Source organism: Ornithodoros turicata, chromosome 1 (assembly GCF_037126465.1).
Source record: "Ornithodoros turicata isolate Travis chromosome 1, ASM3712646v1, whole genome shotgun sequence".
Taxonomy (NCBI): Eukaryota; Metazoa; Arthropoda; class Arachnida; order Ixodida; family Argasidae; genus Ornithodoros; species Ornithodoros turicata.
In genome coordinates this window covers 71430172-71502260 of record NC_088201.1, presented here as the reverse complement: position 1 = coordinate 71502260, position 72089 = coordinate 71430172, and the positions used below count along the sequence as shown (strand labels likewise).

General features: G+C 46.6%; 2 protein-coding genes and 1 long non-coding RNA gene across 3 annotated transcripts; 2 read left to right on the top strand and 1 right to left on the bottom strand.

Annotated features, from left to right (window-relative positions):
- The first annotated feature begins 43959 nt into the window (after positions 1-43959).
- LOC135369296 (uncharacterized) lies at positions 43960-46105 on the top strand. The gene is made up of 8 exons (XM_064602926.1): positions 43960-44139; positions 44190-44246; positions 44316-44483; positions 44655-44774; positions 44903-44956; positions 45038-45093; positions 45186-45829; positions 45885-46105. Exons 1-8 carry the CDS (start codon positions 43960-43962, stop codon positions 46103-46105), a joined length of 1500 nt encoding a protein of 499 aa, XP_064458996.1.
- A 108-nt stretch (positions 46106-46213) lies between these two features.
- LOC135400586 (uncharacterized) lies at positions 46214-48020 on the bottom strand. The gene is made up of 2 exons (XM_064632422.1): positions 47313-48020; positions 46214-47125 (listed from the first exon to the last, which is right to left on the bottom strand). Exons 1-2 carry the CDS (start codon positions 47896-47898, stop codon positions 46242-46244), a joined length of 1470 nt encoding a protein of 489 aa, XP_064488492.1. The 5' UTR covers positions 47899-48020; the 3' UTR covers positions 46214-46241.
- A 12295-nt stretch (positions 48021-60315) lies between these two features.
- LOC135400580 (uncharacterized) lies at positions 60316-61555 on the top strand. The gene is made up of 3 exons (XR_010424623.1): positions 60316-60479; positions 60745-60821; positions 61047-61555. It is a non-coding gene; the product is annotated as an uncharacterized LOC135400580 (long non-coding RNA).
- Positions 61556-72089: the final 10534 nt, after the last annotated feature.

Here is a 72089-nt window from a genome sequence, read left to right as displayed (position 1 = left end):
ATTGGCGACTTGGCCATTTCGAGTGCCGCTTTGGAAGCGATTTTGTCAAACGCGACCTCTCATGGTGCAACAGGGGAACAAGGTACGGGGATCAAACCCCGTGATCTTACTTTCACATATACATACTACAAAATCAGCTTAGGACATCTTTAGTATTATCTCTATATCAAATGATATTAAGCCCCGAAGTTGACGAAATTGGCGACTTGGCCATTTCGAGTGCCGCTTTGGAAGCGATTTTGTCAAACGCGACCTCTCATGGTGCAACAGGGGAACAAGGTACGGGGATCAAACCCCGTGATCTTACTTTCACATATACATACTACAAAATCAGCTTAGGACATCTTTAGTATTATCTCTATATCAAATGATATTAAGCCCCGAAGTTGACGAAATTGGCGACTTGGCCATTTCGAGTGCCGCTTTGGAAGCGATTTTGTCAAACGCGACCTCTCATGGTGCAACAGGGGAACAAGGTACGGGGATCAAACCCCGTGATCTTACTTTCACATATACATACTACAAAATCAGCTTAGGACATCTTTAGTATTATCTCTATATCAAATGATATTAAGCCCCGAAGTTGACGAAATTGGCGACTTGGCCATTTCGAGTGCCGCTTTGGAAACGATTTTGTCAGACGCGACCTCTCAGGGTGCAACAGGGGAACAACGTACAGGGTTTAAACACCGTGATCTTACTTTCATATATACATATTACAAAATTAACGTAGGACATCTCCCCGAAGGGGGCACCGGCTTCGGCTGGTGTTTGGTGAGTGGCGCCACCACGGACCCCAGCCCCCAGTCCCAAGGTGTTATCCGTACCGTGCCGAGGGGATGTAAGGCGAAGGGTAGAAGCCTTGAACGGTGGCGGTCAGGGTCTCGGTCAGGCTCTGGCCGATGGGTTTTTGTGAAAACTCCGGGATCTTCCCACATGTATGGGCATGAAGTGTGGGTGACCTTGAGGATTTCCTAGTTATCAAACCCGTATGGTTAAATATTTCTCTTCTACGATCGGGGGCGGCAAACGTCCCCGGACCGAAGTTTCCAAACCAAATGAACAATTTTTCATGTTCAAATACATCGTGTTATCTTCCACTTCCTCGGAAGAAGAAAAACGTGTACCACTTGGCAAAATGTCACCCTTCTTTATTGAGAAGGCGGTGTCTTCCCTATCGAAAAACATCACCGAAATAAAAAAAACTACGATGTGGTGATCTTCTTATCAAGTGTACGTCAGAGGCTGATTGCAAAAAGATCCTGAACACAAGAGAAATGCTTGATGTCCCGATATCTGCTTCCCTGTATAAGACCCTCAATACGTGTCGTGGTGTGGTAGCTATCGCAGAGTTGATCAACGTCCCAGTAGAGGAGATCCTTATGAACCTAAAGGAACAGGCTGTAATTGATGTTCGAAAGCTCAAGATTCGGAAAAATAATGAATATATCACCACCAGAAACGTAGTCCTTACCTTCGACCGACCCTCACTGCCTGATAAATTGAAAGTTGGGTATTTGTCTGCAGACGTCCGTCCATATATCCCGAACCCTCTTCGTTGCTTTAACTGCAACCGCTTTGGGCACGCTGCTGATGCCTTCCGTGGGTCACCATGCTGTGCTCGTTGTGGCCAGCAGGGCCATGATACTAAAGAGTGTAGAGGGCATGATTGTTGTGTGAACTGCACTAGTGATCATCCCTCTTACTCGAGATCCTACCCTAAGTGGAAATTAGAGAAAGATATTCTACGCATCAAGGTTACTGAAAACATCAGCTACCCCGAAGCAAGGAAGAGAGTATCCCCTTTCATTACACAGAAATCTTTCTCAGCAGTGCTTCAACAGAAACCAAAGATGGTAACTGTACACACGCAAACAGACACTCCACCTAGAACTCAACTATCAAGTGAAGACGGGGTGAAAACCAAGCTCCATGATGAAAATACGGTAGTGACAGCGAAAGCAGTCCTACCCTTGTCATCACCCTCCATGGAGGCGGGCTCTCATGGAGTGTGATGATGATTTGAGCTCGGAGCTCTCCTTGGGGAGCACGAGCTCACCATTTCTGACGCCCGCAAGAGGAAACCTCTCGAGGAGTGGTTCTCTCCCCGAGATATCGGAGAAGGATTTGGCGGAGGCCAAAAGAAAACCCAGGGAGCCAAGGATTACTCCTCCCCAGAACAGTAAGACCCATAGGTGATCGAAATCCTTCTTTCTGGTCGACATAACAAATTGTTGTATGCACTTTTTCTCAGTTCTGTACTTCTGATGGGCCACACAATCCTCCAATGGAATTGTCGTGGGTTGCTTTCCAACTTGGACGATATTCATGATCTTTTTGAAAAGTACAATGCAACATGCTTTTGTGTCCAAGAAACATACCTAAATGCACATACACAAAATCCATTTCGAAGGTATAACATTTTCCGGAAAGATCGAACTGACACATCTCATGCATCCGGTGGAGTAGCCATCATTACCCGTGGGGCTGTTCCAGCAAAAGAGGTCCCTTTGGTAACAGATCTGGAAGCTGTTGCAGTACAAATTTGCCTCGATAGAATTTTAACAATATTTTCGATTTATATCCCACCTGCAACAGCAATTACGCAAACACACATTGAAAACTTGTGTGGCCAGCTTCCGTCTCCTTTTATTCTTGCTGTTGATTTTAATGCTCATAACCCCCTTTGGGGTGGTGCCAGAGTTGATCCCAGAGGAAAGATGTTAGAAAGGATTCTATTCTCATCAGCGCTTTGTCTACTGAACACAGGTTTACATACCTATGCACACTCTGCAACACAATCCTTTTCCTCTCTGGATCTTAGCTTCTGCAGTCCATCCCTCCTCCAAGATCTGACATGGACTGTAGAGGATAACCCTCACGGGAGTGACCATTTCCCTGTGGTTATGAAATTTTTGCATACTGTAAATTCTTTAACCAGTCGACCTCCCAGATGGAAACTTCCACATGCTGATTGGGGAAAGTTTTCAGAAAATTGTGACCTATCCTTAATTCCTTTTGATGAGATAAGGATTGAGTAAGCCAGTAACTTAATCACGAACATCATCCAACAAGCAGCTACTCAATCTATACCACAAACTTCTTACCATCTACCACGACGACCAAAGCCAAGGTGGACGAGTGAGTGTGAGGAGACTCGAAAACTTCAAAACCGTGAATGGAATAGATTTCGGAGGTACCCCACTACCCAAAATCTTCTGCTCTTCAAAAGAGCAAGAGCAAATGCCAGATGGACAAGGAAACAAGCCAAACGGTCCTCTTGGCAAAACTTTGTATCATCTTTATCCCGCGATACCCCATCCAAGGTGGTTTGGGACAGGCTCAGAAAAATTAAAGGTGAATACGCAAATTTTTCCATTTCATTGCTGGAAATCAATGGCCGTCCATGTGAAAGCATAGAAGAACAAGCAAATGTACTTGGTCAACACTTTGAGAGCGTTTCGGGTTCTTCGCATTATAGTGCAGACTTCCTTAAACACAAAAACATTGCCGAGAAACAGAAAATTAGAATGAATGGTGGTGATGATCATTCACATAATCAGCCGTTCAGCATGGTGGAGCTTCTGCGAGCTTTATCCTCTGCAAAGGCGACTGCACCTGGCCCAGATAATGTCATGTACCCTATGCTCCACCATCTGTCGGACGAGTCAAAGGCAATTTTGTTACACTTTCTTAATCGGGTGTGGGTAGAAGGGACATTACCATCGTCTTGGAAAATCGCTACGGTTATTCCACTTCTAAAACCTGGCAAGGAACCATCTTGTCCGAGCAGTTACAGACCTATCGCTCTAACGAGCTGTATAGGCAAGACCTTTGAACGAATGGTCAATGGTCGCCTTGTCCATTTTCTCGAGGAAACCAAATGTCTGTCAACACTGCAATGTGGTTTCAGGGTGGGGCATTCCACAATGGATCATCTCATTCGTTTAGAAACGGCCATTCGTGAAGCGTTTGTTAGAAGGCAGCACTGTTTATCCGTCTTTTTTGATTTAGAAAAGGCGTATGACACTGCATGGAGGTATGGTATTCTTCAAGACATCTATTCTTTCGGCGTAAGGGGACGCCTGCTTAGATGCATTGCCGATTTTTTTCAAAACAGAAAATTCATGGTCCGGCTGGGCACTGTGTTGTCTCGCCCTTTCTGTCAGGAGAACGGAGTCCCGCAGGGATCTGTTCTCAGTGTTACTTTATTTTTAGTCAAAATGAACTCAGTGGCATACGTCATCCCACCTTCGATATCGTATTCTCTCTATGTAGATGACATACAAATATCGTGTTGTTCTGCAAACTTGACAATATGCGAAAGACAAGTGCAGCTAGCAATAAATAGGCTGAATAAGTGGTCATCTGAAAACGGGTTTAAATTCTCGGCTGAAAAAGCTGTGTCAGTCCTGTTTTCGAGGGTGAGAGGAATGTTCCCACCACCGTCTTTAAATCTGGGTGGTCGCGATATCCAGGTGAAATCCGAACACAAAATTCTTGGGGTTACCTTTGACAGTAAGCTTACCTTCCTACCACATATTGAAAATCTCAAGACCAAATGCATGAAGTCTCTGAACCTCCTAAAGATACTATCTCACAGATCCTGGGGAGCAGATCGAGACACATTACATAAGATTTATATTTCCACAGTATGCTCTAGACTGGATTACGCTTCAATTGTCTATGGATCTGCCCGCCAATCTGTACTAAAAATTCTTGATCCGTTGCGTCATCAAGCGCACGACACCAGTTGAAAGCCTTTCTGTTGAAGGGAATGAGTTGTCCTTGGAGAGACGGAGGATGTACCTTTCAATATCGTATGCACTCAGAGTAAGGGGTTACCCGAACCATCCAGCTCTGCCTTGTGTGGAGGAAACATGGTTCAAACAGCTTTTTCTTAGCAAGCCCAGTGTTGTCCCTCCTTTTAGCGTGCGTCTGTTACAGGCAGTTGAGGCTTCTGGGTTTCCTCAGTATCACACTCCAGTTCTCGAAGTGGATGAAAGAGTTCCGCCATGGCAACCACCTCCACAGTCTGACTACTCTCTGATGAAATGTAGGAAGCAGGATACTCCTCCGTGTGTTCTCCAACAGGACTTCATGTATCTTGTTGGTACTTTTGGAGAGCATATAGCTTTTTATACAGATGGCTCGAAAACAGCTACTGCTGTTTCCTGTGCAATGGTAACAGGATCTTGTACAAAATCCTGTCGATTCATGAACCTTGTGTCAATTTTTAGTGCTGAGGTCTATGCAATTATCTTGGCGGTTAACTATATTCTGGAACAGCAGATTCGGTCTTCAGTTATCTACAGTGACTCCCTCAGCTCCCTCCATGCTATCTGTAGCTTACACATACAAAAAAAAAAAGAACCACCTGGTCTTGACTGCACAATACTTAGTGAACAAAAGCATTGCGCAAAGGTCTTCGTTTGTCCTTCTGTTGGGTACCCAGCCATGTTGGGATACCCGGAAATGAACATGCAGATGCTGCTGCGACAGCCGCACTTTCCTCTTACGTTAGCTCATTTGATGTCCCTGTTCAGGACCTTCGCAGGGTCTTGAGGACGAAAATAAACAGCACATGGCAGCAACACTGGGACACCCAGCATCACAATAAGCTTAGGCTCATTAAGCAGTCAATCGGATACTCATATTGCAATGTCGAAAACCGCCTACAGGGGATCAGTTTAAGTCGTTTAAGGCTTGGTCATACACATCTGACACACGGTTTTTTGTTGCGTGGCGAAGAGCCACCAGAATGCATGCATTGTGCGGTACAGCTGACTGTGCTCCAATTACTCATTACATGCCCACTTTACGAGGTAGAGCGTCATCGTTATTTTTCTGAATTTTACCGCTTTGATTTGCCAATTCATCCCTGTCTTTTGCTGGGGGATGAACCTCGCTTACCCATCGTACGTGTTTTTAAGTTTTTAAAGGACATCGGTCCACTGCATAATCTGTAATCCATCCCATTTCTCTCACTGTGCCTTTTTGATTTCTGTCTGGTTTTAATATAATCATTATAATTTTAGTCTAAGTACATGCTCAACACCTGTCTTGGCGCATTATGGCCTAAGCTGCCCTTGCGCCATTAAACTCCGAATCATCATCATTATCACGTAGGACATCTTTAACATTATTTTTATATCAAATGATATTAAGCCCGGAAGTTGACAAAATTGGCCATTTGGCCATTTCGAGTGCCGGTTTGGAAGCGATTTTTTCAAACGCGACCTCTCAGGGTGCAAGATGGAACAAGATACGGGATTCAAACCCCGTGATCTTACTTTGACATATACATACTACAAAATCAGCTTAGGACATCTTTAACATTATTTTTATATCGAATGATATTAAGCCCCGAAGTTGACAAAATTGGCCATTTGGCCATTTCGAGTGCCGGTTTGGAAGCGATTTTTTCAAACGCGACCTCTCAGGGTGCAAGATGGAACAAGATACGGGATTCAAACCCCGTGATCTTACTTTGACATATACATACTACAAAATCAGCTTAGGACATCTTTAACATTATTTTTATATCGAATGATATTAAGCCCCGAAGTTGACGAAATTGGCAATTTGGCCATTTCGAGTGCCGGTTTGGAAGCCACTTTGTCAAACGCGCCCTCTCAGGGTGCAACAGGGGAACAAGGTACGGGGTTCAAACCCCGTGATCTTACTTTGACATATACATACTACAAAATCAGCTTAGGACATCTTTATTATTATTTTTATATCGAATGATATTAAGCCCCGAAGTTGACGAAATTGGCAATTTGGCCATTTCGAGTGCCGGTTTGGAAGCCACTTTGTCAAACGCGCCCTCTCAGGGTGCAACAGTGGAACAAGGTACGGGGTTCAAACCCCGTGATCTTACTTTCACATATACATACTACAAAATCAGCTTAGGACGCTTTTTGCTTAGCCAGTGTCGTTTTGGAAGCATTTCTTCAAACGCGACCTCTCCATGTACGCCCTGGTACCAGGATTAAGGGGGCTTCGCACGTTTTAAAGGGCTCGATCTGCTGCCGAACGATGCGGTAGCCTCTGTTACAATCCCAGTACAAGGCGTTCATAGTATCTCTTTGGCACCATGATGCATATCATTTGAGTCATTGTAAAGGGCCCTGCTGCCGCCCTTTTCCAAATTTTGCGGTGGTTTTCGATGCAAACACAGGAGAGGGGCATAACATAAGCCGTCGCGTCTTTATATGTGTGAAAAATGGCTGCCACCATGATTAAAAGGGTTTTTGTCCGTTTTAAAGGGCTCTGCTGTAGCCTTTTATGGAGTTTGCGGCCGCATCCGTTATAATTCCAGTAGTATGACAATAGCATAAGCCGTTGCGTATACTTATATGACTTTGGAACTATGATACAAGGGGTATCGCCCGTTTTAAAGGGCTCTGCTGCCGCATTTTCCGTATTTTGCGGTAGTCTCTGTTACAATTCCAGTAGAAGGGCATAGCACAAGCCATTGATGACATGTCATCGGCAGCATGATACAGGGGGTCTCGCCCGTTCTGAAGGGCTATGCTGCATCCTTTTCGGATATTTGCGGTCGCCTGCACTCTTCAATTTAAAACTCCCTTTAGGGTGTAATTCGGGTGTAATTTGGGTGTAAACTGATTTTTACTCCCAAATTACACCAGCTCGAAGAAACAGCCTCGGATTAGGGGTGTTAAATGGGTGTAATAATAACTTAACGCCTTATTTACAACATCCACTGAGCTTGGGTGTAAGATGGGTGTAGCGGACATAGAGCTTTGTACATGAACTGTATTTCTTTTGAAAGTACAATGATATGCTTCATGCTCCTTACAGATGCATACAATGGGGCACCTCGCTAGAAATTTTGAGTCTACACTCTAAATCTTGCGACGAACATGTGCCGGTTTAAAAAGTTCCCTCAGAAAGTACAGCCGGTACACAGCCGTAGCATCTGGAAACAGCCGTAAGAGTTATCAAATAGCAAGCAATCAAATCAAATAGCAATATGTGGGTCCCACTGAATAATATGTGTGCCTCCGGAGTCGTGTACGCATGTGCGTATTCAATAATGCGTGTGCGGGCCAATATGTGTGCCTTCGATGGAGCGTACTCCGTTGCTGCGCGCTCCGCCCGTGAGGAGTGACGTGGCACCTCGTATTCTTCCGCAGTGTATTCCTCGCTGCTTTCGTGTCTGTTGCGTGCTCTGCAACCTCGCGTTTGAGAAGGATGACAACCTTGCTTTTTAAGTACAGGTTTAATGTTTGCTTAAGGTAAGTCAACCTCGCTGGGATGCAACGCACGACGCCTGCGTTTTACTTGTGTTTAACCATCGCAGTACATTCTGTTGTAGACGGTGCACGCATTGCAAATGGCGGCAGGGGAGGATCAGCTACATTGGTGAAGCGACGATGTACATTACAAGCGAGGCTAATTGTATTCTTTCGTTATAGGTGCACGTGGGACTGTACCAACTCCAAGGACGTTAGTCACAAAATGCTGTACTATTCTAGCATTCACGTTTGAGCAATACCAGCATGGTATTCACTTCGGTTTCTTTACAGGTAGTTTCCTGTCTCAACGGTCATATGTACGGGTGCAAAACTGCAACTGCTTCTCACATCGAAACGTGCCACAAGCTTGGACAATTGTTCATCGGCCATTTCGTTTGAGGAACTGTCGTGTTCGTCACTAAGGATGATCTTGGTTGAGCTATGCAGTGCTATACTGTTCGAAGTTCCGAGTATTGTGTTTTCGATGTTTGGAGGACTGCCTGGTGCATCGGAGGAGTTGTCTGTCCATGCAACGTGTGCTCCATATGTGTGTGTTGGGATTAGTGAACCGTGTATGCTTTCCATTCGGCCAACGATGATGTACGGGATTCAATTTAAAGGTATGTGCACGCCAATAAAATGTGATATTTCAATTTGGATGTCCTTAGTGCATTTTCTTTTTTCTTTTTTGCGAAGCGTGGAGGTCATTTTTCTGTTAGGGAACCCGAGAGGCATAATGTATCTCGCGTATTAATGGGTACAATTATTCCTTTAATACGTAATGTACACTGTGGCTCCTGGCGTCAGCAGGGATGTCGTACCAGTTGTTTCAGGGGGCACAGAGCACCTGCAGCTTTCGCAGGCACCGCGGTCCTCTTGAAGTCATCTGGCCCATTTTTTTGAGAAGTGTGCCAGTTGATCAGGCGGCACCTATCCATCATTGGGTTTAGAGTGTACATTGTACTGCTTGCGACGTACTTGTCTGAAATTTGCAATTAAAATTGGGGAGTGCAATTCTACAACATTTCGCTCTTTGTCCTGTCACACGGATTTACAGTTTGCAGCAGCTGGCAGCTCAGAAACCTGACATTTGGTGCTGCGTACATGCGCAAACACCCTTTTTTTTGGAGGGTGTAATCCTGCGCAGGGTGTTCACGTACACCCTTAAGGGGGTGATTTGCGACACTTCTGGATTACACCCAAAAGGGTGTTTTTGGTCGAACAGAAAACACCCTTTTTCTGGAGGGTGAAACCTCTCCTAGAGGTGTTCCGATACACCCTTTAGGGGGTGAGTTATGACACCACCGGATTACACCTAAAAGGGAGTAAAAAAAATTAGAGTGCGTGTTATGATCTCGGTAGAATGACATAGTATGAGTTGTTGATAATATGTCTTTGGCAGCATGACACAAGGGGTTTTGCTCGTCTAAGAGGGCTCTGCTGCCACGTTTTCCGAATTTGGCGATCGTCTGTGTTATAACTCCAGCAGAATAGCATTGCACAAGCCACTGATAACTTTCTTTCTTTCGCTCCACGATACAGGGAGTATCGCCCGTTTTAAAAGGCCTTGCTGCCGCCGTATCCAAATTTTTCGCTCCCCTCTTGCGCAATTCCAGTAGAAAGGCATAGCATAAGCCGTCATGAATATGCCTTTGGTATCATGATACAAGGGGTTTCGTACGTTTTCAAGGACTCTGCTGCTGCCTTTCCCGAATTTTGTGGTCGCTTCTGTTGCGATCCCTGTAGAAGAGCATCATATAAGCCGTTGATAATATCTCTTTTTAATAATTGGGTGTTTACGTCGCGAGACAACTGAGATCATGAGCGACGCCACAGCGGTCGGTCTGTGGATTGCTTTTGCCCACCTGAGGGTTCTTTAACGTGCGATGAAAGCTCATCACACGGCGCCCCGTATTTAACGTCCCTCGCGGAAGACGGCGTGTCTAAGCAACTTGTACCCTGCCACCAAGTTGCTGGCGTCCTCGGCCGGGTTCGAACCCGCGATCTCGGGATCAGAAGGCGAACACGCTACCGACTGAGCCACCGAGGCCGGTGATAATATCTCTTTGGAACCATGATTAAAGAGGTTTCGCCCGTTCTAAAGGGCTCCGCTGCGGTCTTTTACGGATTTTGCGGTCGCCTCCGTTACAATCCCAGTGGGAAGGGCAATAGCATAAGCCGTCACGAATATGCCTTTGGCACCATGATACAAAGGGTTTTGCCTGTTTTAGAGGGCCCTGCTGGCGCCTTTTCCAAATTTTGCGATCACCACTGTTAAAATCCCAGTACAAGGGCCTAGCATAATTCATAAGTCGTTGATAATGGCTTCGCTATGCAGAATACACCAGTGATTCTTTGTGGTGTATTCCTTGGTTGCACCCGCCATCATCGGGGTTGCAGCAAGGTTACTTTTTACTTTTCTCAAAGAAGTTGGCAAGTGATGCAATGTTTCAGAAGGATAATGTGGGTCATTTCTTGCAGGTCGACGTGTAAGCGAATCATGGACTTCTTTATGCGTGCTGCACTTCGAGAAAAATTGGTTGATTACCATGAATAGTGAAATTCAGACGGCTTCCTAACGGATATGTATTTTCCTCAGACTTTAGCACCAGTGCTCGTTGGTGTCTGTTGCCGTGTAAATGTTCGGACTGCCGGCGATTTGCCGTGCAAGTTCACTTTTGTGCCCCGTAGCTTGGCAAGATTTTTATTTTTATTTCTTACCATATCGTCGTGGCTCTCTCATGCTGAATTCAAACGGAAGGTATCAGCTTTTAGTCCGTTGCGCAACTCGTAGCAGCAGCGAAGAGGAACGACAATTTCTTCTCTGTCATTGTTGTTGCGGCTGGCACTATCATCAATGCGCATAGAAGCCAAGATGCGGTACCCGGCATGATAAGATGTCTGCGTGATTTCGAGTGGAGCGAACCATAGGCTGGTATATCTATATGGATACATATCTATGGGTAGATGCATTGGTGGCCAAGCTCTATCGGGAAATCTCATGAATTACAGGGGAGTGGTTCAGGGGGAGTGTGCACCTCCCTGGGGCGTGGGGGTAATGACCCTGGAAAGGACCGCAATTATAACAAAGTACCTTAGCGTAAACAGCTGAGCGGTATAGTTATTAGGCATTCGCATATACATTTCGTCAATGAAAAACTTCACTTGACACACCAACAGAAGCAAATGAGCTTTTCCAAATGAGACATTGAAAATTTGAAAGGCGGGGCAAGTTCTTCATAGTTCTTCACGAACGATTATCCCGACGTTCAGGAGCACTGGAATTGTCGGTTTACACACTGTATTGTTGATTTTGCTTGCATTTTCATTGTGAAAAAGAAAAAATCAGGGAAAGAGAAATTAAAATTTTTCACACAATGACCCTCGTACATAACAACTCCATCTATTTTTTTTTTTTTTTCTCTCTGCGCCTCTTTGTGCTCCGTATATAGTTTTTTCGCGCATGATATCCGGAAAGGCTGCTGCTATGCTGTAAGCCCATAAAATTAGTGTAATAATTAAGATGATGTCATTCTGCACTTGCCTCCACTATTACTTCTCAGTTATCATATTACTTACAGTGTAGTTTATCAAAATGCACGTTCAGACCAGATCGCTATAACTACTTGGTGAGGTTCATGAGTCACAAGAACTGCTCGAATGTGAATGTACTTCCTAACGTCGACAGGAGCAGCACTACATCGAGCAAGGGTAAAAACAATGCCTGAAAACCTGGTTTCATTCCAAATTCTCCATTATTGGTGCGTGCGTGTGTGTGTGTGTAGGGGGGGGGGCAGCTTTATTCTATTTAGCGGTCAAGAGCCCTCGGGACACAGAATAGCTGACTTCAAGCCATGCACATGCGGCCCGCGTGTGTGGGAGCCCTGATTGCCCTGATTTACGCATTGCTTCATCTTAGGCGAGAAATATATACTATACTCGAGGGCGCGTAGCACTTGTTTAGCGTGATCTCCAAACCTGGTATTTAGTTCTGCTCCAAAATATTTGTTCCAAAGAAGTCGCGTTTGATCAAATCATTGCCACTCACAGACGCCACCACTCGCATCGCCACAGCACTCACAGACGCCAAATTGTCCATATCTTCCATTTCATTTAGTAATAACTCTGGATATAAACGCGATATCGAAGATGTCATCACTTAATTCAACTTAATCATCACCCCTATACTTGCGGCTCTGTTTAACAAGTCGTTAAACACATCAACTTTCCCTTCATGTTGGAAAAAAGCCATTGTTTTTCCCATCCATAAAGGTGGTGCGCTAGCTGAGGTGTGCAATTACAGGCCCATCTCCTTGTTATCTTGTTTCTCTAAGATATTTGAGAAGGTGGTGTTCCGACATCTGTCTTTTTACTTTCATTCGTTTCTGTCTGATTCACAACATGGTTTCACTACCGGCAGGTCTGTGGAAACTAATCTTGTGACATATATTAACTATCTTAGCTTGCACATTGAAAACCATAAGCAGGTTGATTCTGTGTATTTTGATCTGTCTAAGGCCTTTGACACTATTAATCATGAATTGTTGATCACAAAGTTGTCACTATATGGTATCTCACTTTCACACTGCAAACTTCCTATCTCTGCGGCCGGTACAACTTTGTTCGGTACAAAGATGCATATTCTCATCCTAACTACATGACATCTGGTGTGCCCCAGGGATCTACCCTTGGGCCATTACTGTTTAACATGTTTGTTAACGATTTGCAAACCTGTGTACATAACTGCCACGTCCTGCAATATGCTGATGACATTTTATATTTATTTATTTTTTTATAATTGGGTGTTTACGTCGCGAGACAACTGAGATCACTGATGACATTAAGTTATTTCGAGTCACTGATAAGATTCACGACTGTACCGCTCTGCAAGATGACATTTCACGGATCAATCGTTGGTGCTCAAACAATTTGCTTAACCTGAACATTTCTAAGACAGCCGTCATCTCTTTCACTCGAAAGCAGCATCCATGTCATTATACTTACTCTCTCGACTCTGTTCATATTAGACGTGAATCGTCCATTAAAGACTTGGGTCTTCATCTTGACAGCTCATGTTCAGCTCACACGCCTGTAACTCAGCTGTGCAACTCTGCGATGCGTAAACGCGGCATCATCTCGCGGATCACCAAAAACTTTCAGGATCCATCTTGTTTCCTTCGCCTATTCTTCTCCACAGTAGTCCCTCTTCTTGAATTTGCATCAGTGGCCTGGAACTGCCTCAGTATCACTCAGTCCGCTGACATAGAAAACGTTCAGCGACGCTTCATCTTTGTTTTTCATCTTCGTCATCTTGGCTGCAGCACTTACTATAACTACGATCATATACTGAACAAACTCTCCATCCCCACACTATCTCATCGCAGAACGATTCGTGACTGTCATTTCTTGTATAAGCTCATACACTCTGTCATCGCCTGCCCCGAACTACTATCGTGCATCAACTTTCGAGTGACCTCACGTTCTCTGAGGTCTCATCTTCTTTTCTATCCTCACTCTTTTGCAAAGCTTCATCCAATCAATCGTTTACAACTAATGCTTAACTCCGCCTTACAACATTTTTGCTCCTTCTCGTGATTTTCTTACTAGTATTAGTGCCATTGTTTCTATTTAACTTCGTTTGTTTCACCGTTAACCTTGTTGGCTTTTTGTATATTTTACTGTCTTTGTTCACATGTATAACCTTGTGTGGTGCACCAATTAGTAGACCCTAGTGGTTGTTTTTGGGTACCATAACAAAAATAAAGTTATTATTATTATTATTATTAATTACGTAGTCTGTATATCCATGCTTAATAGCCATGAGTCTGCGGCCTATACCTGTTTCCCTTGCTAGAGCCTGCGAAGTAGCGTTTGGTCAAATCATTCATTTTCAAGCGACCAAAGAACAAACAGAAGACAAGATCACACACAAGTCGCTCTGTTGTTTCGTGTTTGTTCTTTGGTCGCTTGTGGATTTACACCAACCAGCCCAATCTATATACTTCAGACATTTTGCCAAATCGTCGCCCAAATGGCACTCACTGGCGCCAATTTGTCAGTTTCCTCTATTTTAGCTCGTAATAACTCTTGATACCAGTTTGATACTGACGGTATCATCATAAAATTACGTAGTTTGTGTGTCGTCTGCGGACCGTAGCTGCTGTCCTAGCTGCACTCTTAGAACTCGCGTTTAGCCAATTTGTCGTCCAGAAGGCTATCACAGGCGCCAACCTGCCAATTTCATCCGGCAATCTCCCGATGTCTGGAAAGTCTCATAATCGTTCCTACAGTTATACATCACTTATTGTCCTTTATCTTACGCGAATGCTCCCGGGCGTCTTATCGGTGTTGTTATCAGGTCGGGGCGCGAAAAGGGAATTGTTCGCCTCAGGTATGTCCTCCTCTCCCTGCCCAGATCTGTTCCTCCTCACGTACATACCCACCAACCCTGTAAATTTAGCTTCCTTGCGTAGTCCTGTGCTATCAGGTCAAGCCGGGTTTCAGAGGGAGTGTCCCTGAATGCTGCTCTTGGCCCGCTATCGCCTTTGCGTACGTAAGAGATAGCGTTGGTGGTTCTGCGCACAGCGCGAAACTCTTTTTCTGTTATGGGCTTGCGCACAACCATCAACGCTATCCCTTACCTACGCAAAGGCGTGGTGGTGGTGGTGCTGGTGAAAGGGCTCGCCGTTGTCGGCCTCACAGAGGTGGGCAACGTCACGACTGACGCCCTGGGGGAATGTGCGTCCTGGGCCGACTTCTAAGGGAACTGTGCCGAGATATGTCTGAAAGCGTCTGAGGAAAACCCAAGAAAAACCCCAGACAGCACAGCCGGCACCGGGATTCGAACCCGAGTACCTCCCAGTCACGACGTGACATGGCCACCACGCTCACCACTGAGCCACGAGAGCTGGTTACGCTAAGGCGATAGCGTACGGTCTACTAAAACTCTATTAAATGTCATAGCATCTATGAGCGAAGCCACGGAGTTTTCTTGAGGATGTGTATATCGCAGCGTAAGCCCTGCACTCATTAGCTGCTGCTTAGAGATCACGTGTGTGGTGATAACGCCGAAACGTTCCCGGGCGATAACAAACGTGGAAAAGCTGCGAAGCCGAAGAGACTTCGCAACGAAATCAATTTCAAGCCTGTGGTATTCCCACAATCATTTACACGAACAGAACACACTTGTTTAATATATCCCTTGAAAACGAAGGGGGAATCATAACAACGTCTTTTGAAATTCGGAAAAGTCTGGCTTTCACCGAGCGTCAATGCAAGTACTTCTTTCTTTCTCTGGTCGGCCAACGTCACCGTGCATTAGTCATACCATTCCTGCGCTGTTTCCTGTCTCATGGAAGCCGAAGGGGGGGGACTCGAACCCACATCTTCTGGATCCAGAAGATGTGGGTTCGAGTCCTACAGCTGGCTAACCTTTTCAGTGACTTTCATCTTTCATCGTTAATTTCTTAGGTAAAATTGAGGCTTTATATGTATTTGTCCCTTCTATGTTGTTCCGGCCTCAGAACATCAGTTCTTTCATGTTCATCAGTTGCCGCCTGCGTCGATCCCGTCGTATGAATGTGTGTGTGAGTGAGCAAAAATGTAGGAGTGAAAGGAGGATGAGTGAGAGAGAGCGGCTGGTTTGTCCCTTCAGATGACGCACCCTGGAAGTCGCTGAGAAGGCGTGTTAGCTTAGCTCAATTGGTAGAGCCCCGGACCGGTAATCCAGAAGATGTGGGTTCGAGTCCTACAGCTGGCTAACCTTTTCAGTGACTTTCATCTTTCATATGTGACGTGTGCGGCTTTTCTGGGTCGGGTCTGGGATATTGCTGGTTTAATGGGTATGTCTTGTGGGTCGAGGGATGTCCAGTTATAGTCAGCTGCAACGTTGTTCCATCGATCAAATGAATTCAAAACTCAACGGTTGTAAAAGTCTTAGAATAGAATAGAAGTAGAAGGAAAAAAAAATAGAAACGTAGGTCGGCACTGGTGCGACCAGCTGTTCCAGGACGCTTGACGTGTGAAAGCCCAGTTCATGCACAGTAAAAGTACAGTGACGTATGTGAGCACTTGTGGCTCATGAACCTCAACAAGCTACATTCGCAGAAAACTGGCCTTCGCGTGCGCTTTGGTAAAGTAACGCTGTAGCTTACGTGAACGGAACCGTTATGTACAAGCGCCATTGCGTTAATTTGTTTAAATTGTTGTTACTCACATACTCTTTTATTTTATTTTCGAAGTTGAATCTAGGTGAAGGCAACAATACGGTGTGTAAATAACAGAAAATTCCAGTGCTCCTGAACGTGTCATAATCGTTCGTGAAGAACCATGTACGTATTTTTGTTGAATCGTCTTTCGTGTTTGCTGCACCTCATTTAGAAAGGCAGTTTATTTATTTCTCTTGATGTGTCAAGTGCAGCTTTCCAGTAGTGAACTGTACACACCGCCCGGCTCTGCAATAACTACACAACTCGTGTTCTTTGTGTATATTTTTAAGTAGTATGGATATGGCTAGTAGTTCAACCAACTCCTATGCCAGGCATAACAGGTGTTCATCGCGATCTAGAACACCATGTGCGACGCCCACGTGTGCTCCAACTCCGCCGTCCAGCACCTGCGCTTCCCACTCGCGCCAACATGCAATCAAGAGACAGGTGTACAATTGAAAATATTGTATTAAAGAACTACGTATTTAATCACACGCCCAGCTTCCTTCCACACAGGTGCGTCGACATCCAAAAGAAGAGACACACACAGCTTTACACTCAAAAACATTTTTATTGTCCTAATGGAATTGAATTCACATATGCAAGGTTTTCAAACAACGCAGATAGACGCAAGGAACAAGTCATGGCGAGCGATAATTACACAAGTTCGCACAAATTTTGCATTATGTTCATATTATTCTAAAACAGAATCATAGCATGCAATATCATAGCATATCACAAATGTTTCGTACACACACTAATTTTATACTGTGTTAATGTCTTAGGATCAGAATCAAAGCGTGCAATAATTACTATATCTAACATTTCTTGCACCCAGTACAAATTTTGAATCGAAATGGGGGAACAGAATCATAGTGATAGATAATTATAACACTCACCAGAAACTTTACACTACGCAATATCAAACGAAATCAGAATCAAAGCAAGCTAGCAATAATTGCACAACACTCACCTGAAATCCGAAAGACAGAATCAAAGTGAGCAATCATTTCTCGTCATTTTTTTTTTTTTTTTTTTGCCGAGAAAAAAAAAAGCCTGAAGCGAGGTGAATACTCTTTTATCGCTCTTCTCGTTTTTCTGAACTTTGGCCGCTCCTAGCGGAGACGCGACACCCGGAAGAAACCTTTGTGATTTTTTTCCACATACAGGACAGTGGACAGAGGTGTACAAAAGTACTCTACGAAGTCCCATCTTTATGTAAAAACAATGGCAAACTTGGCCGGTCGTTCACTTTAGTGTTGTATTGTGGACCGTTCTGAGTAGCGTCAGTTGAAAAGCTTCTGATGAGCAATTTATCATTTTGTTCGTCGTGAAATGTTCTTTCCCGTGATATACGTTTGATATTTGTAGGTTCAGTGTGTCTCACACTGCAGCCGCGCAAAAACTGGAAAAATCGAAAAGTAGGTCATACTTTGGAGCCAATTTCTAAAAAGCCACATTCGTTATCGCCTTGATATTTTTCTTTACTGTGTAAAGGCTTGTGCTTGCAGAATATGCAAAAAACATATTGCATTATTTGCGTGCCGTCGACGTTATAGGGCTCGAAAGTGAGCCTTCCAGCCACATTATGCATGTGGCGGCAGGGATCGGAACCGGAGCTCTACCCGAAACCCTAAAACCCCTTATTTTTGACGGAACCGTAACTGAACCGAACCAAAATTCTTTATTTTACCGCTGAACCAAACCGGAACTGAACAAGAAAAAAACTTTACGCAAAAAAAGAAAAAGTAGCCAGCGGCTTGCAGACCTTTTTGCAGACAGAAACCTCTGGGCGTTAAACGACGGCTCGCCAACCTTCATCCATTCAACCTACCTTTCCTCCTGCCTCGACCTCACCGTCGCATCGGCGTCCCTAGCCCACCGGCTCCGCTGGTGTGTCGATGCGGACACTCATGGCAGCGATCACTTACCTGTCGTAGTTGGCATCCCACGCGCACGTCGCTCGCCTATCTCTCACTCTGTCAAGTGGACCGATTGGCACCACTTCGCAGGGGCACTCGAGTCAACCCTTTCAACTGCTGTATATGGCAATGCTCGGGACTTCTGCCACATTGTATCCAGCGCAACCCGAGCAGATACCAGGACCTACCGTGTCCCACTGCAATTATCAGCTGTTGATGCGGAATATGAGCGGCTCCGAGCCCTTCGACGACGTGCCGAACGGCGGGCACGGCGCACCCTCCAGCCCCAGGACCGGCAGGCCACAAAACGCATACAAAAAGCTATAGAGCGTCGTCTGCAGAAGCTCACACGGGACCACTGGCGTCGATTTACGTCGTCCCTTTCACCCCGTACCCCTCTGTCTCGGATCTGGGGCGTGCTTAAAGGACTCTTGACACCTGTAGTACAACTTCACCCGTTCGCTCCCTCTCTTTGGCTATGTCGCGCACGGAACTGCAAATTGCAGAGGACTTCTGTGCGCGCCTCACCGCTTTGCCTGCGTCAAGCCAAGCTGTTCCTCATGTAGTGCAATGTACGAGCAACGCAGCCCTAGACCTGCCGTTTACTCTCATGGAGTTGGATGCATCACCACCGACATGGCCGAGTGGGTTAAGGCGTCTCGCTCGTTGGTGTCGTGCTGACTGGGAGGTGGTGGGCTCGAATCCTATCACCGGCTGTGCTGTCTGAGGTTTTCCCTGGGTTTTCCAAAGACTTTCCCTGAAGTCGGCCCAGGACGCATACTAACCCCCCTGTCACCCCACTCCTTCCTGCTGTCCTCTCTCCATCTGTTCACATCTGTACGCCGCTCATAGCCACAGTTGCTTCGCGGTGCTAACACGAAAGTAAGAAAAAAAACTAGGTGCATCACCACAGGATACCATGTGCGGACCAGATCTCGTACAAAGCACGTCAGCGTCTTCCTTACGCGGGGCGACTATCTTACGCCTATTCAATGACAGCTAGGGGCAAGGGCGATTTCCCGAGGCATGGAAAGCCGCAATGGTAGTACCCCTGCTCATACCGGGCAATCTCCTCACCACCTGGACTCCTTCCGCCCGATAGCCCTTACCAGCTGTGTGGGGGAGACCCTGGATCAAATGGTCTTCAACAGACTCAACTGGTACCTAGAGAGTACCGGCTTTTTCCCGGCCACAATGATGGGGTTTCGCCCAGGCCAGTCGTCACTTCATAGTGTTCTTACCCTCGTCAGTGAAGTGCAACAGGCTCGTGCGGAAGGCTTCCTGTCCGCCGCTGTTTTCCTAGACGTTAAGAAGGCGTATGACAGTGTACAACATAATACAATTTTGCGAGCACTCCAAGATGTCAACGTAAGAACGTTCGGGGAGAAGTGGGAACATTCTGTTCCCGCCATTGCTCCGACACTTCCTCACAGACCGTTCTCTTTTTGTACGCACTACGGAGGGGGATACTGCTTCTAACCACGCCCAGCGAGGTGTCCCGCAGGGCAGCGTACTCAGCCCCCTATTGTTTAATATCGTCATGGCCTCCCTGCCAGCACAGTTGCCAAATCACACTCACGTTACACTCTATGCGGACGATATTTGTATTTGGACATCTGCTCTTCGTCGTGATGCGATCCAACGTCGTCTGCAAGGCTCCCTGGACACAGTAATTCATTATCTCGCCCACCGAGGCCTAACGATCTCACCTGCCAAGACTGTAGCCATGGCCTTTTCACGGAAGTCATTTCACAAGTACCCACTATCCCTTGCTGGATCGCCCATCACATTTGTCTCAACCTGCCGTTACTTGGGTTTTACCGTTGACCGAGGGTTGATATAGTCTCCTCACGTGAAGACACTTGTTGCCAAAGCTTCAAGGCTGGTTAACGTCCTTGAGCGCGTCGCAGGTGCATCCTGGGGTCCTTCCTGCCGCGACCTCAACCGAGTCCATACGGCTCTTCTCTTGGGCACGCTACGGTATAGCTCCCTATCCTCCATGGAATCAGCGCTACCCAAGACCGAGTGCTTCTCAAACCTTCAAGCCTGCAGCGTCCGTGTCTGCCTAGGGGTCCCTCGGACAACGGAGACCTACTCCGTCCTCGCAGAAGCTAGAGAACACCCTATTCCCACTCTATGGGACTCAACCACCCTGCGCGTATACGCCCGCTGTCTGACCCACCCATCCCATCCCCTCCGTCAGATTGCAGAAAGCTGCCCTTCTTCCACCTTCAGTACTGCCATTGCCCGCCCAAGGGATTATCTTCCGCCCACGACATCTACTCCCTCCTTTGCGCCAGCTATGTGGGCATCCCTTGAGCATCCTGTCATTCAACCTGCAATTCCAGACCTTCCTCGAAAACACGAAGCTCCTCCTCTAGTAGCCCATCAGCTCTCCTTGGCACATATCAACTCTACAATCCTTGCTTTCGTCAAATCTTCGCAGATGCATCTGTGATGCGTGACACGTCAGGCGCAGCCTTTTACGTCACAGATACGGACCACGAACAAGCCTACACGTTGCCCTATCCTACGTCCTCTACTGAGGCGGAATTGTATGCCATCCTCGCAGCCCTAGAATACATTTCTGGCCTGCCACCTGAGAAGTCCTGGGTTGTCCACACTGACAGCAGGGCGTCCCTCCTTCTTTTGCTGTCTTCCCGCCCCGCCATCATACGTGACCCGCCCAACATGATCATCCAGGCATACAATTGGCTCTGTGCAAATGGTCACGTTCTTTCTCTGCAGTGGATTCCCGGTCATGTGGGCCTATCCGGTAACTCACGCGCAGATGCGGCTGCACGACGTGCTGCATAAGTTGTGACTCATGCCACTGTACATCTGCCGCTTACTGTTTCTGCCTGCCGTATGTCTATACACCGCCGGTGTGCTACTCGTGCTCAAGCATTCAGTGCTGAGGCCGCCTCATACCACAGTGACCAGCAATCAATCGACCCCTCAGTGGACTTCTTTATTACGTGTCGCTGCACTCGTCAAGAGGAATCGCTCCTTCACCGCCTCCGTCTAAACGTCGCCCGCACACCGCTGCAACTATTCAAAATCGGTCAATCTAGCACTCCCCTCTGACTAGCTGTGGCGTGGAGGCTGATATTCCCCACCGCATCCTACACTGCCGGCAATACCTTCTGCAACGTGACGCCCTCTGTCGTCGTGTATACCAACTTGGCTACGACACTATAACACTGGCTACCTTACTGGGACCCGTTCTTCAGCCGACCCAGTGGGCCGACACCACTGCGCTCCTCCGCTTTCTCCACGCTTCGAACCTTGTCAACGCCTTGTGATTTTGTGACCGTGTGTGTGATTTTTCAGTGTTAGTTTTGTGTGTTTTTGTTCTTCCTTTTCCTTTCCTTTTCTTCTTTTTCTCTACCTTCCCTTCTTTTCCTATACTTCTTTTTCTTTTCTTTTCTTCTTTTCTGTTTGGAATAGCAAGCCGGCCTCTGTCTGACTGACCTTTCCTTTCTTTTTTCTTAATAAACATATCCCCCCCCCCCCCAGTAGAAGGGCATAGCATAAGCCACTAATAACGTGCCTTTGGCAGTATGAGACAAGCGGTCTCACTCATTTTGAAGGGGTCTGCTGCCTCCTTATCCGAATTTTGCGGTCGCCTGTGTTATAATCCCAGCAGAATGGCATGGTATAAGTCGTTGATAATATGTCTTTGGCAGCATGATACAAGGGGTTTCGCTCGTTTAAGAGGGCTCTGCTGCCACCTTTTCCGAATTTTGCGGTCGCCAGTGTTATAACTTATAACCTCAGATAGAATGGCATTGCATAAGCCATTGATAATACGTCTTTTGCTCCATGATACAGTGGGTGTCGCCCGTCTTAAAGGGCCTTGCTGCTGCCCTCTCCGAATTTTGCGGTCGCCTCTGTAACAATCCCAGTAAAATGGCATAGCATAAGCCGTCGCGAATATGCCTTTCGCACCATGATACAAGGGGTCTCGCCAGTTTTAAAGGACTGTCGCATCCGGAACCGTGCTTACGAATCCAATACCGATGTGTTCGGTACACTACCACCGAGCTATTTGCCAAATTTTCTCCTTCCAAAACTGCCGGGGTGATGAGGAATCGAATTTAAAAGATCCGGTTTCGTTTTGATCCTCGAAAGCGGCAGCGCCAACGACATCGCGTGACGCAAGGTGGAATCTGGCTAATCCGCTGTGAAGGACGCTGTCGTCTGCCGCCAAGTCTGGGGCTGCTTTGTTTTTTCCTGCACGTCGCCCGTATTCACAGGTGACACTTTCTAGTGACGCGGATACTCATTGTGAATCGGGAGAATCTCTACGCTTGCATCCTTCGCGTGAGATGTCGTTTGGAAACCGACGCAGCGTTCCTGACTCCAGGAAAACTTTCTTCGAAAACCTCGATGTTTGATTTCGCACGCCTAAAGTACAGCTACAGCCAGACCCCTGACGAAGCGAAAGTGGGGAGCAGCTACATCACTAGCGGGTATTCAGATGAAGCAAGGAGTGTTCATGCTGTCCGTGTATGCTCCTCGCAAGTCACCGATAATGTGTACCTGGATGAGAACATCATGGAAGTGCAACTTCGATTGACACAAAAAAGGAAACTTGACGCCGTTCCGACAGTGTTCCACGAACAAAGCGAGCCAGCAACTTCGACAGTAAGTCACAATGTCTATGTAGTTTCCCAATCGGATCTGTCACTCTTGCGCGTGATTAACTAAACAGCAAAAGACGAAATCGGTACAACGTAAGGTATCCCCTAACCTCTGATTAATAACTAGATAAATAAAATACAATAAACAAGTAAAAGAACATGATGCCGTCGATATGAACGTCATTGGCTTTTCTTGTTGTCGGACGCGTTATCATGAAACTTTCCCTGTTACTGAACCTGTGACTTTTGTGGAATGTGGTAGACATGATTGGTTTTCATGGGTATTACAGCTGCAGGCAGCTCGACAGGGTCAAGTACAAGTGGTACGTATATTACTTAAATACATATAATGTGTTTACAATTTTTGGACACAGAACAATTCACAAACTATGAACCCCGATCACTAAAAGGAAGAACTGACACTGTTTGTGTGCTGGTGTTAGAAACAGGCACTATATAGAAGCAGTACCTCTGTCCCAGAGCAGTATATTAAAAGGGAGTCTGGCCATTGGGAGGAGTCACAAAAAGAGGCTCGACCTGTCAATCACAGTTTCGCTCCTCTGGTTGGTTTGCTTTTTACCAAGGGGGTCGCCATGACACCATACTGCCACCCAAAATGGCGACGAAAACAAACACAGTGAAGCAGGGATTTCGTGACAAAAATTTTTCACAGACTAACCTGATTTTACGCTGGAAATGCACATTCTCATATACGTTTCTCGGAAATCAGTTTCAACTTACGCTCATCCGTCGATATCTAATCGAAAATAATACGTTTTGTCGCCGATGTTATGCCTAGTAAACACGGCGATCGCGGCGATCACAGCGAAATCATAACAAAAACGGCACTGTGCTGTACAATCTTATATTTAATTGCTAGATTTCATGGATATAAACATTCTTGCCTTTTATATTCCAACCATTCATGTAGATTTGTTTAAAAATCATTTCGACGACAGAATGTATCCCAGCAGGTGGTTCAGCCGGCAGCGGTGCAACGACGGAAGCAGACGACAACTCCCGACGTGCCTTACGCTCCCTAGGTGGCGCTCATCAAATTTGCACCAAAAATCCACTAGTTCTGCAGATTGCGAGAGGTATCCATTTCAATCCCATCCAATTCACTTGCCACCCAAAATGGCGCTGCCCATGTTGGATAGGGGGACAAATATAGTGAGGATAGGTTGATCGATAGCGCCCCATATTTCAAGACTCCATTGGTCAGAAAGCTGAAAAAGTGGGTGGAGCTTCAGGTATAGGCATGACCCATTAGTGGCCAGACTCCCTTTTAATATACGGCTCTGCTCTGTCCGTAACATAAGCGCCATAAACCACTTCCCAGTTTCCTTTTACCTCGCTGTTTGTGAACTGTTTGTGTGCTGTAGGGTGGCGGTTTTTGCGGTTGTCGTAGCCAACTTGAGGTGCACTTTTGACGTTCTGTGTTATAGAAGGACCAGGTGCTGCTGATCCAAGTCCCATCCATCCATGAAACGGCATCAAACAATGTACGTGTGTGCACGGCAATTTTGCTGAGAGACCTGGTTTTTACACTAATGCCTTTACGACGCCTCTGACAAATTAGAATCTTCCAGAACAGTGCTTTCTTCATCCAAGTTCGAGAAGTAAAAAGAATGACTTCATGGCTTCTACTAACATCTCACAGCTACATGCCAACATCTCACAGCTACATGCCAAGACAAAATAACTTGAAAGAAGGGAATGAAAAACAAAGAAGAAAAAAATGTCATTTTCAGGTCCACCCAAATCTTTGTGCAGAGGCTGACAACAACAACGTTATTGTGAGATGATGAATGATGCTGATGCTGCGTTGAGATTAAGCCCTTGTCTCCTTTTTTGGAATGGCATACATTACTGCTGGTTAAATGCGAAATAATGCACCTACCTCCATACATTAAAGGGGCTACCAGAGATGTAGTGTCAATTCAACAGAAAAGCTGCATGTTCTACAAGGCACAGTCACATAAGTATTGGCCAAATTTGCTGTCCTGTGAGCTTTGATAGGATATGCCGTAGATAGTAAGAGGCCTCTTACTGTAAAAGGGAGGTGCAATATTCGAGTAGTGGGGTCTGAGGCATGAGGGTCATTTCATGATGTATACTAACCCTTCCAAAATTTTACACTTGGTTGTGCCCAGAGATCGATCCAGATCCCCCCCAACACCCCGAGTTTTTTTCCTGTGTACCACTGTTATAATGAAACCGTCCAGAAATGTAAGGAACACAGAATTCTAGATTTTCATTGCAATTGAAGTACTTACGAAACTTTTTTGTGTGTTTTTTTTTTCTTTGTGAGTCCCCGCTTCAGATCCCAAGGGACATTGCCAGTGTGGTGCACGCTGATAACTGTCTGTGCATAGCAAATAATAAATATCTGTGCATGAAGAGTTGGATGTGGACTTGTGCAATGGCTCTTGAATGGACAACACTCAGTCAACACAAAGATTTATTCTCATTTGCGTAACTTATTGCCTGTGGTTATAATAATTATTATAATACATAGACAAGAGGTAATGCTCTGCCAAGAATCTCTGAAGTTACAGTCTTGAGAGCTGTTTTCAAAACAGTGGTGCTAAAAAATTGGATCAATGGCAGGTATCAAAATTTGTTTTGCTGTATCAAGGCAGAACAATCTTCCGTGGGAATAACAAATTGTGGACATTCCCAGACAGATGTATCACTTTCTATGATAATGAGGTGTAACTGTACCATTAGTGAGTTATGAAACGTTACCTGAAATTATTTGACGTGTTATATCCTTCACATGCTATGCCAACGATAAGAAGCATTACACTACCATTAAAAGTATAACTGTCACTTATGACCAGGTAGTTTATTGATCCTGCCTGTTTCTTTGCACTTCTCGGGATTACTGTGGTAACACAGATTCTGTTTCACACTTCTCAACTGGAAACTACGCAAGTCTATTATGGTGTAGGTGTGAACAGGAAATGAGGCACACTAAAGATGATAGTCCTGATAGGACCGGGATGGAAAAACGTTGGCGAATCATGCGGACAACACACCCAGGTATCTGTCGTCTGTTTCTCGGACCAAGGAATCTCCAAGCTCCGCTTGTAAACACACAATAAGCAGTGAACCCGACGTAGCTGTAAAAAGGAAGGACACGTTCCTAAACACGTAGCACAGTTAATTTTCTGACAATCATTCTAATTCTAACCCGGCCCTTGAGTTGCACAGTTGGTTAGAGCCTTCGTAACTTTCATGGGGCATTCGTCGTGTGTGCAAACAACGACGACAACTACGAAAATAAATATTGCTCAACGTGCCTATCTATCGTGGTTACAGTAGGCGAAGACTGTGATCGTCGCTGCAATACTGCGGTGGATACACCACCAGAAGTTCTGGCCGAAGACAGAGAGCTGGGAACAAAGTGTGATGCGTGCTAACACTGTACTTCGCCGTCATTGCACAACTCTGCCACTTCACCAGCACTGCAGCATATAGGTACTCATCCGGTTCCTGGGGAGCACAGACGCCGCTCAAACACCGTGCCTAAAGCAGTGGTCCTGAGGCTCGCTCTGTTGCGCTAACGCAGCTGCGGCACGTACATCACCAGTGACTTGCAGAAGAAGCGAATCCGTCGCATATGGGCCGTCATTAAACATGTATATTCGTCACGGGATCTATTACTAAAGGCATTTGAACAGCACGATTAGCCACTTCCGCGTTCCGAGTCCGCCATCTCCGTATGTGCCTTCGCCTTCGTCTCCCTGACCTTTCTCATGCAAGCTGCAAGCCGCGGGGACTCCTCTGGCTCGCCGCGTTCTTATTGGTCAGATTCCATGTGACGTTGCTAAAGATTCTCAGCAGGGAGTTCCGCTTGACGCCCGCATCCGTCGTCTGCTGTAGCGCCGCTTACACACGAATTATGCAAAAAGTATTCCGTCGATCGGGATGGGACTTTCGGGGTCACGGTCAGTGAAGGACGGACGGGGAATCTCACTTCACTGTAGTTTCGGAATCGATCTGTGGTCGATGCGACTGTCCCTTTAAAGGAGCATGGAAAGTGGGGAGAAAAAAGTTCTCGATTTGACCGCGTTCAAATGTGACACCACTATATTATTTACACAAAAAATACACTCCTAGCGAACATATTTTGCCCACGGCAGACGTTTGGTCCCCCGCTCGCGCGAAGCTCTCCGCTTTTCTGCGGAGGCCACGTAATGTGGGCAAGCTTACGCTTGTCCCATCCTACAGTTGGCAATACAAAACAAGCCAAGAGAACGCGAGAAACACCTGCATCCACTCTGAGGTATGATGGTGCATGGAAGAATGAATCTTTCTTGTCGTCGTCTATACACATCAGTTGTAGACCTCGTACCTCGTCTTCTTCAGTCCGTAACCCATGTTACGTCCCCCCTTGCAAGATAAAAAAAAACAAATAGAAGAATAAACACTTCTGGCAGAGGCTTCTTCCGATAAGATCACATGGAGTCAAAAACAGTCGACCTGTCTTGTGCAGCAGCGCGGGTTATAGTGCAGGTGCTCATTCCTTGCCGTTTGTATTGCTCGCTCGCGTCAGGTAAATTTATACCACTGTCACATGGCAAATTGAATGTCATTCCCAGCGAATGACATTCGCACTGAATGACATTCGTTTCGTGTCACACGGTGAAATCAAATGGCAATACATGCGAATGATATTCGCCCAGCGAATGAGTTCGGGGAACTCAACTCATTCGCTTTTCCCTCTCGCACCGACAGCGTATCCTCGCAGTAGAGATGTAGCAAACACAACAACGATAAACTGTTTGAAGAAATGAAAGACGAATGAAAAATTGTACTCCAATATTTTATCACGAATTTGGTAACTTTTGACACGAAGGAAGGCTAAACACTGTTTTTCGGAGAACTACCCTCGTTCCCAGTCCCCACGTTGCGAAGTGCAGTGCAGATAGGTTTCTTATACCCTAGTCAGACAGCATTACAAATGTCAATTGCGAGAAATGGCCTTCGGCCTCTCAAATGACCTTTGTTCGGGGGCGCCTGCCAGGCAGGCGGGAAAGGAGTGCTCTTCAACTAGACTGCCCTCACCGACTCCCTTTTTCGCTTTCGTTTTCCCTGTCTGCTGTGGAAATTTGAAGTTGGTCTGTGCGCCACAAATCAAGATGCAGAAGTCATATGCACTTCCCTAAATAGGATCTAAATGCGTTTACACAGCTTCACTCCAATATCCGCATTTTATAGGCTTTCCTACATTCAGCTGCGAAGGTAGCGAGGGTACAATGGCATAACACGGTTGTCGAGATTGCTCCTTTCTGCACCTCAAATGTCCTTGGGAGCCTCCTTTCGCGTTGATGGTCATTTCTTAGAAAGGTCCTTTGAGCTGCCGTCTGACACGGCTCTGAGAGGTCATTTTTTGCAAATGAAAATTCCCCGAAGTCCTTCGAGCATGCCGTCTGACTGGGGTATAAGTGAAATGTAGACTTCATTTTCGGAGTTCAGTGCAGGGTGAACATACTTACGTTGAATCAAGGCAAGCCACCTAATTCTTGCTGGCCCAATGCGTTAATGCATGATACATACATGCATATGGGACAATGCATGATAAGATAACGAGAGGATAGAGACCCAAGCAGCACAATGTACTGAAAGTCGATTGCAATAGGGGTGCATGGTATGTGTCTTATCAATGTTCTGTAGATTCACGAGTCTGTTCAAGGCCGTTCACCTACCCGTCCACCCCTATTGCACTCGACTTTCAGTACATTGTGATGCTTAGGGAGGTAGCAAGCAAGCTGGTGGTATACATCCATTAAAAGACTGGGGGACAAAAAACGACTACACAGACAAGGTCTCAATGTCTCATGATAAGATGTCTGCGTTCTTTCGAGTGAAACGAACCATTCCGAAAGACTGTACCGTACAACTACATTCGCATCTGTATTATGTTGCTGGGCTAGTTTAGTATCAATAGAACTACACTTCAAGGCGCAGAGACTGAAGTATATGTTCCAATCAATCAAAAGTGAATTTAATTCGCCACACTTGATAGGAGACGCACGCGTCTCAAGGAATAAGCATTTTCTTGCTTTACAAGAAAATCCGGCTTGCACAGACGTCTTCAACTTTTCTTTCTTTCCTCGCACAGTCCTGGATTGGAACAATCTTCCGGCGAACATTGCAAAAGAACAAGATGTCTCTGTTTTTGCATTTATGTTAGAAACTGTCTTGTAAACACCTGTTGTAATTGTCTGTTCTTGTGTTGTAAATTGCCCTGTGACCTATCCACCTGTGACTATATCCACAAGGATGGGTCAACAGTATTGTAAGTACACTAAAATCAAATTCCCCTCAGTGTTCTCTACTTCTTCACCGCCTCCTGTATCGGTGGCCTTCTGCATTCGTAGCCACTGCAGGGATTTGGGATTATACACGCCTTCGGTTCTGAATGTATTTAGTTCTGCACCAACGAAGTCGCGTTTCATGAAATGGTTGCCCAGATAGTATGGTGGGCTAGAAATACGGGTGTGCCAATCGGCCTATCCAATGCATGGGGAAGGGGGGGGGGGCAAATGAAGGATAGGTCGAGTCGTCGCTCGCAGCGAACCATGCGGATTCGCCATGAACTACAAAGGAAAACAAAGTATCCGCCTGTGTCTCTGTGTAAGCAAGAAAACATTTTTGATGTCGAAGCTTTCTTCAGCGGCAACTGTTCCTTCTGCTTGCATTTATGGTTGTCAATTAGGGGACAGTACGTCGAAGCCGTCACGTGACAACGGCGGACGGGTGTGCGTAATGGCACACACCTGAACGTCTCGATGTGTCACATGCCATGCTGTGGATGTTCGTTCGTCACCTTATCAGTAAAGCGCGTGGGCGTGTACATGCTTTGATTTCCACCCAAGCAGCACAATGTGCTGGAAGTCGAGTGCATTAGGGGTGGACGGTATGTGTCTTATCAATGTTCTCTAGTTTCATGAATCTGTTCAAGGCCTTTCATCTACCCGACCACCCCTATTGCACTCGACTTTCAGTGCATTTTGCTGCTTGGGCAAGTTCGGTGAACAACAAAATAAATAAGGAAAAAAAACGCTATCTCGTCTATTTCTTGCTTCGACATACGTAAAATGAAGGGGTTCTCGTGGAATAATATTCCACTGGTGAAAATATTTCTAACATTGCTCCTTCTGCTTTCTTCGCGAGCTTATGCGCCATCGCTTTTATCCATGTCGAGATAGTTGATTGAGCAATGGAAAAACAAGTATAAAAGAGGACATCACGTAAATGTTTCTTGTCAAACTGCAATACTCCTCGTAAAGACAGTAACCAGCTTTCTTCGTGTCCCCCGGGACACACAGTTATTTGCAGCATGGAAAAATTTTATTCCTACGGACGACGGTGAGCTGGAAGAAAACAGCGCCCTGTGCGAACGTCACTTCGAAGAAAGGTGTGTAGGAGGGGGACACTATTTTCACAAGCTTCAACGGGGCACGAAGATGCTGGGCGTGTGTAGGACCCTGTGGTGTTGCGAGAGAACTGTTGAAATGCAGTGGCTCCTAAATTCAGGATCATAGCTTCGAAATTACACGGTGCTGGATCGTATATCACACACCGGGGGCAGGAGTTGTTGCTTACTCAAGGGAGAGAGGTTAGCCAGATCGACCTCGGCTTTCTATTCTACAGTATAGTCAGGCGCCGCACCAATAGCCACCTGCGTTTTCCTAAAGTATGACCAGATTTCGCGGTCCCATGATGCACCTACACACTTCCTCGTTCGGAAATCGTGGGAAATCATGTGCAGAAAGCATATAGCTTTGGGTAAGGTCGCGGTCTCATCTCCTTGCTACCCGTGCTGGCTTGTTCCTTCCGTGTGAGACGGTCTCAAAGATTCACAGGGTATGTGTGAACAGTCGTACATGGTGTCAACATTTATTGCAGATACATCAGTCGGCACTACTCACACGTGATAAATGGTGAGGTGGTACTACTGCCGAGAGCAGTGCCTTTTCTGGATCCGCGCGCAGTTCCGACAATCCTTGGCACCAACGATGCCAGAGAGCGTGATGCTGGCCCCAGCCATGGCCAAGGACCACCGGAGAAGTTATGCCGTCCAACCCGTGATACATCAGCCCTACAGGAGATAGAACCCACGGTAAACGTCGAGACGGCCTAAAATGTCGAGGCTTCACCTCCGAACACCAAGAAAAGATGCCATTTCACGAATAGCCTTGTGTGCCCTTCTCCGGCTTGGTGTTGTATTCGTCCGACGAATATTGACGACACAGTGCTCTTCGCCACCTTTGTTGCAAGTGGACAGACCGCTTCTCCTGTGGAATTTGAGAAATGCGTGGAGTTCTCGGCAAATGGGGAAAGTGCAACTTGTAGAACATTCATAGGCACAACGCTACATGCAGAAACGATACTATCGTCAGCAGCTGAAGCCAACGAGGTGTTGCGGAACTTAGATGCCATAGTAACTTGCAAAGGCGCAGGCACGTTGGAAGACCTCTCTTCTGTCAAAATTGACACAGCCAAATTCAGGATGAGCGGCAGAACAATCAGGTCAGGACGCTGCAATGGAGTGTCAGGTAAGGTTCTTCCATTGTGAACGTTGCTTGTAGTTTGTGGCATCCGGCGTAAGTGCGCAGTGCACGACCCTGTACTTCATCACATTTTCCTTCTGATTGTCTGCTTACAGGAAATACTGGCAAGCCGTGCGTGGCCTGCAAATACACGAGGGCGATGCTTCAGCAGCGGGTACGCCGACTGAGGACCCAGAGGAAGGGAACCAGCCTCCAAGAACGGCTCCGTGAGAAGCGGCGTGCTCTCAAGAAGAGATCAAAGAAGTTAGAAGAAGCCTCAGGACGGCCTTCGAGATGATGCAAAAAAAAGAATGAAGGGACGAAAAATGCTGTTCTGGAGGAAAAGGCTAGTTCTTTTGTCTTGACACAGATCGTAAAGTCCACGGCTGCTCATAACCATTGTTCCGCGCTGTAGCCCGCTTTTAGTTCAATCGGCACGTGGGAGATGCCGTGAAAAATGAGCATATTGAAATGATGTGGAATGAAATGAAATGAAATGTGCATATCTCTAAGACCAAAGAATATATTCCTAACTTCGTTATTAACAGATAAAAACGCTGAGCCCCAAACAGCAGGAGAACGCACGACATTGTTTCGTTGCCGCGAAGCGGAACTCCCTTCATGGATACAAATACAGTCCAGGATGGATCCTGGAGTGCATCGTGCTCTACATGAAAGGACCCCGCCTCTACAGACATCTCCGACGTAACAAAATCCTGGTCCTGCCAAGTCGGTCCTGCCTAAAGAGCTACATAAGGGTATATCAATTTAATTATACGCTCGCCAACGGACGGTGAAAGTCATTACGGAGCATTAAGGAAATTGAACATGTTTACCTTATTATGGAAGTCTGAGCGTGACTGTGCTAATGCTTTTTCACTCAAAATGGTCATGAACCATACGAAGTGTTCCATAGAGCTTGCGGAATACAAATGGAACGCAAATTATAATTTTTGTCAATTATTAATTTGACAGTTCGGGTGGTATTGACAATTAGAATTGTAACCTTTGCACTAAAGTGGATATATCGATGCATGTCTTTATTCAGAACTTCAAAGGCAGCTTCGGGTTCAACGGCAACATATTCTCAGCTGTTAAAGCCAAGACGGCATCCATGGATGCGTACCGGTTGCACGGCTGATTGGTGCTGGACTTAATGAAGCTGTCGGAGCATCTCTCCTTCACCGGGACATGTGAAGTTCAGGGCTTCGTGGACCTTGGATCGTTCACGCCGGAAGATGCTCGGCGTACTCCAGCGGACCACGGCCTGGTTATAATGTTTCAGCCGTTCGTAGGTGCATGGACGCAGATTATAGGTACAGGTTTGCCCGTTCTATCTCATACGACCGTGCTCAGGTACTCTCTGCTTTTTTTCCCCATTGGAGGTGTCTTCGCCTCACGGGGAAACGTGAAAGCGCACCTGCTGACGAAGATCCTCGTGGAAGCCAGCATCTTGTGTGAACAGGCTGGTCTGTTCGTCGATTACCTATGCTGTGATGGCGCCTCATGGAACCGCTCCATGTGGCACATGCTTTGTATTAGGGCCACTAACAGCAAGGACGTTAACTGCAAGATACCTCACCCCGTCGATTCCCGGAGATTCCTGTACTTCCTGTCCGATTTTCCACACCTGGTGAAGTGCGTACGACATTCTTTCCAAAAAGCTGGCTTCGACACGCACAAGGGAAGGGTACGTACGTTTTGGTCTTTGTTTCATAACAATCAAAACATACGAGCAGAGTTCTTTCCAAGAATAATTATAGTCACTGTCATGTAGTATGTGCACTGTTACAGGTACTTTGGGGCATATAAAAGCAGCCTGGAAGTCCGACTCGAGAAACTCTGCACTAAGAGCGATGCCGAGAATCACGTGCACCCACATTTATCCTGGTCCATTTGACAAAATGCGCGTGACTCTAGCCTTCCTGATGATCTCCAGCGACGATGTGCTCCGCGGATTTCAAATCTACTCCGGCGATATCAAGGCGCAGTACGGTGACTATGGAGCGACGGAGGAGTTCATCAGGCTCATGCAGACTCTGATATTTTCCATGACCTCAGGATTTCCTCCAGAAGCGATGAGGTAACACACGCGCCTTCGCTTTTCTTCTGAGAAACTGACGCACCGACATAGCACAGATGATGCTTTAATGTTAGCGACAGAGCGTAGCAAACGGGCCAATCGGGGAAGGCAGTTGCGGCTATCATGACCTGGGGTAGCGACATTTGTTACAAATGTGGGAATTACATTTGCAAAGGGAGGTCGCGCGTAGATGATTGACCGTTTTCCTGCGTTACGCATTAATGGCATCCAATTTCCTCAGACCAGACTCGAAACAGACCAAGTGCCTGGATGAAGTGCTAGAGTACTTGGACGAGTGGGAGACGCACGCCGGTCAGGGAGGATTCCTGAGTCGCAGTACCGCTGAAGGACTACGAGTGAGCACCATGCACTTCTCTCGAACACAGTCTATCGTTGTGCCGTTGCGTGTGGTCGGCACATTCACATCACCCACGATATCCAAATTGAACGTCTTCTTCATATAGTCAATAAAACACCCATTGTTGCCGTCCCCACGTTAATGTTAAAGTCTCCACACACAATGAGCGGCACGTCGGTACAGTGCGGCGTTTTTACCTCGGGAAACTTTGGTTGCGTTTTAGGAGTTCACGGCAGGAGATTCAAAGTGAGGAAGAGTTTGCTGTCGTCTCGTGAAACCTTTGGCGAGAGGTAGACAGCGACAATCTTGTTCTACCATTGATAGTCCTGGTTCACCATTGATAGTGCTCTCGATTGCGCACATGTCTCCCGCTTTTCGCTTCGTTTTGATGGGCAGATGCATGGAGTGACCGCACTTTTCCCTTGCTCGGCGTAAAGTGCGACACCAGCCGTTCTGCTCTCTTGGCGCATGCTGAACGACGTGCACCCGCATCCGCCTATCTCACACGGATCATCAGTACACGTTTCCGTCAACCGAAGCGCGTGCGCCTCCGAAAGAATTGCATCACGCTGAACGTCCATTCTGCGTGCTCGAAAAATCTGAACGTTTGTTACGAACATACCTAGAGTTACGATCATGCCAGGAGCGCTTGTTTTCGTCATCTTGGACCGACTCGAGAAAGTCCTCTGCGCGTCGCGTAACGGTATCAAGCCTCTGGCGCTCGAGTCTTCCAAACTCGTCGTGTATATGCTTGTCTGAGTTGCGCTTGGTGTGATAGAACATCAAGTCTCCGTCGACATTAGTGATGTACAGGCCCTCGAGGCTAGTCACTCGCGACATGGAAACATAGACGAAGTTCCGGGACATAGAGGAGACGGGAGTTGTTTAGACGAGGTGTTGCGGTTCTGACTAGCTATAGGTGTACACTACCTTGTTGTAGGTCGTACTTTGAAATTTATGAATGGTCATGGCATTGGCCTAGACGAGAAGGAAGTGAACGCGTTCGACACCTGTTTTTTTGGACATCGTGGTGGGGACCGTTCTCAGGTTGATGGGAACCCTGTCCGGGCTGAGATATGGGTTGATGGCAGGTGGCGAGGCGGCCTTGATTTGAGCGGTGCGACCCGTTACTTCACCAACGAACCGGAGCCATCAACGGACGATGCGACCTACTTTATCGTTCTCGATGAATTTGAGAGTCCCCATCGAACCGTCAACGATGCCGTCGTGCACATCGACATTTGTCGTGATCACGTCGTTCACACTAACCCCGTGGTGTCGTACGATACTGACCATATAACAAAACGCACTGTGCTGTCACTAGAGAGTTTCAGCAGGTCGCACGCGATCTACGAAAACGATACAATAAAGGAAGCTGTCAAAACAAATATCCATAGAATGATGCCAGCCATTTGAAAGAAATAAGGGCTTATCATGTTTGAGAAACCGCTGTAACCGAAAAAAATAAAAACAGAGGGCGAGATAACGCAAGAGTGAAAGAAGCCCCTCTCCACTGACGCTACACTTCCGAGGCTCAAAAGTGTGTTAAATATTGCATTTAAAAGAGCTCCCGTGGCTACGATGACGGCATTCCACGCAGAAGACTCAGCGGTGAACCGGGTCCGAATCCGGGCGCCGGCTGTGCTGTCTGGGTGTTTACCTTGGATTTTCCTTAGGCGCCTTAATACAACAGAAGGCATAGTTCACTGTGAAGTCGGCCCAGGACGCACGATCGATCCTGCGATAGCCGTGACGTTGTCCGCCTGATCTTGCCCGACTACGGTGAGCAGTTCCACCACCGATGCCGACACCGTAAACACGAGCTCCAGTAGGGTTGTGGTTACAATGATGGTGTTCCGCACGTCGACACTGGGAGGTGACCCGAGTTCGAATACGGGCGCCAGCTGTGCTGTTTGGGTGTTTTCCCTGCGTTTTCCAGAGATGCTTTCAGAAAAATGTCGGCATTTTTATTTATTGTCGGCATTTTTTTTATCACGGCAACCCTGCCGTGATAATCGTGACGTTGCACATCAGAGCGTGGCCGACTACGGCAAGCAGTTCCATCACCTCCACCACCGCCGTGAGATAGGGCGACCTTCAGCTGTCACACCGTGGACGCAACGGCGCAAGCAGCTGTCGGCGGAGGGACTTCTTCAAGTCAGGTGTAGCGTGTCGAGGCGTGGCGCCAATTGCATGCGAGTGCAAGAGATACTTTGTGTAAATGTGTACTTTGTGTGAAGCATTTGTGTAAATTGCGACAAGCTAAGCGGGCGAGGATGTATCGCGAAAACGACGAAGAGCACCAACTCCAACTACAATGAAGCTGGATACGCGCTATTCAACCAAAAAGTTACCCACAACTCTCGAGATTTCGGAAAATATGGTACAGCAGGCCGGGGAGAACGACAACATGGCCATAGTGGCCCTTAACGTGCTGTTTTTCAATGCATACCGATATATACCGATATAGCTCCTGACGCAGTGCTGGCCAAGTGTAACGTCCTCGCCCTCTCGCAGACCTGGAGCAACCTACCGCGACATATGGAAGGCTTGTGATGTGTTACTCATCCCAACAGAGAAGACAATTGAAGTGCGGGTGCCGCCTGTAGCGGACGCTGGACGACGACAACGACGACAACGATGGTCACGCGCGTGGAGCACCCGCTTCTCAGTTCCACCGGCGCGGCCATGGGGATAGGCCACCGTCATCGCCTCTCCGTGGCATACCATCATCGCCGGTCGGGGCTCATGTAGAGGAAGACCATCGTCCTCTACATTTGGTGACCCGGACGAAGAACATCACGTCCGGAGCAATTCGGCCCTTCACCATCCCAAATTCGTGACGACGCCATCGAGCACCACTACCTCCGGCACACTCGGCCCGCCTTCACTCCTACCGCATCTCGGTACTCTTCGCTCCTCTTCTCACGCCTCTCACTGCCGGCCGCGACATTCGAGCCTTGCGCTCACCTGCCGGTCGCGGCAGTCGCGGCAGCCGACGCCTTGGCACGCTTCAGCCATCTCGGCGCCTCACTCACTCCACCTGGAACTCTCGAGCTTCGGCTCCCGTGCCGGTCGCGGCACCCCAGCACCACGACACCGAGCGCCTCATTCTCTCTCGCTCGTCTGTACCTGACGGATCGTTGTTCCCGTCCTCACCATCTGTGACATGCCGCCAACGTGTGCCGTGCCCTGCACCTGTTCGACCACACGTCACCACGTCTGCACGTCTACCACGGTCGCCCTCAACTGCACCTTTTCCCAGACGCGTTACCTGGACTCCAGCTCTTGCGATGCGTCCGCAACGCATCTGACGGCCGGGGGACCCCTGTAGCGGACGCTGGACGACGACAACGACGACGATGATGGCCACGCGCGTGGAGCACCCGCTTCTCAGTTCCACCGGCGCGGCCATGGGGATAGGCCACCGTTATCGCCTCTCCGTGGCATACCATCATCGCCGGTCGGGGCTCATGTAGAGGAAGACCATCGTTTTCTACACCGCCATCTACTCGAAAAATGACGATATCTTAGAGATCAAGGTAGTTACTATCAATGTAGACAAGGTAGAACACGCCCTAGCCGGTGCACATGAAGTTGGTCACGTACGCGTCGTAGAGAGGGAGAGGGGGATGATGTTTGGGGAAACGGCGGTCAGCCTGCTGGGTGGCGGCGGCCTTGAGTACTCGGGGGAGAGGGAAGACGGAAGGGTGAAAGAGAGACGTGATGGTGGTACAGGAGAGGGAGCGGAGTGCAGTCCCTCTTAGTCCGGGAATCAGGTAGTAGCGGAGAACCACCCACCACAGAAAACACACGAGCATCCCTCACTAGCCTTCATTCTGTACCACGGTATTCGCCGGGATGATTGGTGAAGTTACCCCACCCACGGCCGCTTGCGCGCGTAGGTGGCCGTGCCCCACCTATGCGTCGTTGAAGTGAACTACAAGGATGTCCCCCCCTTATTGTACTGGTATACCGTACACAGTAATCATCTAAAAAGCAGGATCAAGGGGTTCCTTCTAGCCAAACTCTTCAATTACTCTGCGAGCAACACCTTCGTAGAAAACTTGAAGGAACTGTCTGGCATAAATGGGATGACGGCGTGGCCCTGGTGGTCGTTGACGGCCGGTGATGACAAAGTGGCGGTCCCGATGACGTGCCCACTTGGCTAGGACAGATGTTCATTCCCAGCTTTCGTGGACAGCGACGCCTTGCGCCCTCTCGCGACCATTGAGTGAAACTTGCCGCCAAGACAATAGAAAAGTGCTGATAGCAGCTGTTCTATCCAAGGTATCGTAATATTCCCGAGGGTACACGTTCAGACATCTATTCTAAGCTTATACAAACGAAAAATATCGCTATACATGAAATACATTTGGTTCCCCAGACATCCCGCAATTCGGACCATGAATACATGGGAGGTATGGGGATTTTCACGCAGGAAACGATTTCATCGCTTAATATCTCTGGTAATGTATGATGCACTCTAATATTCCCGTGGATATGCGTTGTAGGGTACCTCTAGATTCAACATTTAGAAGAAGTTTCAGAGTCACTCAATCGTCTGCGGTTCCCTTGCACGGCAAACTTGGCCCAGATGCCAAAATTCGGAAAAAGTCAAAGTGGCTTCTCCGCGTTGCAGCGGTGTGTAGCAGGGAAGTTACCTTTACGCGTCAGTTGAACTTTTCTCTGCTAATTTAGATTTAGTAACTGCTTTTGACATCATTTCTTGAGTTCGATATAATTTTGAGAGCATGGTTGGTACATTATGCGCCCCCGGGTGGAACACGAATTTTGAAGCGTTATCTCTTGTCATATTAATTATTAAGATGTCGCTGTTCGATGAATTCGTTTGTATTAAAGTATTTGAGAAAATTTTAGCAGTATACTTTTTGTTTACCACCAATTGCCGTTCGGTTTTAAGAACATCTGACAACACAACAGTGCATGTTCACTAATTATATTGCACACACTGCTAATAACTTCCCGAAGCATTCCCAGAAATGCGGGACACAGCTTCTTAAAGTTGGCTTGACCGGTGCACTCGCTGCCTTCCATTGAAGCAATGCATCCCACCTGGTTTTGTTAGAATATCTGTTGACCCTGAGCTTTAGAAAGAAATGCACACACATGGGTCTTGTTGTGAGAGGCCCTTCGATGGCGTACAAGTGGAATGGAAGCGCAAGAACGTCACAGTTTTGTTCCTGGAGGACTTATTTTCGCCGCGTTGGCTTCGTGGCAGAATGCATTGGTGTGCTATTTTTCTCGTATTTGGCAAAAACAATGGCTTCTGCAGAAAATGCCCATGTCAGACATGAAAGCTGAAGTTGTCTCTTGCGCTTTGCAACTTTGTGCGGAACTGTGGGCCGCTCCAATGTTGTTCCCACGACAAAAGAAGTGTTGGCAAGCTCAGTGTGGCCTGCGAAGCGTCCGTATCTTCATTCCTGAAGGTAACAGCAACGGGCGGTGTTGGCCCACTGGTGACGATTTTGGTTATAGCTTTCGAGGGCCGTGGTTCGATCCGCGGCCTGCTTAGTGTTTTTTTGTTATTATTATATTCATGTATTTTCTATATTTTATTTTGTTTGTAGTGGGAGTTATGAGAGTAAAGGCAGGGCGCGAGCGTCAGAGTTTTGGCTTAATGATGCCGTACTGGCTCTATGTCATACTGCATGCTGTTCGTTTTGACTTACTTCACCGTTACAGGAATCTCCGTTTTGCACAGTGCCGGGCGTTTTTGTTATAATGTAGATGATTGTCAATCCTCTAACATGAATTTCGAACTTGTGGCTTAAGCGTCCTCTGTTCTCTGTGAAGGAGGAACTCATCAAAGTTTCATTCGAGATCGATGTGACGCCGGAACCAATTATGCGAGTCAACTTTGACGCGCTCTAATGGTAAAGGGAATTAAGATGAACAAACTACCACGCGCGTCTCTTTCAGTGTTAATACATGTCAATCATTTAGCATAAATTTCGGACATGTGGCTTCAACTTTATTTCCGAACTCGCCAAAATTTTTGTTCTCAGCATTGCGCAAGGCCGTAATCTCCTTACGGGTTAACGGTTAACGGTACCAAAATAATGATGATGATGATGATGATTGGGAGCTTTGTGGCGCAGCGACAACTGGGATCATAATGCGCCAAAACTCACCAAAATAATGAATATGTTAAAAATACATGCATGCTTATTGTCATATATACAGTGTACGTGGCGTAAGACCGACAAAATTTTATTAAATCCGCGATTGACTTTTTTTTCCGCCAAAGTCGTTGAATATATCTATTCCCGACGGGATCTACTCAGTGGTGGTGGTGTATCAGTAAATAGCGCAGCGTTAATTAACTTTCTTAACTAATCTTTGTAATTATTTAAAATACGTTGACTGCGTGATTGCAGAGATGTAGAGTACAACCCTGCAGGGTCTACCCCACAAGAACCGACACGACAGCGCCTTTTTGTGCTCTATTAAAAATGTGCGAAAATACAAAATAATTGAGCATTGTGCGGGTTTTGCGGCCAATTTCTCCTCTCCCTGTCTCGGTGTCACCCCTTTTCAACTGACATCAGGTTGTTCCTGATATCATGGAACAGCCCGCTTTGTCCCCAGAAGTAAGCGTGAGGGGAATTACTGACGCTATTTCTCAGCCTACGTTATCATAAAACATGCCGTCTTTGATCTTCTTTCCGTCATTATCTCCTTTGGTCTGCTCAGCACCTTCCAAGGCAGCTCGCGATTTCATGTGACAACTGTCACGCAATAAAACTACCAATGTACCACGGAGATAACAAAAATAAAATCACTGATTCTGCTGCTCGATAAGTGTGTACGTTCTGCCAGAAAAAAAAAGAAAGGAAAAAAGGAAAAAACGACGATATCGACCAGGACCTTGGAAGCGGGGGTGCCCCATTTTTTGTGATGTCAGTGTTGTCAAAGGTTGACAGTGAGAGAACGAAAGGAAAAAGCGGCCGCCGAACTCGCCTAACGCTCGACGATAGGGCACTTTCTCATATTCTTTAAAGGCACAGAAAAGTACTACTGTTTCGATTCTTGCTGACTAGACTTCTCAGGGTTGTGCTATACAAATCTAGAATTGCGCGTTCAGCTTGTTTTCGGGAATTGTGAAGATTCATTATAAAAGTTTTTTTCTTTTTTTACCCTTTCTTTTTTTGACAATTGTGGTTGTTTTTGGGTACCCGAACAAAAATAAAGTTATTATTATTATTATTATTTACACGACGAAAGAAGTAACGGCTGCTGAGTGTGCGTTCCAAAGCGGTTGCGTCTTGGTTTGTCACGATGACAACATTCTGGGCTGGTGGTTCAGTGATGCAGATGGCGATTCTAGCTTTCATGTTCCTTGGTTCGATCTGAGGGTCATGCTTTCCTTCTTTTTTATGAAGAGAGTTCTAATTGTGAGAAAGTAGCGCTACGAAATCTTAAAGCCCGTAATGACATTATTATCAGACCAGCGGACAAGGGTGGCGGTATAGTGGTTCTCAATACATCCGACTCCATCGCGGAAGCGGACAGGCAGTTGAGTGACCGCTCGTTCTACAGAGCTATCGATCAGGATCCAACCCCTTCCTTTTGTCTTCTTATTAATAAGAAAATTGATGAACTCGTCACTAGTAAACTTATCCCGTCCCATATTTCCAAATTCTTGCGTGCTAAGAACGTCACACCAGGTAATTTTTATCTTTTGATCAAAGTTCATAAACCCAATAGCCCTGGGAGACCCATTATTTCAGGAATAAACACACCGACAGAGAAATTATCCTTAGTTGCTGACCACTGCATCAAACATAACCCACCCCTTCTCCCATCCTTTGTCAAAGACACAAACGATTTCCTTTCCAAAATTAACGCTGTCCATGACCATTTCAGTAACCATGCTGACATTTTGTTGGCAACAATGGATGTCGTGTCGCTATACACTAACATTCCCAATGACGAAGGTCTCTCTGCTGTTGGACACTTCCTTAATTCTCACCCTTCCGATATTCTTCCCATGCAGCTATCATCCCCCTTTTAGAACTAGTTCTTAGCTGTAATAACTTCGTATTCAATGATCAACACTTCGTCCAAATTCATGGCGCTGCCATGGGCTCCCGGGTCTCACCTAATTATGCCAATTTATTCATGGGTCGTTTTGAAAACTCAGCCCTAAATTCTTTCCCCCTTAAGCCACTTATATATCTCAGGTTCATCGACGACATTTTTGTCCTCTGGTCTGGTGATGAGGCATATCTGCAGTCATTTTTTGATCACTTCAATTCTCTGCATAGCAAAATTAAATTTACCTGTAACTATTCAAGGTCATTCATCAACTTCCTTGATGTGACAGTGTCATGTAAATCTGGTAGGCTGACCACTGAACTATACAAGAAACCAACGGACAAGCGCCAATATCTCCACTATGAAAGCTATCATCCCAATAACCAGAAAAGGAGTATTCCATATGGTCAGTTCTTGCGCCTGAAATGAATCTGCTCACATCAGACTGATTTTGTAAAACATGCTCAGCAAATGGTATCTGATTTCGAAAAAAGAAATTACCCATTTGAACTCATCCATGACTCGTTTGCCAAATCATCTAGCCTATCCAGGGAGTCCTTATTCACCCTGAAACGCAAAGAGGACTTAAGTAATGTAGTTTTATCCACCACATATCATAAATCACTTGTCAATACCAATTCCATTCTTAGACACCACCTCAATATATTACATGCTGACGAGCAATTAAAGGAAATGTTTCCCACTCCCCCATTAGTAGCATTTCGTAGATCGAAAAATTTGCGCGACATCCTCACGTCATAATGCATGATGAAGCGCTCGCCGGGTTGTTATCCCTGTGGTAGTACACGGTGCCAGACCTGTAAATTTATCGCGCCGTCCACCATTGCCCGTAGCACTTTGGGTGACTTCTGTTTGAAAATTCGTCATTCACTCCACTGTAATTCACCCAATATTTGTTACTTGATATTCTGCTGCAAGTGCAATTCACAATACATCGGTGAAACCTCCAGCACAATAAGAAAAAGATTTTATGGCCACAAATTTGATATCCTAAATGCCCGCCAAACTCCTCTCGCCATTCACTTCAATCAACCTAATCACGATTTTGAAGCTGATTTGAAAATTATATTGCTAGAATCTGGGTTCCGCTCCGACATTAAACGTAAGAATAGAGAGTCCTACTTAATTTCGCAATTCAAGTGTCTCACACCAAATGGTCTGAATCTTAGTCCTGGCTCGTTATATCCGCTTATGTAAATTTAATAGTTATATATCTATATTTATTTGTGCACAATTCTTGAATCCCCACTTTCAGTCATCGTCTGGTACTCCGTTAGATAATCCGTAACCTTCCCTTTTGTCCATTCTGGGCCACTCGTTTCCCATACTCCTGACCCCCCTTCCGCGAAACTGGGTTGGCGAGCCTTTTTGTTCACAACAACAGCTTTTACTGTTCTTAAACGGTTAGAGGTCACTTATCCGTCTGCCCAGCTATTCATGTACACAGACATGTGGCACCATACCTCCTTTCCTCTTCCCTTTCTTTGTACAGCAGTGTGTTTAGTCGTGTATATGTAGACCTTTCCAGGGGCAACCTGAATACCAGGGCGCATATCGCGCAGCAATAAACTGGGGTGGAGAGTAGCGGGTGCTCCTCCTCACCATTCCCTCTCTCTGGACTGTTGGCGTTGCTGGCGGCTGCCGCGCGAAGTCAGGTCCGCGTGACGAGCGTCCAGTTTTCACGGGAACAGTATGCTGTACAGTAATCCCTATTCATCTGGGCAGCACTGTGTTGTGTATGGCTGCCTAAATAACCAGAAGAAAAGGAACGCTGCAAGAAAACAACCGTGTGATGTTCACGGTGTGCTGCAGGAACAGTGTGGCGGCAACATGTACCTGTTGCACAGGTTCCCGGCCGACCCGGATTTGAAACGACAGTGGTTAAGCGCCGTTAATCGCAAAGATTTCGTACCTTCACCATCTTCGCGCGTGTGCTCCGAGCACTTCGTGGACGGCCGGAAAACAGACCAGAACCCCGTGCCAATGCTGTCTCTGGGTTACGATAGAAAGGTATGCGTGCTAATGCTTTTATGCACTACTACAGAATTCATACTTTGCAGGTACTAAAAGGTCGTCGGCGTATCGTAAAGCATACACATGGAACGCCGAAGAGGATGGTGCGCGGTACCCAAGCGAGTAATGACGTTGATAATCAAGCACTCTGTTCTTTTCTTTTTTTTTTTTAGAGAACGAATGAGAGCCAACCGGGGCTACTGTCAACGAGCCCAAGTTCCGCGCAAAGCATGCAAGAGGAGATGTTGAGGAATGAGCCTCGTAAAAGTGCCACTAAGGAACAATGCAACACAGAGGAAGTTGCAGTGTCACAATTCCTCAGTGCTGCTGCATTGCTTGAGGTACACATGCTCTTATATTACTTTATGGGAATGTGCAGTAGTTTCTCAGAGCAAATTTGAACTGCAAAACACAAATTGTGTAAGTAAAATTCCAGAGAAATAGGTGCACCCGATGATGTGTCTGATGCACAGTGACAGTGTGTTTGTAGAATGTGTATTTGTTTCTTACAGGACAGTGACATTTGCTTTGAGAGTAGTAGCATAGGGCTTCATTCACCATTGTCATCAGCACACATTCTTGTGACGGGCTCCCAAGATGCCGAACGTGCACAACCGCAACGAATGGATGCAGTAAGTACAAAACAAAATATGGCTGAAAGTATTGCTACTACTCTAAAGATGGCAGCTTGTGATATTTATATCATGACGAAAAATAGGCTTCTTTTCCAAGGAACTCTGCTAACGCTGCTCTCTTGCAGGCAACCCAGACATCTGCCAGAGGCGGGCTTGCTGTTGAGGAAAGAGTGTATGCCGTAAGTAGAGCAACCATTTTAGGAGTCAAACAGTGGCTTGCCACACATTTCTCTTTAACGCCATTTTGCTTTGAATTTCAGGGTACCCAGACAACTGCCACCAGCACGGTAGCAGGACAAACACATGACCAGGGAACGCAATGGGAACGGAACCTCTATGAGGATTACTGTTGGAACACTGTTATGCGCAAATTCCTGCTACTGAACTGCACCGCATGTCATTTGCCAGCACACTCTCTGCTGATGACATTAATTTCTACACAGGGGTGTCACAGCCAGTGTTTAGTCAGATGGTAGAAATAGTAACATTGCTTGCACAGAAGCTAAGCTTTCTGCCACGCGAAGACCAGCTCTTGCTGTGCCTTATGAGACTGCGTCTGGGGCTCCTCTACGGACATCTTGCAAGAATTTTTCGTGTGTCCGTTTCAAGTGTGGGGAACCACTTTATTTATATACTTGGAATTCTCTCTGAAATCATGAAGCAAGTTGTTACCTGGCTACCACGAAGCTACATTCGCAATACCATGCCCGACTCATTCGTTCAGAATGGATATTCCTGCACCACATGCATTCTTGACTGTACGGAAGTTGTGCTACAACGCCCGAGGAAGCTCATGCCTAGAGCACAGACCTACAGTAACTACAAAGCTAACAATACAGTGAAGTTTCTGATGGCAATTGCCCCGAATGGCTTCATAATGTTTGTTTCCAAAGCTTATGGCGGGCGTGCATCCGATAAACTTATCACGAAAGATTGTGGCATCTGTGACCTTTTCATGCCTGGGGATGAAATCATGGCAGATAGAGGCTTCACTCTGGACCACGAACTGCAAGTGCAGGGGATTCGACTTAACACCCCAGCGTTCACAAGAGGTAAGTGTCCTAGCTCAAAAGCAGCCAAGCATTTAACCGCAATTTTGCTTTGCAGGGAAGTCTCAATTAACAGAGGCAGAAGTGACCCAGACAAGACGGATAGCCGCTGTACGGATCCACGTTGAAAGAGCGATCAACAGGATAAAGACCTATCGCATATTGAAACAGGCCTTACCCATTGCATCTAAGAAGGTTATCAGTAACATAATTTTTGTATGTGCTGGGCTCTGTAACTTAAAGCCACCCCTGATCAGGGAAGCTCACAGGACAGCATAGGTGGTAAATGTTGTGTGTTGAGCATTTTCCAATAAATCATGTACGCTCTGTGGAGAGGAGTGTGAGTTGACGTAATGGGGGTTCAAATGATGGCCGATATGTTGCGACTTTCACAAGACTAAGATCAATGTTTTAATTACGGCTTCAGGATATTGCAGTATGTTCCATTAAGTTCTCTTTGTCCATTTCTGTGGTGCTCTACAAACATTGGCAACAGCGCACAAAAGTAAAATTTTCTTAGTCGCACAACATTGGTAGCCAAGAATGACGGGTCAAATGGCACTTCAAAAACTATATCAGTCACATCACCACTTGTGGCAACCGACCACACATAAAAATAACACCGTCGTCTTCCAGTGCACAGAATCTGGAATTGCACCTGCATGAAGTACCCATTAGGTCCATTCTTTGAAAGAACATAGTTTTCGTCGATGAGCCTCACATCGTATTTGCCTTTCGCAATCATTTTCTTGCAGTTTTCGACATGGGGGCACTTAATCTCGAGGACAGCGTCTTTAGATTCAATTATGCCGTCAGGAGAGGCGGCAAGCCATGGGAAATCTTCACTCACGAAAATTCCACACTTCACAACGTGGAGCCCAGTCCTAGCCATAAACTGTTCACGGGCTGCTTTGCCATGTTTCGTCGCTGCATTCCCAAGGAATGATGGCATGGCAATACCCTTTGCTGCCTTATGGTACGATGTTGTCTCCCTTTTTGGCACCTTCTTGACGTCCGATGCTGTGAGCCTCAAGCGACGTGCTGCATGCCACAGTTCACTGTCCTGGCCTCGTGTATGGTACTCCAGCGTGGATATTGCAGTCGGCGATAGCACAATATAGTTGTCATAAAACGTACTACATGGCGAGCAACTGTACGGCAGCTCATATTCTGCATCATGGCTTGCATGGTTACCTGGGCATAAGGGCCAATGTTCCATCAGTGGTGACGCAACACCTTTCATATTTCCTCGGTCTTGATTCCGTGGAGGAGGGTGGAAGGTTTCGTTCAGAAGTGTTCCTATATGAAAAAGAAATAAGTTTGAGCAAAATGTCGGACAGCTGTAAATCCTGCGACATGGCAACACTGAGCTTTTTAGAAATAACAACTGAGCTTCACGACTAACTGAAATGAGCATGTCTGGTCCTGTCACTTCTTGAAAACGCTACCGCACACACACTTTAGTATACAAAATGGACCAAAATACCTTTAACGTTGAAGAGAGGAGACAAGGGTGATGACTTGATGAACTCCTTGAAGGTTCTGTCATACATAGGCGGGTCACTTGGTAGTGCTGCTGTTTTTTTCCTTTTCACTTCCGGGTCAAGTATCCGCCTCTGCATCTTGAATGAGATGTCCCCTAGCACAGCTGGTTCCACGCTCCGCTTCGTTCCTCTGTTCCACTGCATTACTGTGTCCGTGCAGGAAATGCCAGTCAGCCCATTGCAAACTGCAAGGTCTATCTTCCAGAGGACTGCTCCAACGTGGCTGCATACTCTGGCTTTCCCTGCCATGCAGGTACAGCCAGCAGTCAGAACTGTGCCACTGTACTTCGCACATATCCACACAGAATGGGGTCTGTTGTGCACAGCTTGCGATGGTCTCACCTCACCTTTAACAAACACTATTTCGTTGTCTACTTTGTGGACCAACAGTTTTCCAACCCACCCGCACTCTGGGTAATTGTATGACTCCAGGCTTTTGTAGGCCTTCACGTCTTTCAAGTCACAAGCCTTTGAGCTGAGAAGGTAGTAAACGATGTCTCCTGAGGTGACTCCCGGCCACAACTTCATATTGTCGCTCCAGCTGTCAAGATCGTCGGGATGAGGGTAGTACCGGCCATCTAGAATTAGAAGTTGAACCTTGTAGCGCAACTACAACTGTGCGTCATATTCCGTGGATATATCATTGCCCTGATAAAAACACACGACTGATGTGATGTGAATAAAGAAAACACACGACTGTTAGAGCGCTAGCCACTCACCTTCTATCATTAGCGGGATCTTCGTCTGCTTCGTCTTTGTAGTCGACGGCTCTCGCGAGGCCGGAGCCATCACGCCGTAACTATTTTCAAACAGCAACAATACTTCGCGGTAGTGTGAAGGTCGCCAATCCCGACTGGATTGAGTGCACATCTGCTCCTGCAAGAGTTCCCTTCGCACCTTAGCTTTGCTTTCGTCACCGTTATCTACAGAACCGAGTGTCGCCTGGCCAAGAATTTGCACGCGTGTAGGGTATGATCGCACGTCTTCTGCGGCGTTTTGGCGAACATTTAGGAACTTCTGGAGTCTAGCACTTTGCGGCTCAATATCAAAACGTTGAAGGAGAGCGACTTTCAACTCTGCGAACGTTTTCGCATTCTTTGCCTGCTCATCGTGCCAAACGAACTCCTGCGCTGCCCCTATCATTTTGAATCGTGTCATGCACACGAGCTCGGTTTCCTTCCAGCCTCCCATCTGCGAGACTTGTTCAATCATTCCGAGGACATCCCCGATTTTTGGCACATGAGCGTCGCCTGAGAACTGAGGGATCAAACTACTCAACGCTAAAATGCTATGACTGACTCCGCTGGTGGCGGCTACCATTGCAGCACCCTCCATCATTTATTGAACACTGAATCACTCTGCCCCACGCACTTACTCCTTTAACTGTCCTCACAACACTCAACTCTCGGCCTCGGCAGAAGAGGGAACGCAAGTGTCTCTTCCACTTCCCAAAAGCAAAATATCCCACCGCTGCCACCAATGTGAAGGTCGCCAATCCCGACTGGATTGGGCCGTTTTAAAAAGTTAGAAGATTTAGTGGGTGTGCCTTTGAGTGAGACCGAGAGTAAGTGACAACGCAGTTCGTAAACTTGAACTGTTTATTTACAATGCTAATCGCCCTAACCAGCCCTGACTCAGAGTGCGCTCTGGACTCACCAGCAGAACTTGGTTCCGGTGATTGTTCCGTGGTCCTCAGGTACTTGGGAAGCTGATGCTGAAGTTGGCTCTCTTGGATGCCTCGTTGCTGTCGCTGCGAGCGTCTTCAGAAGTAGAAGGGGGGAAGGCTGGTGTCCGGGTCCAAGGGGCTGCACGTCGCAAGTCTAGGTTACGGATCCTCGTGGACAGCTTCTTCCGATGCGAGCCGAACAAACCAAGGCCTCTTCCTCCACCACGTCGTGAGACTATCACGCTGACTCTGCCGCCGCTTCCTTTCTCTCCTTGCTGTCGGCCCCGGACCTTTTTGTAGGCTCTGCTAACAGCGGTCGACCTTGGTTCAACGGGTTCTTCCCTTTTTCCCTAATTGTCCACGTTGCTTCGTGTCCTCGTCGAGCGATCTGTCGCGACGCCAGCTGGACGACTGTCGTTTAAATCTTGTATTACTGTCTGGCGCCGGAGGCTCTGGCTAGCGCACGTTTGTTGTAAGCCCGAAGGTCGCGGCTCCGGGTCTCCATTCATTCCTGAAGACAGACAACCTTGCTCGTCCAACGTCGTTGATCCTCCCCGTGGGGCGAAACAATACCGGATCCGTGCCCCACAAGTAAGCCAGAGCACACACATAAGCCGTAAGCTGGCAGCGGACGACGATCATAATTCTGAATTAATATGTACATGTGTGTGGAACATCACACTCGCCACTTCTTTTTTTTTTTTTGAAAAATAAACATGACCGCGTTATATGTACAGTAACAAAATGCAATTATACAAACAAACACATGTTAATAATCCGATAGGATCACACACAAACTGTCCATTTCGGAGCTTCGCAGTGGAACAACAACCATGGTACACTTTTCCGCAGTTCACATAACACACAGCCAGTTTAGAGACCAGAGCGCAGTCCCTTTATCTGCACGACAAATGGGGTAGAACTGTTCTATATTCTCATGAGGTGTAGTCGCGTGAGGCAGAATGAAGAACTAACGTCTCTTTTCTCTCTCTGTGTCCCTTTTTTTTTTCTTTTTCTACGTCAATCCATGCTTACACTAGGCTCCTGTACATTTATACATATCGATAGCGATTAACTCTATCGCAGTTATGTTCCTCCTGCATACGAGAAGTGCCAAACTTTGTCGTCTACCTTTATCCCTCTATTTCTCAGGGGATACCTAAAGACCTTGTTTTCAGCGGTTGACGTTGGCGTAATGCAGGCAGGCTCTGCCTCTTCGGTTACAGTGTTTTGACTTTCTCGTTCACTACTGCCCGCAGCAAGTTCTGCTGACCCCCCGGTAGGGATCGCATCCGTGCTTTGCGGTGGAAACTGAGCTGCGTGCGCTACACTCTAAACAATTTTACACCTTAAAGGGTGTAAAAGAACATGTGCATGGCGCACACCTTTTAAGGTGTAACGGAACACCATCAAGAAATCAACGGTGTAATTGTATGGAAGGGTGTAATGTAACCTGCAAACCATAGAAGAGGCAGCTGGAAATTATTACAGCTTCACTGCGAAAATATAGTGTTTCTAGTTTTTACAGAACGCACATGCTTGATACTTTGGAGTGTAAATGTGGCTATCTTGGCATCACTCTTCGATCACAGCCATGCAAAATATTCTTTAAAAAGTCAATAATATACTTTTCTCACACTGAACTTGTAATACTTTCCAGGTATACTACTCAGCTGTACCCTGTGTGAAGCAAAAATAGGACATTGCAGACACATGTTGCACAGCACACACATGTTGTAGGTGATTGATGTGGGTATATGCGCGCATCATACATATCAGACACAATCACGGGAACTGAATAGTTATGCTTTTATTAGGTTGACATTATGCCATGCAGCATACATATCCTACATTACGTAGGCATGAAGGTATTCAAACGTATCACTTAATACAACTTTATCACATAGTAGTAATTTTATATTTTCCAGTCATCTAACCTTGAGGGGTTAGATGACAGTGTGCCAAATGTTGAGTAACTGTGCATTTGGTCTTTATATCACAACTTGTATCACAAGCTTAAGTTCTGAGTACCACAAGCACTCCAACACTGCACAGGAACAGGAATACATTTAGCCTGTGTAATGGAGCCTGTCCCACCTCCAAATACACCCTCTGTTGCACCCTCATCACACCCTCCAGACAATGTCTCATAAAAGGGTGTAATTCACCATAGTTACACCCTCGAAAATTTTCAAGCCAAGGTTCTAGGGTGTAAAATAGGTGTAATACATGAGAATACACCAATTTTACACCTTTAAAGGTGTGAAAATATTTAGAGTGTAGTTGGCGCTCCCTTTCCTCTAGAACTACAAAATCCATAAAATAGTCAGGGGACGGGCATGTTAGAGTTTTGGGGCGACATGTCAAAGGCTTTTGCGAAACCGTTTCTGTTCGTTTCTCGTCATGCTCCGTAGAAATTGCCACTTCGTTATTATGTTTTTGATCGCCCTGACCACCCTCATCATGAGTGCTGTCCCCGGAGAGAGAAGCGGGACATTCCATGTCGTCACGAGCCGTCTTTAAGCGATTGGCATGAACCACCTGAGAACTTTTACTTCGGATTTCCTGTATCCTGAACGTGACTGGCGAGAGCTGCTCAGTGATTCTGTATGGTCCTTTCCAATGTGGGCTCAGCTTACGCGATACTCCTGGTTTTGTGTTGCCCACTTGTAAATAGACACGGTCGCCTACTCGGAACGCTGTTTCTTTGGCCTTTCTGTCGAATGTCGCCTTTCGCATTTCCCCCGAATAATTTAGTGCTTTTCGTGCCATGTCATGCGAACGCTGCATACGCAGGGTTAATTCCGCGCGGTAGTCTTCGATTGTCCCATAGTGAGGCACCATAGGCGCTGCCAGTAGTTCGTGAGGCAAATCGGGATCGCGGCCGTACAGTAGGAAAAACGGAGTCTCCTTTGTGCTTTCGTGGACCGCAGTATTGTAGGCGAATAATACATACGGGATCCACAGGTCCCAGTCGCGTTGGTCTTCAGACACCAGGTGCGATAATAGCCCCTTAATGGTTTGATTTAACCTTTCTACGGCTCCGTTACACTCAGGGTGATAAGCCGTCGTTTGCAGCTTTTCCACCTTTAGCAACTCATACACTTCGGCCATTACCTTTGACGTGAAATTGCTGCCCTGATCGGTTAGTAGCTGCTTTGGTGTTCCATGTCTCATAACTATCTTTTCCACGAATATGCGGGCAACCGTATTCGCCTTTTGGTCCTTCAAGGGGAAGGCTTCTGCAAATCGGGTGAGATGGTCTACAAACACCAGTATGTAACGACAGCCCTCTGTGGTTATTGGCAGTGGGCCCACAATATCCATGGCCGTGCGTTCAAATGGCTTGTGAACCTCGTTAAAAACCTGCATAGGCGTCGCTCTCCGGTTCTTGGGAGTTTTTCTCAGCTGGCATGGTTCACAAGCTGCGCAAAAGTTCTCCACATCCCTCCCCATTCCGGACCAGTGATACGTTCGCTCTATTCTTTGACGAGTTTTTCGAGCGCCATAATGTCCGCTGTATGGAGCACTGTGGTACGCCTTTAGTATCGGATGTATCAGACTGCGAGGGACAGCTGTGCGGTCATTCTCAATTTGACCCAAATGTCTCATTCTACCCCTATAGCCCATCACTCGCAACAAGCCAGCACCATCCAACCTGTAGTCTTCCTTGGCGTAAGAATTTCGCTCTATTTCCCGAATTATGCGCGATAATTCCCCATCTTTTCGTTGCTCGTCCCTTATCCGGTCTGCTTCAATTACTGGGGTATATTCAGTAAGTGCATTAATGTCGGACGGGATAGCCCTACTGAGTGCGTCGGCGTTTCCATTAATTTTACCGGCCTTGTGCTCTATCTCAAAGTCGTATTCTTGCATTTGCAAATTCCATCTCGCTAGCCGTGAATTGGGGTCGCGGATATTCATTAGCCACTTGAGTGGCCTACAGTCCGTGTGAATCTGGAATCTTCTCCCGTAAAGGTAACAACGAAAGTGCCGAACAGCCCAGATTACAGCTAAGCACTCCTTCTCAGTCGCGCTGTAGTTTTGTTCTGCTTTATTGAGCTGCCGGCTTGCATACGCTACGGGGTGCTCAACACCATCATGCCTCTGAGAGAGCACTGCTCCAATCGCAAATTGGGAGGCGTCAGTGCCCAAAATGAAGGGTTTGTTAAAGTCTGGGTACTTGAGTAACGGGGCGCGAAGAAGGCACTGTTTTAAGTTTTCGAAAGCCGCCTGTGTTTCCTCATTCCAATCGAATTTTGCATACTTGGACGTCAGAGCAGCAAGTGGTTTAGCTATCTTAGCAAAGTTCTCAATATGACGGCGGTAATATCCGACTAAGCCAAGAAACTCTCGCACGTCTCTTACAGTCTGTGGCCTCGGGAATTCTCTAACTGCGGACTCTTTTTCCGGGTCGGGACGCACACCATCAGCGGACACAATATGCCCTAGGTATTTTACTTCGGGTTTTAAAAATTGACATTTTGATGGCTTTAACTTCAGTCCCGCACCTGATAACCTTTTCAGAACCCTCTCAATGTCACTGATATGTTGTTCAAAATTCCCACTGTAGATAACAGTATCGTCCATGTACACGTGACAACTGTGACCAATAAGGCCATCGAGTACTACATCCGCGGTGCGCTGCCAAACCGCGGGACTATTTGCAAGTCCCATTGACATCCTAGTCCATTCGTAGTGACCACTCGTGGTATTAAAGGCGGTCTTCTCTCTATCTCGAGGATCCATCTCTATCTGCCAGAAGCCAGATGCCATGTCGACCACCGAGAAATATTTAGCTGAACCAAGCTGTGACAGCGTTTCCTGTATGTTAGGAAGCGGGTAGGGGTCAACCTTTGTCACCTTGTTCAGCTCCCGGTAGTCAACGACTAAGCGGTATTTTCCATTTGGCTTCTGTACCAATAGAGCTGGGGCTCCCCAGGGTGACTTGGATGGTTGAATTATTCCTTTCTCCCTCAATTCGCTTATCTGCCTGTCCATCTCTTCCCTCTGCGAGTACGGGATCCTGTAGGCTTTTCGGTAAACTGGTGTTGCGTCTCCAGTATTTATCGTGTGCTTTACTTTGTCACACCGACCTAAATCAAGATCTTCTTTGGTGAAAACTGAGGAATAACTTTTGATCATTTCTTTGAGGGCAGACAGTTGCCAGCTAGGCATTTCGGGCAATTCAAATTGCGTGTGGATCACGTCGTCGGTTAGATCGGTCCTATCTGTCTCAATAGTCGTTCTAATTGCTCCAGCAGTATCTTCATTCGCGGCGACGAAAATGGCCACATTCTTATTCCGAGGTAGCGTTTGTTCCTCTAGCGTCCAATTGATCAGTGTCAGGGGCACGGTTGAATTTGAGGCGACTCTCACTGCAGCATCCGGACTCCGAACGCCCTGCACGCGCATGTCGCAACCCTCAATGACCCCAATCTCACCGTTCTGAACAGGCCTGGAAAGTTTTCCCCAACACAGAATACGCGACATGGGGGGAATACTTGTCGTCGACATGAGGCGTACAGCAGCTGGCCGGTCGTCTACCTCACTTTTAGGTTGTCGTGGCACGTAGTCATGTGTGTCCCAGTTAACAATAGGAATTTCGACTTCACCTGCTTTCAACGCTTTCCTTGTAGTTAAGACATCAATGTTCTGCGCAATTAGAGCATCTTGTCCAATTATGCCATTAACCGGTATGGCGGGATTGTCCTGCACGACATAAACTGGATGCCGGAAGTGGAATCCCTCCAAACAAATGTTTAGGTCAAAACACCCATCCACTCCCATCTCATGACCTGTGATCCCCATGAATCTACGATATTGCGACCGCTTCTTATCGAAAAGCTTCCGTTCGTTTTGTTGAGTTATCTTTTCGAACACACTAGATGGGATTAAGGTCACTCCCGAGCCGGTATCTAAAAGCAACTTCAATGGGCGACCTTCAACTACAGCATTTACAATTGGACTTGTCTCTTTTGAATACCGTACCACACAGACTCCTTTGTCCTTCTTTCTTCTTCCCCTCCGTTTACGTTTGTTTGGGTTGCGAGTGGTATTCACCTCTTTGGTTGCCCCTCCATGTGCTACATGTGAGGGGGCCCTCACGCGTTTTTTGGAATCGTGTTAGTTTCCTGACGCGTTGGGTTCACGTTACCTCGGCTTCGCCCACAGAATCGAGCTATATGGCCTAACCGACCACAGTTATAGCACCTGCGGGAGTTGCGCGCTTCAAACGCGTGACGTGGGTGTCCGTCTCTCTCCGTGAGCAGTTTTTCTAAGTCCGCAAGTCTCTCTCGTAATTCAGTTATTTCTTTACGATCTTTGTCTTCACATTCTTCGACTATGCGGATATGGCTGACTGCAGAACTTAAGGCATCGTTAGCCTCTTCCTGTGTGGCAATTTCAATCGCAGTGGCAAAATCTTTTGGTGCACGGGAAAGAACGAACCGCCGTACGGGATCGCGGAGTCCATTGACGAATTGAGTGCACATCTGCTCCTGCAAGAGTTCCCTTCGCACCTTAGCTTTGCTTTCGTCACCGTTATCTACAGAACCGAGTGTCGCCTGGCCAAGAATTTGCACGCGTGTAGCGTATGATCGCACGTCTTCTGCGGCGTTTTGGCGAACATTTAGGAACTTCTGGAGTCTAGCACTTTGCGGCTCAATATCAAAACGTTGAAGGAGAGCGACTTTCAACTCTGCGAACGTTTTCGCATTCTTTGCCTGCTCATCGTGCCAAACGAACTCCTGCGCTGCCCCTATCATTTTGAATCGTGTCATGCACACGAGCTCGGTTTCCTTCCAGCCTCCCATCTGCGAGACTTGTTCAATCATTCCGAGGACATCCCCGATTTTTGGCACATGAGCGTCGCCTGAGAACTGAGGGATCAAACTACTCAACGCTAAAATGCTATGACTGACTCCGCTGGTGGCGGCTACCATTGCAGCACCCTCCATCATTTATTGAACACTGAATCACTCTGCCCCACGCACTTACTCCTTTAACTGTCCTCACAACACTCAACTCTCGGCCTCGGCAGAAGAGGGAACGCAAGTGTCTCTTCCACTTCCCAAAAGCAAAATATCCCACCGCTGCCACCAATGTGAAGGTCGCCAATCCCGACTGGATTGGGCCGTTTTAAAAAGTTAGAAGATTTAGTGGGTGTGCCTTTGAGTGAGACCGAGAGTAAGTGACAACGCAGTTCGTAAACTTGAACTGTTTATTTACAATGCTAATCGCCCTAACCAGCCCTGACTCAGAGTGCGCTCTGGACTCACCAGCAGAACTTGGTTCCGGTGATTGTTCCGTGGTCCTCAGGTACTTGGGAAGCTGATGCTGAAGTTGGCTCTCTTGGATGCCTCGTTGCTGTCGCTGCGAGCGTCTTCAGCAGTAGAAGGGGGGAAGGCTGGTGTCCGGGTCCAAGGGGCTGCACGTCGCAAGTCTAGGTTACGGATCCTCGTGGACAGCTTCTTCCGATGCGAGCCGAACAAACCAAGGCCTCTTCCTCCACCACGTCGTGAGACTATCACGCTGACTCTGCCGCCGCTTCCTTTCTCTCCTTGCTGTCGGCCCCGGACCTTTTTGTAGGCTCTGCTAACAGCGGTCGACCTTGGTTCAACGGGTTCTTCCCTTTTTCCCTAATTGTCCACGTTGCTTCGTGTCCTCGTCGAGCGATCTGTCGCGACGCCAGCTGGACGACTGTCGTTTAAATCTTGTATTACTGTCTGGCGCCGGAGGCTCTGGCTAGCGCACGTTTGTTGTAAGCCCGAAGGTCGCGGCTCCGGGTCTCCATTCATTCCTGAAGACAGACAACCTTGCTCGTCCAACGTCGTTGATCCTCCCCGTGGGGCGAAACAATACCGGATCCGTGCCCCACAAGTAAGCCAGAGCACACACATAAGCCGTAAGCTGACAGCGGACGACGATCATAATTCTGAATTAATATGTACATGCGTGTGGAACATCACAGTAGGCACTGCACCTCGCAACAGTAGCGAAAAAGTAATAAGGAGACGTAAAGATAAACGGAAACAACGATGACAAAAAATAAAAATAGCAAGAAAAGTGCGAAGCGTAAACAGCCCGAGTAATCAACGAGGTAGAAGTAGAAGACCGTGCATCTCCAACAGTCCAATATGGAGGAGAGGAGAAAGCCGGCAGAGGTCGCTGTGGCACTAAACATGGCGCGGCGCAGCGGCTACTCGTTGGAATCATGTATACTATATATACTTATGTATCACCATTTCACTTTGTACCTGAGGAAGCGTGGACCTCCACGCGAAAGCTTGTACAAATTAAACTTAAACAAAAAAATCTTCAGTGTCGGCTTATATAGATGTTCTGAAAATAAGCACTCTTCCGCTTGTTTGTTTGTTTATTTTCAGTTTTTAAGGGGAGGGCGTTGGTAGCCGACAAGCCTTTTTGATGGTGTCGGGAAGAGACTGTAACACGCTAAATTTTGAATTAAGCATTGAAAGGTCCTCATGATAAGGCCGAGAACAAACTGAAGTGTATGATACAATGGTAACGGAGTAACAAGGTACAAGTAACAAAGTGAAGTGCAGTTACTGAATTCGTCTTAGTAGCCTATGGAGTTTTTTTTTTTTTTCATCATAATGTAGGGTAATTTCTGAGGTTTTCCTCCGACGCTGTCACACATACATCGGCAGAGTCCTATTAGAAGTCGCCCCAGGACGCAAATTTCTCATCGTCGACGGCATCCCCATTTCCCACAGAGAGAGAACAAAAATGTATATTGACCAGCCTTACGAGTGCCGGTCATCCCGTTACACACGCTACGAGTAACAGCCCAGAATTATGAGCAGCAGTACAGCAAAGAAAGGATTGGCAAAAGTTATCAGAACTGATTATCGCGTTTTCATTCTGCGTTAGGCAATTGCTGCTGATAGCCAGGCTCCGCGCGCGATATCTGATGTTCCCTTTCTCGTCTGCCCTCGCCTCTTTCCATCTTCCTTCTTCCTCACCTCATACTTTCCTTTCAAGTCGGCTTTCCTACATGTTCTTCTGCTATCAGGCAGAACCTGCATCAAAGGAGGTGTCCCTGAATTCTGGTCATGTGATGAATAAAAGAGCGGAACAGCTGGCGTGTTACCAAATGCAAGATAGTCGTTTATGAAGACTTTAGGTTGGTAAAGGGCCGAATTGCAGAGTTCATAGATGTTATGCGTCGACGCTGGCCGATGACCTACCGTGGCCTCTCTCGCGCCCATCGCTTTTCTGGATGGGCGATGCCACGATGAAGAAGACGATTGTTCGGTGGCAGTGATGATGCTGCTGCTGCTGCTCACAGAACACAACATGTCTATGATATCATGGGAGATTTCACTACGGACATGAAGCCCCATAACAACTGGTTCGCGGACTTCATGAACGAAGTCTTCGATTTGTGCCTAGCCATTGACGATAAAATTCCCACAACCCTTACGGGAAGTGTTATAGATTGTGTCTTCGTCAGGAGGCGCAGACAAGCTAGTGGTTGCCAAGCACGTCAGCTACTTCAGTCTCCATAGTCATAAACAGCTCATAAATGCTATCGCATAGTCAATGACAGTCGGCACAGCGATTACTGTCGTATTTTTTTCTCCCTTTTATTCTTATCTGTCTTCCGTTGTTTTAGGGCACACTGCCGCCTTTCTGGCAGGCAGACCACCATTTTTAATTTTAACGTCACGTCACGCCACATTCGCTGTCTTCGTCCTCGCGATGGCACGACAGTGCGTTGCTTCCGACTGCTCTGGATTATGCTCTATGAGAGTAATGACACAGGTAAAAAAAGTAGAACAACGGAGTCAACAACCAGCCGGAAATGCTCTTATCACGCAAGTGGTGATGATGGTCATGTGATAAAGAAACCAATGGGGATGTGGGTCGCTACAAAGTCTATCTGGCTACCCCAGGACGCCTACACACGGTGAATGCAAATAGGTGTAATGCAGTGAACGGGTTAAAGTGATGGAATGCAACATGTAGTTGAAAAGTAACAAGCATAAATACGTATATCATTAAGCGTCCTGTTTTCCGTCGTTGAATATTTCATGGTAATAAACGCGAAGAAACACGTCCGACACGCGACGACAGAAACGCGTCCTCTGTCCGTCCGTGTTTCTTCACGTTTGTTACCATGTTACTCAACCAACACGCTCTACATCTTTCGCCCTTCTGTCGAATATTTCACAACAGCATCTGGCTCGGCAGAGTTACACGAGTGCAGTGTGGTGCACAACCCACGTGTTTCGTAATCAAAGCACGGCAACAAAATGCATGATGATGATGATGAGAGACAGAATGAAAAATGCACGAACTCAACAGGCTCCGTAGGCGTACGAAAAAATTGGTACATGCAGCTGGGGCTTCGCACTTTATGGGGCGGCAAAGCGTGCTCAGCGTTCGCATGCAGGAGGTATTCAGGACTAGTCGCCGAGGTTAACAAACTCATTATCTCTTAGGTTGACCTGTTTAACAATGTTCATATGGGAGGGAAAACTCACTCGCCGTGTGTTTGTGAGGCCTGATACAGAGACGGTACTGAGTGGACAGTCAAGCACGATGCTGCTCGTCAGTTTTATTGCCATCGCAGTTTGTTGTAGTGGAGCATTCAGCAGCTCAGTTGCTCGACGACCACATTTGCAACGGTATCAAAACGTTGGGAAGGTGCGTATGATCTTACAGAACGCGGTGCGTATCAATCTGTATTCACGTTTCGAGAATCCAGAGAAGTGAAAGGGGTTGCGAAACTTCGTCTAAAGGTATTCAGGATAAACGAAAAATGCAATTATTGACATCGATGAGAACCATATTCCAAGTTCTACATGAAAGGGGGTAATAGACGGTCGAAAAACCAGCACCGGGAATACCGAAGCTCACACGGCCCTGACTTAGGATTGCAAACTTCTCCCGTCGGCAAATACCGAACACTTGGGGGGAGATTATTGTCGCTGCTGATGATAAAAAACGATCCCTTCAACTCCGGTGGAACTCCTCAACAGAATACCCAGGCAGCACAGGCCGCCGGGGAAAGAATCGGAACGCAATCGGAGCTTCTGAATGGGCGATAGTGCCCAACTGTTTCCCAGACATGTGTGAAAGGAAGTTCAGCACAAGAGCACGTAGGATCGTTTCCCCGACGGTGCCATGATCATTTCCCGACCAAGGATATAGGATCGCTCCTCGACGCAGCTCTCATCACTTCCCGATAACCAGCCACATGACCGAGGCGCGGCAACGGATTTCTCTTCCCCGACTCCTAGGCGCCGCAATCACGTGGCCCACAGTTTCGAATCTGGTCAATGATGTGCTCCACCAACCGGTCGTGTTTCCATGGTTGGAGACCCCATCGCCCTCGTTGTGAGTAACAAATATGTCCTGTCGTGCCACCCAAACTTTCGAGAAATTTCGACATGTTTGTAGCGATTCATCGCAGGTAAGTGATATTTATTTCTATGGTACTCCTCGCATTGATAAACGTTACTCGTAGATGTATTTAAATATGAATGACACCGCTCTAGAAGGCTTCCCTGAAAACCTAGCAGTGCAGCATCACATGGTTTCGGTTTTAGTGCTCCATTACGCTTTTTGCGTTGCTTTTCGGATAACGGGTTACGTTTTGAAGAAATTATAGTTCGGTAAAGTGTGAAAGCGCATGTATAGTGCATTTTACATCAGACGAAATGTAACCATTTCTTCAGATTGACTGCGTGCTGCAGCTGTGCTTCCAACCTCTGCGCGCCTACAAAACTGGAAGCTTGGACATCTTCAGCTCAGGGTAAGTTTTCGTGGTTATGCGAAACATTAAAGTTACAAAGGAAAGCAGATGTCAGAAACGATGTTTAATGATTACATAGTTAGAAAGGCATGTCCGAGTATATCGACATATCGAGTACATCTGATGATTGATCTGTAGTCTGGCTTTGGCTCCTTCTTTGGCTTGGAGATGCCGATGGCGATAGGTGCGCCTACTATTTTGACATCCCCCTTTTTCTCTTTTTAGAGGTTGAGTCTCACGACAGGCTTGACAGAGCGACCAGACCTGGTCAGAGTTCTGTCGTCATCTGTGTCGTCGTCAAAAGTTGAATGGGTGACTTGCTGGGGCACACAGTGCTCGGCACTTCTTGTCTGAGTGTCTGTCCTCTGCTGTTCTGCTTTTGTTGGGCGGACGAAAGATGTATTTCGGCGATGTAGACCTTTCTGTGTTTTAACAAATACCGAACGGGGTTCGTCCAAGAATCGTATGACCGTACCAGGGATCCAGTGTCGGTGTCCTTCCCACACTTTGACTGATTGACCTACAGCCATTTTCGGTGCTTGCCTTGTGTGCTGATCACCATACCTCTTCTACCGGTCACGTTCTGTATTCAATTTGTGTCTCACACCTTGTATTACCTTTGGCTGTAGTATGTTTATAAGTCCCAAACATCGCCACACCAGCATTGGACAGCTGTTTCGGCCTTCTTGGCCCTTCATCAGCAATGCGTAGGTGGGCGACGTTTGAGCGAGTGGCGTCGGAAGGTCACGTGGAACGTGATGTCCTCCCGTCAGGGTGAGTGACTCACCTCTGAAAGCCCAGTGCGAAGCCAGTAAAATATTAAATGAAGAAAAATAGCATACGCTCTTTGGCTGCACGTTGAACATATGTTTATAAGTCCCAAACATCGCCACACCAGCATTGGACAGCTGTTTCGGCCTTATTGGGCCTTCATCAGCAATGCGTAGGTGGGCGACGTTTGAGCGAGTGGCGTCGGAAGGTCACGTGATGTCCCCCCGTCAGGGTGAGTGACTCACCTCTGAAAGCCCAGTGCGAAGCCAGTAAAATATTAAATGAAGAAAAATAGCATACGCTCTTTGGCTGTACACTGAACATATGTTTATAAGTCCCAAACATCGCCACACCAACATTGGACAGCTGTTTCGGCCTTCATGCCCAAGAGTTAGGGACAAAACGTAAAGCAGGCTTCACCTAAAATGGCTCCCATAGAGCCTGTGTATTTTGGAACGAAAAGCGCGTGCTACATATTCTGCTGGCAGCGCTTTGCATTCGTTCTCTAATGGTATGTTGCCTCTGCCAAGACAAAACTTTTGAGCATTTTCTTGGGCATGAATAGTATCATCTTCAAGGTTCCATTCGGGTTCCAAATTTTGTACATGTAAAGGAGCCTTCAATCGCCGCACGAACGCATAGCGGCGAAGCCTACGTTCAAGGCCACGCGCAACCACAGGTTTGGGAAATGGCTCGCCGCAGAAGAGACTACAACAGATAAAGAAGACAAATAAGAAATAACAATACGAGGAGCAAAGATTTGTGTGTTACTTCACGTGGTAAGGGTATAGGATATAAAAAGCTAACAACTTGACAGCTGTTAGAACTAACATCGTTGAGGTTGTTATAAAGAGCAAACGTGTGTACGTTATGGCTGTTACGAAGTCTGTTGGTATCCGCTAAACTGTAAGAAATCAAACAAAACATAAAATAAAGGTGTGGTCGGAGTGAACGGCACAACAAAAACAACAATAAATGATGACGATGAGATGGGGTGTTTCACCGCGGAGGTGCGCACCCTACCCCACTGCACGTGGAACATTATGTGAAGATGATGAAGGAAGGATGAAAACACAAGAAATAACTAAAATGAACGGCAGAAAATAGACCAACGACAGCTTAAGACGAGACATGTACTACTTTGCATTGGAAAATGTGATATATGAGGTTCTACGATGTGCTAGGGTTGTCAAACCAAGTTTATCGAGGATAGGTTAATAATTATAGACACCAATGCGTCGGTCATAGAGAATGTACAATGACTCCAAGGGATTCGATGCTGTCATTCGGTCAATCTCTTATCTTTGAAAATTAGTGAAGCTAATTAAGTATACCATTTCAGTTAGCCATCGAACACTGATGCGACCGGCTAGGAAAGATATGCGAGAGGCCAGGTATGTTATGCGCCCAAACGGCACGTCCGGGGCTCTCATAAATTTTTAATAACAACTGTGGCACCTAACAAAGGACAACCTGTATATCCTGATGTGTTTCCATACTGACTCCCGGAAGAATTCGAGGCTCGTTCGAGTAGGCCGAATGTACAATCGTGTTGATGAAATAGCGCAAAAAAAATAAAATGAAACTAAAAAAATGACATGGTTGCAAAATTTGAGACATACACAAATAAAATATTTCACTAAAATTGACTAACGAACCAACATTCAGTTTGATTGTAGAAACAAGGTATTTTGAGGCACAATAGGTCGATAAGTTGAGTGAATGTTGGCGTGGATATGTCGCGGTGACGTAGATGGTGTCGTCTAGACGAAAAAAAATGCTGGAGGCTGAAGGCTCGGCAGTGCAGAGAACCTACGGATACGCATGTAACATGAGGGAAGTAGGACAACCATGAACACACGCGCATGACGCTGAACTAGAAAACCGATCTGTATATTCCGAAACTCCGAGTGGCTGAACACACCGTTTGTATAGACTGCCGGTTTCGTTTCTTCTTTCTCGCTCTCTCCTTTTCCTTTTTCTTTTCTTTTTTTTTTTGGGGGGGGGGCTATTAATACCTGAAGACAATTTATGATACAGCTATAGGATGTCAGGCTTCCTCGCGAACGCAGGAGCCTCTCTCTAGGGATGAAAGCGCATTTGTAAAAGGCGGTCACGTGTTCCGTTTGTATTATAACACATTACTCTGCTCTCTTTTGATCACAATAATGTTTGTTGCCTTGTCAATGTCATCTGCATTTTTTGGATACTGTAGACATGTCGTTCACCTCGAAACTGCGAAAAAAGATAAGAAGTCACGACTTCTGTTGTTTGAGTTTCATTTGCGATTTTGTGGCGACTTTCTGTTCTATCTATCAAAGTCTATCAAAATAAGCACAATTTCAGACAACGAAAAAAAAAAAAACGTATCGCGCTGCGTTCCTGTCTTTTATTTTCCATACTTAATACAGCGAACGCCGTAGTGGCTCAAATCTATTCCTATTGCAGCCTAATGCCGCGTGCTTTTCGACAGCCGTACTCCTGGCTTTTCTTTTCGTCAATGGAGAGGGTTCTAGCAGGTGTGCTGTCTCATCAGCGTATTTCTTCTGAAGATTTACTATCTTGATCCAGCCGTCGTACATGCTCGCGCTTTCAGCAGACTGCTTGGGACTGTGTTGTTTGCTGACGCGTCTTTTTTCATTCGATCATCTTTGTTTCTGTAGGTGTGAAGAAAAATTTATTGACTAGTTGATAAGCAACTGCGTGCATCGCGTACAAGTCAGTTGTGTAGCATCGATTGCTAGTACGTATGAGTTGAATAAATATGAATGAAGCACGATGAACGTTTGATTTACACATAAGAGTTAGTGACGTCTTCATGTTGGAAAAAACTTCGCATGGCTGCATATGCGATCACAATTTCCTCCTTTTAACGTTGAAGCCAAAATAATCGGGCGCACTTCAAACCACGTTACTCAAGCTGTTACGCAACATTTGCCTCAGCTTGCCGTCGTCTGGATCATTGGACGTCGTTCCCGATTTCCGTTCTTAGCTCACCTCGCGTCATAGTGTCCACATCTACCATGCGTGACACGCGCTGGTTGAGTTCGACACTTATACGTGGGCTCTTTCCTCTTGGGTGCCACCTTCTTCCCACTATGTGACGTCACGTTTCTGATATCTCCTAGCCTGTTGCGCAGACGAATTTTCCTCCAACTTTAACATGTTTTAGCCCATCCCATGCTGCGTCCCATTTGTTTGTTCGCCGATGATGTAGGTTCTGTAAGACACAATTTATCTAGTCCTTGGCTTGAAGGCCATCCTAGTCACCGCTGCTGCATGTGGCTCATCGCGGCGTGATGCGAAAAAACATGTATATACGGGGTCACGCTCTACTGTCCGTACCCCTTGCATTTGTTTCCCAGATCTAGAAACATAGTTAGGACGTTTAACGTCTCCTGACGCAGATCTTTCCCTGTAGTATCTTGCTCAATTCTTTTACCACACCTCTGAAAAGACCCCATAACTGTGCTAGTTCATCTCTGGTGTCCGAGGACAGGGCTGGGGTCGCAAGGCGTGGTAGATTCCCAAGAGGTAAATCGTCATTCTTCCCTGTTAATGATGTGAACTTAGCAACTTCCGTTTTGCTGTCAGTGAGCAGTCTGACGTTCGCACCAGATCCCTTTATAATGTCTACCAGCTTTCTCACGGACGTGTAATATATTCCTTGTATATTCCCATACAGATTATCGAATACCCTTTTAGCAATTATTCGTTCTATTGCGTACAGGCAGTCTGAAGACATATAGGAAGGCTATGTTCGTACTCCCGTCGCAGACTCCCAGAATTCTCAGCCGTAGAAAATAGGGGCAAAAAAAGCTCTTGCATACAAGAACAATAGCAAGAACGCGCGCAGAGCGAATAAGCTTTCGCAACGTCCTAGCATACTTCCTACTCAAGACAAGACCGCAGTGCTATCAGGTCCAGTAGATATCTTGATGAACAAGGAATGATTTCATTAGATGATGTATGGAAGGGGGAAAAAAAGCCACTAAAATCAAACAAACCAATAAGTCGGTCGTTACTTTTGTGCACGGGTTTCGTTGATAGCTGCTGTAATCGCCCTCGCCTTTCTGTTGTCATGTGGTTAATGCAGAAGTCGTGATGAAGCGGGCAACTCAACAAGATACAGATAAAATGATAATTCCGCGCTTGATGCCCCGGTACGAGTACATCATGAGCCGTGCAGCAGTGGCCGGTCTGCAACCGCTGTAAGAAAAAAAGAAAAGAAAAAAAAAGCAAAGAGAGAGAGAGAAACTTCAGTAGTCGAGTGGCATCGGCGAGTCCCGCAAAAGAAGCTGATTATCGCTCTTATCTCTTATCGCTCTCAAAGCATGTACGCGGGAGGTGGACGGTTGTTTTGCTGTGAGACCTACAGACTCATGTATTTATTTCCCCTGGCGGCCATGGAGGCAATACAAACGGGAGGTTAGCATTTCGTAGCATTTCGTAGCATAATAACATAGCAGCATACAACCACATGAAAAAAATGTGCAGATACGTGGAGGTAAATAAACAAGTACATGAAACATTTTGGTCAACTGGAGCAAACAATGACAACACGTACAAAGTGGAAATTGAAAAACGGCAATGCAGCGCAATGGTCATGCCAGCCAGACGCGTGAGCCTACCTCCTTCATCTCCCCCTCTTCATCCCTTCCCCCAGCAAAGCGCCGCCAGTGTACGCATGCAGATCGCTCCAATTTCCACGTCACCCCTCCACCCGCAATGGTCGCATAAGCATTTCTTAAATTGTTTGGCATCGGTAATGGAATGCATATGAACTCCTGAATTAACCATCCTGTTAGGTATTATTATGATTATCAATTTTGTGAAACAAACACTCACAAGTTATTATTCGGCAAGTGGAAAGCGGATGAAGATGTACGGCAACATGAAAAACTCAGTGCGGCACCCCCCATTGTTCTCTATAGAACCCCGCTTCATTGTCCCTGATGTTTTGCACATGAAGATACGAATAGTCGAGCAGCTTCTTGAAAAGCTGCTCTGGAAATGCAGGACGTAGACACTGCTAATAGAGTGTGCGATCCAAAAGGAAAAGACACGTCCGTGAGAAAACTGGTGGACATTATAAAGGAAACTTGCGCGAACGTCAGACTGCTCACTGACAGCATAACGGAAGTTGCTAAATTCACATCATTAACAGGAAAGGATATCGATTTACTTCTTGATAATCTACCACGCCTTGTGACTCCAGTCCTTTCCTCAGACACCAGAGATGAACTAGTACACTTATGGGATCTTTTTAGACGTGTGGTAAGATAATTTGAGCAAAATACTGCAGGGAAAGATCTGCGTCAGGAGACGTTAAACGTCCTAACTATGTTTCTAGATCTGGGAAACAAATGCAAGGGGTACGGACAGTAGAGCGTGACCCCGTATATACATGTTTTTTCGCATCACGCCGCGATGAGCCACAAGCAGTAGCGCTGACTAGGATGGCCTTCTAGCCAAGGACTAAAAAAGAAAAATTGTGTCTTAGAGAACCTACATCATTGGCGAACAAACAAATGGGACGCAGCATGGGATGGGCTAAAATATGTTAAAGGAGAGAAGAAAATTCATCTGCGCTACAGGCTAGGAGATATCAGAAACGTGACGTCATGTACTGGGAAGAAGATGACATCCAAGAGGAAAGAGGCCACGTATAAGTGTCGAACTCAACCAGCGCGTGTCACGCATGTTAGATGTGGACTCTATGACGCGAGGTGAGCTAAGAACGGAAATCGGGAACGACGTCCAAAGATCCAGACGACGACAAGCTGAGGCAAATGTTGCGTCACAGCTTGAGTAACGTGGTTTGGAGTGCCCCCGATTATTTTGGCTTCAACGTTACAAGGAGGACATTGTGATCGCATATGCAGCCATGCGAAGTTTTTCCCAACATGAAGACGTCACTAACTCTTATGTGTAAATCAAATGTTCATCGCGCTTCGTTCGTATTTATTCAACTCATACGTATTAGCAATCGATGCTACACAACTGACTGTTACGTGGTGCACGCAGTTGCTTATCAACCGGTCAATAAACTTTTCTTCACACCTACAGAAACAAAGATGATCGAATGAAAAAAGACGCGATAGCGAACAACACAGTCCCAAGCAGTCTGCTGAAAGCGCGAGCATGTACGGCTGGATGAAGATTGTAAATCTTCAGAAGAAATACGCTGATAAGACAGCACACCTGCTACAACCCTTTCCACTGACGAAAAGAAAAGCCAGGAGTACGGCTGTCGAAAAGCACGCGGCATTAGGCTGCAGTAGGGATAGATTTGAGCCACTACGGCTTTAGCTGTATTAAGTATGGAAAATAAAAGACAGGAAAGCAGAACGATATATTTTCTTTGCTTTTCTATTTTTTTCGTTGTCTGAAATTGTGCTTATTTGGAGAGGTTTTGAGAGATGACGACAACAGAAAGTCGCCAGATAATCGCAAATCAAACAAAAACAGCAGAAAGTCGTGATTTCTTAACTTTTTTTGTAGTTTCGAGGTGAACGACATATCTACAGTGTCTAAAAAATGCAGATGACATTGACAAGGCAACGAGTATTATTGTGGTCAAAAGAGAGCAGAGTAATGTGTTATAATACAAACCGACCACGTGACCGCCTTTTACAATTGCGCATTCCTCGCTAGAGAGGCTCCCGCGTTAGCGAGCACCCTGACATCCTATAGCTGTATCATAAATTGTCTTCAGGTATTAATAAGCCCCCCCCCCACCCCACCCCCCAAAAAAAAAGAAGAAAAGAAAAAGGAAAAAGGAGAGAGCGAGAAAGAAGAAACGAAACCGGCAGTCTATACAAACGGTGTGTTCATCCACTCGGAGTTTAGGAATATATAGATCGGTTTTATAGTTCAGCGTCATGCGCGTGTGTTCATGGTTGTCCTACTTCCCTCATGTTACATGCGTATCCGTAGGTTCTCTGCACTGCCGAGCCTTCAGCCTCCAGCATTTTTTTCGTCTAGACGACACCATCTACGTCAACGCGACATATCCACGCCAACATTCACTCAACTTATCGACCTATTGTGCCTCAAAATAGAACAGTTTTTCTTTTTTGTGTAGAAGAGGGCATTACGGTCACACTGGCCCAGTTGCATGTATCCGGTGGGGTGCCATATTTGTTTTTTGGGCTCCTATTTTAATTCGTTTTATTTTCCTTTTTTTTTCTGGTCTGGTTGGGATTTAACGTGGAAGCAATATGCTGTGGCAGAGTGGCACAGACTTCTGCAAGGTTACCACAGTCTACTTCTGTAGCATAGCGAGCGTATTGCAATCCTAGATGAGCTTTCTGACATCCGGATCCTACCCGAAAGATCCGCGTCTTCCTCGGCACACAGCAACAGTTCAGTTTCTGGGCTCGATATATCTAGTCAATTTTCCAGGAAATAAATGTTATTTCGCTTCAGCACAAAACAGCACAGAAAAACGACTAACAAAGACAGTTGTCGCCGAACTTCATACGCATTTGCGACTTCCTCTCTCTTGTTCTGACAGCGAAAACCCCGGAGTGGCATAGCTTTTGTAGGATAGACAGGTCCTGAGAGTCCATGATGCCACCAAAGGATACACGCCATCAAGCACAGCAACACATTTTGCAACGAACGGAATAGCTAGAGTTTATTACAAGTAAACCACAAGGTCGGCGCCGAACTCGCACCTCGACTAGAGACGCTAGAGAGCCCTCCCAGACGCGCGAGCGACTTGCGTACAACTTGCACTGTGTGTTCGGTACCTAGTACCGATTGATGGCCCAATCTCGCGGATTATCCGCATCCGACCCGCTCCTGATCTGGCGCCATCCTCGTCCGATCCGCAGATCACAACAAGCGTTTATATTTCATCTGAACCCGCAAGTTTGGGATATACACTCCCATCCGTGGATGGCGCAGGGCTTTATATAGCTGTGAGCCTCACTGGAACCTAAGACAGCTTGGACGAAAAGCCACCACCACGAGATTCCGTCATTTCCAGTAGTCCTGCCATGTAAATGGCGTTTTTGTATGTTCGTATTCTCATCTAGCGTTATAATTTGTTAGACTTTTCGTGGTTTACATTTCTGCTGAAATCTTCGGCATTTAAATGTGACAGTTGAACGGAACTTTGATCAACTGTACATGTATTTACGCGCTCAATATCCATGCTGGTGAATTGGAACGCCACAGTGCTCAACTGGAGCCATGTTCCTTTGGTCCGGATAGTAGTCATATTGAAAAGCAACAAAAAAAAATCGAAAATACAGGGAATTAAAATGAGAGCCCAAGAAACAAATATAGCGCCCCACTGGATACACGCATCGTGGATCCCCAGTGTGGCCGTAATACCTTCTACTACTACTACAAAAAGAAAAAGAAGAAAGATCTATCGTATACGTTGGTTTCAGACGTCCGTTCCGACTAGAGCCCTGCGCGGCTGAGATTTTCGGCATCCGCATCCGACCCGCATCCGCGCACACGTTATCCACGTCCGATCTGCAGCATACACAACAATTTACATCCGCATCCGATCCGCTGAGCAAAACGCGCCATCCGCATCTGATCCGCAAAATCCGCACGTTTCAAAGGACGCGTAAAGACCTCAGGAAGCATATGTTAGTATAATTTCGGATGCCTCCATGCTGTCACGGAAGGACTCACAAAGACAAGCAAAGGTAATCATTTCAACAAACGCGATATGGAGAGACTTCTGGAACGCGCGTGGAAGGCTACCTCGTCGGTGGTCGCATGGTTCGAGACGCCAGAATGCTTTTTCTTCCATCTGGGCCGTGCATGGTCGAAGGCGAACCCGAGCATGCGCTCGCTGTCGGCGCGCGATACAAATAAATTGCTCGTGAAAAAATCACAGCGCGCGGTATATACGCATTCGATCCGCTACCAATCCGCCGCCTTCGTATCCGCATCCGATCGGCATCCGACCACGCGCCATCCGCATCCGATCCGCACACCGCAAAAAGAATCCGAATCCGCAAGTATCTTGCGGATATCCGCTTCCATCCGCGGTTAGTGCAGGGCTCTACTTCCGACCTCTTCATTGCGTGTTTTACGCCCGATTGTAGCGAATTTTGGAAAAATTGCATACTTCCCCTATTTTCCTGTAATGACTACGAAAGTTACTTGTCTTGCGATTTTTTCTGTTGAAGTATTTCATGAGACCTTGGAAGAAAAAAATATTCATTAAAATTTAATGGCTTTATTTTCGACAAAAAAATAGGAGGAAAATTGCGTGTGGACTACTCCAAGGCATATACCGGTGTCATGTCGCTGCTCTTGGATATAACATGCGCGCCCAAGAGTGGCACTCCTGTTTTACGAAGAGGACAGTCGGAAGGAGCCCAGGTTCTGCCACGAAGAAGCTGATCCAATCAAAAGAAAAAGAACAGAGTCGTAGTCGGTGCGGGAGAACATTAGATTTCGTAAAGCCCACTACGTCCAAGGATCAGAAAATCAGGAGCGTTTCTGGAGACAAGGATTATGGTTCACAGCCGGAGAAGCCAGACTTGTACAGTACAGTGTTTGTCACAGAAGCAGCGGAGTTCCTTTCAAGTATAGCAATTATCGCGGAAGAAGCTGAGAACCTTGAAAGGTCTACAGTGGAGCAGCACAGCTCGGCGCTGTGAAATGAACAAAGAAGAATTAGGATACACTCTAAAGGATCCGAAATTGAGGTGCGTTTCTGGAGACAAGGAGTATGGTTCCCAGTCGGAGAACCCAAACTCGTACAGTACATGAAGATAAAAAACAAGGCGCGAAAAGACACTACGGAAGAAGAGAAGACGGGACAGGCGCTACTCAAACGAACAGTTTAATGACACATAAAAACCAGAGCACTAACCGCGGTACGCAGGCGCACAGCCGCAAAACCAGTCACCCCACCTCGGCCCATGAGCGCATGAGCTCAGCCAGACCCAATCGCTACCGCCTCGACAACATCCTCCTCTCCCCCGATAACAATGACACAGAAGTTTTGCTCACACACCGACTGTCTCTATCCTCGATAAAAAACGCTTCAGATAGCTCCCGCGCACCCTTATCTCTGCTCCAAGCTAGCACGACAATCTGACAAAATAGCGGAGTGCACTTACATTTGGTAACATGCATAGGCATTTCTTCCGTAGTGTCTTTTCGCGCCTTGTTTTTTATCTTCATGTCTAGTCACCAACGTGCCCAACAGCGAGTCCTCTTGTACAGTACAGTGTTTGTCACAAAAGCAGCTGAGCTCCTTTCCAGTATAGCAATTACCGCGGAAGAAGCTGAGCACCTTGGAAAGTCTACAGTGGAGCAGGGCAGCTCGGCGTTGTGGCATGAACAAGGAAAATTAGGATACCTTCAACAGCTATATATAGTATTAGCCGCCCGCACAGTGCGCCTTTCAAATACTCCCGCATAGTTCATGAAATACTATACCCCAGGGGCCTCCGAAGCAATCCCAACATCAAATATGGAATTGATCACGAGAACGATGCTCCTTAAGTATTC

Excerpts from the sequence above, each read along its gene's own strand:
- LOC135369296 (XM_064602926.1), top strand. The coding sequence starts at position 43,960 with ATGTACCTGTTGCACAGGTTCCCGGCCGACCCGGATTTGAAACGACAG. Across the intron at positions 44,484-44,654 it reads GTGCTGCTGCATTGCTTGAG|GACAGTGACATTTGCTTTGA; the intron begins GTACACATGCTC and ends TGTTTCTTACAG. Across the intron at positions 44,957-45,037 it reads TTGAGGAAAGAGTGTATGCC|GGTACCCAGACAACTGCCAC; the intron begins GTAAGTAGAGCA and ends TTTGAATTTCAG.
- LOC135400586 (XM_064632422.1), bottom strand. The coding sequence starts at position 47,898 with ATGAAGTTGTGGCCGGGAGTCACCTCAGGAGACATCGTTTACTACCTT. Across the intron at positions 47,126-47,312 it reads TCCTCTCTTCAACGTTAAAG|GAACACTTCTGAACGAAACC; the intron begins GTATTTTGGTCC and ends TTTTTCATATAG.